General features: G+C 40.8%; 2 protein-coding genes and 1 pseudogene across 2 annotated transcripts; 2 read left to right on the top strand and 1 right to left on the bottom strand.

The window, feature by feature from the left end:
• The first annotated feature begins 21,106 nt into the window (after nt 1-21,106).
• LOC124708785 lies at nt 21,107-26,115 on the top strand (annotated as a pseudogene).
• Nucleotides 26,116-30,577: 4,462 nt separating this feature from the next.
• Nucleotides 30,578-33,027, top strand: LOC124708784 (very-long-chain aldehyde decarbonylase GL1-10-like). Its single transcript, XM_047240447.1, has 5 exons — nt 30,578-30,907; nt 31,232-31,554; nt 32,261-32,408; nt 32,489-32,521; nt 32,661-33,027. The coding sequence occupies exons 1-5, from the start codon at nt 30,578-30,580 to the stop codon at nt 32,730-32,732; spliced, it is 906 nt and encodes a 301-aa protein (XP_047096403.1). The 3' UTR covers nt 32,733-33,027.
• A 298-nt stretch (nt 33,028-33,325) lies between these two features.
• On the bottom strand, nt 33,326-36,073 carry LOC124706189 (zinc finger protein GIS2-like). Its single transcript, XM_047237842.1, has 4 exons — nt 35,943-36,073; nt 35,199-35,411; nt 34,912-35,007; nt 33,326-34,232 (listed from the first exon to the last, which is right to left on the bottom strand). The coding sequence occupies exons 2-4, from the start codon at nt 35,306-35,308 to the stop codon at nt 33,626-33,628; spliced, it is 813 nt and encodes a 270-aa protein (XP_047093798.1). The 5' UTR covers nt 35,309-35,411; nt 35,943-36,073; the 3' UTR covers nt 33,326-33,625.
• Nucleotides 36,074-60,948: the final 24,875 nt, after the last annotated feature.

The following is a 60,948-nucleotide window of genomic DNA, read 5'->3' as shown; positions in this document are numbered from 1 at the left end:
TCCCTCATAGACGATAGAGCCTCTCATCCACACGGATGGGGATTTTAAAGGAATTCCCAACCTACTGCAGTGTTATCTCCAACACCCAACCAGGCTCTACCAGGTCTGTTGATATGCAAGAGGGAAAAGATACAGCTGACTTCCCCAGAGCCATTATAGATCTTATGGTCAACGCGATATGTACGGCGCTAGAATCACTGGATGGCATTGGTAGTTAGTCCTAGATATGTAGTACCCATGCAATGGAACCTCCACCATATCATCACATACCATGGTTCCATTGCCCACCACATAGTCATATTCATAATTAGAAAATAATACTTTGCTTTTCAATGCAAGAGTGATAAGTATATGAAAGGACACGGATGTCGCCTAGAGGGGGGGTGAATAGGCGATTTAAAACTTTTACGAGATGGGCTTAACAAATGCGGAATAAAACTAGCGTTTACTTTGTCAAGCCCAAAGCATATATACTATTGTTCACCTATGTGCACCAACAACTTATTCTAAGCAATGGTTCACCTATGTGCACCAACAACTTATGCTAAGCAATACAAGCAAGTATGTGATAGCAAGATATATTTAACTTCAAGCACGATGGCTATCACAAGGTAAAGTGCATAAGTAAAGAGCTCCGGGTATAGAGATAACCGAGGCACGCGGGAGACGATGATTTATCCCGGAGTTCACACTCTTGCGAGTGCTAATCTCCGGTGGAGAGGTGCGGTTGCTTAGTGCTCCCGAACGCCACAAGAGGCTCACCTTGAGGTGTGGTTGCTCGATGCACACCAACGCCACAAAGGCCTCACCCCAAGATGCGGTACTCACACCACACACCGAACGTCACGAAGGCGCCTCACCTAAATCTCCGGTGACCCTCGCCACAAAGGCCTAGGTCATGGTTCCACTAAGGGATTTCCTTCGAGGCGGAAACCGGGCCTTACACAAAGATTGGGGCACACTCCACAACTTAATTGGAGGCTCCCAACAAATCGCCACAAAGGCCTAGAATTCGTCTAGGGTTCCAAGAACCCAAGAGTAACAACCTTCTTGCTTTCACCACCACGAATCACCGTGGAGAACTCAAACCGATGCACCAAATGCAATGGCAAGAACACCACAAAGATGCTCAAGTCCTTCTCTCTCAAATTCCAACAAAGCTACAAAAGCTATTGGGGGAATAAGAGAGGAAGAACAAAGGAATTCACAAAGAACACCAAGATCAAGATCTAGAGAGTTCCACTCACAAAGAGATGGATTTGATTGGTAGAAATGTAGATCTAGATCTCCTCTCTCTTTTCCCTCAAGAATATGCAAGAATCATGGGAGGAATCAAGAACTAGGGCAAGCTTTGAAGTACAACAATGGAGGGGAGAGAGAGAAAGTGAACCAACCAGCCCAAGGAGGAAGAAGGGGGTCTTATATACCCCCTCCCAACGAAATATGACCGTTTGGGGCCTCCCAGGCCGGAAAATCCGCCCCCGGGCCGGATAATCCGCCCCCCGAAATCGCCCCTGGACTCGGGCCGGATATTTGCCCGGAATTGGCCATTCGGGCCGGATTATCCGCCCCCCCCCCAGAAAACTGCAGAAACACCAAAACTAAAACGGGCATAACTTTAGCATCCGGACTCCGATTTTGATGATCTTGGGCTTGTTTTGAAGCTAGGAACAAGCTCTACAAGATCATGCAGGAAACCATCATAGTCCAAAAAGGGAGGATAGAAACAAATGATGAAAGGTTTGACCTATCTAAAAAAGACATACCGGTAAAACCTCCAATCTCGAAAATGCAACAAGTTGCCCGTGCAAAAACCATTCTTGATGAACTAGAGCTTGTCATGAGAATAAGAACAAGCTCTAAAACATAACATGGATAAGATCCAAATAAAACCAAGAAAGATGATGAACCAAACTCGAAAACACAACAAGTGATCTATGTGAAATCCGTTTTCGATGAACTAGAGCTTATCATGAGAATAAGCACAAGCTCTAAAACATCACATGGATAAGGTCCAAATAACAACCAAGAAAGATGATGCAAGGATGCAAAGGTTTGAGCTCTCTCCGAACGATACGATCGAGTTACTCACTCGAGAGCCCTCTTGATAGTACGTCAACTAAACTATAAACCGGTCTCCAACTACACTATGAGACCGGTGAGAAAGAAACCCTATCAAGAGCAAACCTTATACTTGCGCATTCCACTTGAGCTTGATGACAACGATCTTGACCTCAACAAGATGGAACGCCTTTCTTGCTTGTGCTTGCTTTACGAAGTCTTGTGGATTGCTCCCCCATAATCCACCATGGGAGAGCTTCTTCTTCGGCGCATCTTCACATAACCATGACCACCATGTGGATTGCTCCCCCATAATCCACCATGGAAGAGCTTCTTCTTCGGCGCATCTTCACATATCCATGATCACCATATGGATGGCAAGACTTAAGCAAAGGATCTCTTCGAGATGGCTCATCTTGAAGTTGCACTTCATTTCTCCATGGCAAGCTTCAAGCTTATGAACTCTTCGAGTTGGCTCATCTTGAACTTGCATTTAATTCTTCATTCTTCATCATGTTGATGTCTTGAAGTAACTTGAGGGCTCACTTCATCTTCATCTTCAAGACATACTTGACACTTGATATCCTTCATCAATTTCTTCTTATTGCAACCTAATACAAACATGTTGATGTCTTGAAGTAACTTGAGGGCTTACTTCATCTTCATCTTCAAGACATACTTGACACTTGATATCCTTCATCAAATTCTTCTTATTGCAACCTTGAAGCCAACAAATGGTTCAAGAATTGCCTATGGACAACTCCTACAAATATAACTCAATGCAAACATTAGTCCATAGGGATTGTCATTAATTACCAAAACCACACATGGGGGCTCCATGCACTTTCAATCTCCCCCATTTTGGTAATTGATGACAATCTCTTTGAGAGGGTTTATATAAGGAATTTAAGTAACAAATAAGTTGAATATATAGAGCAAACTCCCCCATAATATATGCATGTGTGAATGATCTTGACTTTCATTGCATATATTGGCATTCAAAGCCTAGTGGAGTTTCCTCTAAATATTCAACTATGCAAAGCAACAAGATGCAATGCAATAAAGGCACATGCTTAAGCACAAAGCAAAGACATAACCAAATTCCCTTAAACCCTCCAAACTTCTCCCCATTGGCACCAATTGCCGAAATGGGTGAAAAATTTAGAAGGCCAATATAGTGAGAGTTCCTCCATAGCGTGTGCATTTCTCATAATTTGAGTGGAATCAAATGCACATATCCAATGGCGAATATTCGGAAGGAATCACACTATAGATAGGATCAAAGATTGCAAAAAGATAACAAAATCAAGAAGCTTCAACAAATGAAGCAAGCAACCATATGAACCACAAGGAAGATACCAAAAGAAAGATAGATATTATGATAAGATCAAGAAGATTGCTCTAAATAATATGAGGAAGCTCCCCAAGGTTCGTGCACAAAACTAGACAATTTGCATTGGAGTATAAAGTGCACAAACATGGAATCATCACTACCATAATATCATTCAAAAACAAAAGATACCAAGTGAATCAAACTCTAATGATCACCACAAGATAGTGTTCTAAATCAAATGAGGAAGCTCCCCAAGGTACATGCATAAAATAAAATGTTGCATTTGAATACAATATGCATAACATGGAATCCTCACTCCCTCATTTAAAACACAAACATTTGTAATAGATCATAGATATAAAAGTAAGCTAATCACTTGCAACAAACAAATAGTTGAGCAACAAGTAAGAGGAACCATAATAAAAAGGCTCAACCAAGAGGATATGTGAAAGGCATGATAAAGCATATTATAAGACTATTACAAGTATGAGCAAAAAGCATCATCATAGTCTTCAATGAATTATATTGCTTAGCATGACCAATCAACGCGCAATAAATAAATAAGATATCAAAAGGAGATGTATCATCTCTTATGTGTATAAGTTTCTCTAAGTGGGCAATATCACAAAGATATTTATCCACAAAGAAACATGCACACACAAAATAGATACGCAAGAAAAATAGTATGATATCCAAGACGAAGTCATGCAATATACCAATAAGAATTTTTGCTTAATAGCATGGCCAAAGGCTCAATTTCATCTTATTGTACATTCATGAACTTCAACCACAAACAACTAAAATACATCACAAATATCAACAAGGGATAGAAGATAGTTGGGATGCATTTGAGAAAGGCAACAAGTATCACAAACGAGGATACCAAAAGAAGTAGCTAAATTTGCACTTTCATCTATATTGCACATGTGAGAGCCTTGAGGAATTGATATGCAATACAATTGCTAGATAGGCATAGTTGGGATGGATGAATCATGAGCATGATTTAAAATACTTCCCAACAAATGCACTCATCTCAAATTACTCACATTCACAATAAAGAGGTTTCATTAAGACTTTTGCAAGAAGCACAACATTTGCAAAACAAGAGATTCATGCCAAGATGCAACCATAAGGTTGGATACAAGAAAAGTATGCATGAGAAGATACTTGTTACCAAGATAGCATTGGTGTGGATGTAGTAGATATGTGTTCGTTGACCATCCTAGCTTGCCTCAAGTTACCATTGAGTCACCACTTCTTTCCAAGAGTGAGACAAGCATCCAATGCATATCCATTGTACCTAACACGAAGGTAAGTACAAAATGGTCCCCAAACTAATTGGGTCCGAAGTAGTTAGACACACTACAACATATAGGACAAACTCCACAATTCTATGTGCATATAGATATGAAACTGAATTTCATGCACATCTTAGCCAAATTAGGATTTGATGGAGTTTACCCTATATATTGGATCAATGAAAGTGGCACATGCCATAAGATATACATATATTAAATATGCATGAACAAAACTTTCAAGGACCAAATGGAGATACAATTTGGACAAAACACAAAATAAATCAAGAGACAATGGTTGTCCAAATTATATCAAAGAATCAAATCAACACAAGATTTACTTCAAAGAATTATCTCATTATAAGAAGCTAATTAAACCTAAACACAAAGGAATGAGATAACCAACTCCCAAGAGAGCAAGGTTCCAACAAATAAACCAAACCCTCGATTTTTTTTAAGATGGAACAAAGTACCAAAAAGAAAATTTATGTCTCCCAAAACCAAATTTTGATAATGCTCAAGAGATATCAAGCATTCTAACAAATATAGGAGAGCTCCCCCAAGATTAGTGCATTATCTAGGATTTTGCATATGAATGCAAAATGCACAAAACTAGGATCATCACGCTATCTATATCTACAAAAATGCTAAGAAAGTTTGAATAGACAAATTAGATTCATAAGATGCAAGGAAGACACATGGGAGTCAAAGCAAAACAAATTCTTGGCAATAAATAAGGCAATTTGAACACAAGAGCCAATGTAGATATGATCAATAAATATCTACCTCATAATTTATTACCACTTGTCCTAGGACAAGAGGTATTAGGAAATATTTCCCGGTGGTAGTTTGTAAGTATACATAAGATCATATTTACAACGAATAAAGCATATGGTAAAAGATAAGAGTTAACCATCATGCAAAGATAGTTACTTGATAGCTTCATTTAGTCATACCAACATGCAAGGCAATTAATAGTATTCATACCAACATGAAAAGCAGTTAATAGTATTCATACCAACATGCAAAGCAATTAATAGTATGGCTTGAAGCACATGGTTTCCCAAAAATGTATTGAGGGACACGTTGTGAAAAACCATGCCAAGAAAAACTTTCACAAATAAGATCCACAAAGATATTAGCAATGAAGCTATTTAAGCAAATTGGAGCTTGTTTGAGCAAACATGCCACATAGGAGAGAGATAATTTACGATATCAATTCTATGTGACACAACCTCAAATGTTCACATTTTCTAGGCTTGTAATATGCACAAAGCTTATTACTCCCCCATAATGTGATAAGGAATTTATTTTCACAAGAGGCAAAAAAAGATCCAACTAGAGATATTAATGGACATTAGAATTTGAATTTCTCATGAAGATGACATACCACATAGAGACTAGATAATCTTGCAATATCAATTATAAGTGATATTCCTCATGTACACACATTGTTAGGATCATGAAATTCCCAAAGAAATATCACTCCCCCAAAATGGGATAGTCCATTAATCGCTCATAAGAGCCATATAAGATACAACAAGATGCAAAGTGGCTCCAACACAAACACAAATACATGGTGTGCAACCCAACATGCATATACTTGATTTCTTAAGAAAAGCAAATAGGAATCACAACATATACAAACACATGTTAGGAACAAAAACTAACACATGCAAAGGGGCGAGTAACTTTCAATATAAATGAGTTGAGCACATGTTACCGCAAGGAGGAACATTGAATATATGATAGAAGCAAGATAACCAAGACTTGGCTTGAGATAATATAAATGATGAAGATCCCTTAATTCTTCATGATGTAGCCAAGTCTCCAATGCCCTCCAACAAGCACCTATTGATCAAGTTTTGGATTGTTGGTCCCCAACTAAGTTGGGTCCTAAGAGGTTAGTCACAATAGGCTTGGCAACCCAAATGGTTCTTTTCTTGACACCACTTTGAGCACCAACATATTTGGCAAACACATTGCCACCCTCATCCTTACGAAGAGAATAAACATCATCAATGGAGATAGAGTTGGATGAGGTACCAATAGTGCAAAAAGAGGAGATGTGGCCCTTCTCACGGCATATGTAGCAAGTTCTTTTCTTCTCCTTCTTCTCACTAGATTTCTCCACAATGGGAGCATTGGCTTGATTCTTCTTGGAAAGTGGAATTTCTTCAACTTGAGGTTGAATATGAGTTTGAGCTTTAGGCCGCTTCCCTTTTTGCTTCTTCTTTAAAGGGCAAGATCTAACATGGTGCCCTTCAATTTTGCACTTGAAGCAAACAATCTTGGTTGGGTCTTTGACTTGTACTTGGCCCTTGTTGTTGTTGTTGTTGTTGTTCTTGGACTTGTTATTGTTGTTGGATTTGAATCCAAGTCCACTCTTGTCATTGGGGGATTGTTGCACACTTAACATTGTGTCAAGTGTGCATTTCCCTTCATGACTCTTTACCAAGTCGGTCTTCAAAGAAGTGACTTGGGCCTTGAGCTCTTTGATTTCCTCTACATGGTTAGTAACAACACAAGTACTAGAGGAAGTAGAACCTTCATTGTTAGAGCAACAAGGCAAGGAAGATAATTCACCACAAGATTTAGCAATATTATGAGTGGATGAATTACTAGGACTAGCACATGGCAATATAGCATTTTGGGTAGTAGTGCTAGTATCCACATGAGGCTCACAAGGTGTTGCCTTAGATATGATAGCCTCATGAGCTAACTTTAGCCTATCATGAGAGGCTAGAAGATCCTCATGGGAGCTAGAAAGCTTTCCATGATTTTCTTCCAATTTCCCATAATTGCAAGTTAGCAAATCAAGTTGAGCCCTTAGCTCAACATTCTCCTTCAAGATAGATGCTTCACAAGAAGTAGAGTTAGTAGCACAAGCATCATCACAAGACATATCAAGAAGAGAGGGTAACATAGCATGCTCTTTTAAATATGAAGCTTGTAGTTGCTCATATGACTTGGTGAGGATAGAGTGTTCGCTCTCCAAGGCCTTGTGGGCCTTGTCTAGATCATCTAGATCCTTAACAAGTTTATCATGACCAACACCAACTTTGAACTTTTCATTTTTAAGCAATTTTAATTTAGCTTTAGCATGGTCTCTTTCTTTAGTGAGTTTAGCAAATATTTCATTTTGAGACACCTCAAGGGTTTGAAGTTGCTCCTCAAGAGAGGCTACGGTCTCTTGTTCTTCTTCAAGATCATTCTTTAAAGATGCTACATCATCGGCATACTCTCGTTCAAGAGCACCCTTTTATCAATGGTGTTCTCATGCATCCAAATAAGTTTTTGGCTCTCAATAGCGGTAGTCAAGATTTCAAAGAAGTGAGAGCTAGCAATTTTATCTTTGTAAAGAACCTTGAATACACTCTCACCTTTATCGCGTAGAGAGACAACCCAATCCTCTTCTTCATATTCATCCTCATTCTTATCACCACGAGACATATTAGGTTCCATGGTAGGAGGTACCGTGGAACCCTTGGCCATAAGGCATATATGAGGACCGTGAGATAACGATGAGGAGTTACTTGAGGCTCCTTTCAAGATCTTGTCTTGACCAATAGAATCTTTGGTTTCCTCTACATTGTTAGACACACAACAACTAGAGGAAATATAATCATTTTTATCATGGCCACAAGACAATGCAAGCATATCATCATTAGATTTTTTCAAGCAACTTACACATGATATGCAAGGACTATCAACACAAGCATGTAAATAATTTCTAGTGCTAGATGTGTTTAAGTCCAAAGATGAAGCATTGCAATGAGATAGAGATGAAGAATCATCAATAGTAAGCTCAATATCAATATTGCAATTTTCATCACCACTCACCATATCATTACCTTGTGTCTTACTACACTTTGGTGAAGTGGATGAAGATGAGAACTCATCACGGCCGGAAGTGGAAGCAAAACAATCATCCTCAATGATAGTGGACACATCATATTTATCTTGAAGCTTTGTCCATAATTCATGAGCGCTCCCAAAACGCATGATTGAAGAAGTAACTACATTGCTCACAACAATGGAAAACACATGAGAAGCAAGAGCATCGAGACAAGAGTTTTTCTCCTCCTCAAGAGATAAATTTTGAGGATCCTTAGGAGAAGAAAAACCCATGTCAAGAAATCGCTCCATGTCCGGGGACATACGCCGCAAAATATTAAGTACATAAATTTTCCATAGATCATAATTTGTGCCATCAAATATAAACAAGTTATTGTGCGCTAATCCCCTAACCGACATCTTTACTCTCAAGGCGGTGAAGCCTACGAATGAGAGACCTTGCTCTGATACCAATTGAAAGGACACGGATGTCGCCTAGAGGGGGGGGTGAATAGGCGATTTAAAACTTTTACGAGATGGGCTTAACAAATGCGGAATAAAACTAGCGTTTACTTTGTCAAGCCCAAAGCATATATACTATTGTTCACCTATGTGCACCAACAACTTATTCTAAGCAATGGTTCACCTATGTGCACCAACAACTTATGCTAAGCAATACAAGCAAGTATGTGATAGCAAGATATATATAACTTCAAGCACGATGGCTATCACAAGGTAAAGTGCATAAGTAAAGAGCTCGGGTATAGAGATAACCGAGGCACGCGGGAGACGATGATTTATCCCGGAGTTCACACTCTTGCGAGTGCTAATCTCCGGTGGAGAGGTGCGGTTGCTTAGTGCTCCCGAACGCCACAAGAGGCTCACCTTGAGGTGTGGTTGCTCGATGCACACCAACGCCACAAAGGCCTCACCTCAAGATGCGGTACTCACACCACACACCGAACGCCACGAAGGCGCCTCACCTAAATCTCCGGTGACCCTCGCCACAAAGGCCTAGGTCACGGTTCCACTAAGGGATTTCCTTCGAGGCGGAAACCGGGCCTTACACAAAGATTGGGGCACACATCCACAACTTAATTGGAGGCTCCCAACAAATCGCCACAAAGGCCTAGAATCCGTCTAGGGTTCCAAGAACCCAAGAGTAACAACCTTCTTGCTTTCACCACCACGAATCACCGTGGAGAACTCAAACCGATGCACCAAATGCAATGGCAAGAACACCACAAAGATGCTCAAGTCCTTCTCTCTCAAATTCCAACAAAGCTAAAAAAGCTATTGGGGGAATAAGAGAGGAAGAACAAAGGAATTCACAAAGAACACCAAGATCAAGATCTAGAGAGTTCCACTCACAAAGAGATGGATTTGATTGGTAGAAATGTAGATCTAGATCTCCTCTCTCTTTTCCCTCAAGAATATGCAAGAATCATGGGAGGAATCAAGAACTAGGGCAAGCTTTGAAGTACAACAATGGAGGGAGAGAGAGAAAGTGAACCAACCAGCCCAAGGAGGAAGAAGGGGGTCTTATATACCCCCTCCCAACGAAATATGACCGTTTGGGGCCTCCCAGGCCGGAAAATCCGCCCCCGGGCCGGATTATCCGCCCCCCGAAATTGCCCCTGGACTCGGGCCGGATATTTGGCCGGATATTTGCCCGGAATTGGCCATTCGGGCCGGATTATCCGCCCCCCCCCAGAAAACTGCAGAAACACCAAAACTAAAACGGGCATAACTTTAGCATCCGGACTCCGATTTTGATGATCTTGGGCTTGTTTTGAAGCTAGGAACAAGCTCTACAAGATAATGCAGGAAACCATCATAGTCCAACAAGGGAGGATAGAAACAAATGATGAAAGGTTTGACCTATCTAAAAAAGACATACCGGTAAAACCTCCAATCTCGAAAATGCAACAAGTTGCCCGTGCAAAAACCATTCTTGATGAACTAGAGCTTGTAATGAGAATAAGAACAAGCTCTAAAACATAACATGGATAAGATCCAAATAAAACCAAGAAAGATGATGAACCAAACTCGAAAACACAACAAGTGATCTATGTGAAATCCGTTTTCGATGAACTAGAGCTTGTCATGAGAATAAGCACAAGCTCTAAAACATCACATGGATAAGGTCCAAATAACAACCAAGAAATATGATGCAAGGATGCAAAGGTTTGAGCTCTCTCCGAACGATACAATCGAGTTACTCACTCGAGAGCCCTCTTGATAGTACGGCAACTAAACTATAAACCGGTCTCCAACTACACTATGAGACCGGTGAGAAAGAAACCCTATCAAGAGCAAACCGTATACTTGCGCATTCCACTTGAGCTTGATGACAACGATCTTGACCTCAACAAGATGGAACGCCTTTCTTGCTTGTGCTTGCTTTACGAAGTCTTGTGGATTGCTCCCCCATAATCCACCATGGGAGAGCTTCTTCTTCGGCGCATCTTCACATAACCATGACCACCATGTGGATTGCTCCCCCATAATCCACCATGGAAGAGCTTCTTCTTCGGCGCATCTTCACATATCCATGATCACCATATGGATGGCAAGACTTAAGCAAAGGATCTCTTCGAGATGGCTCATCTTGAACTTGCAATTCATTTCTCCATGGCAAGCTTCAAGCTTATGAACTCTTCGAGTTGGCTCATCTTGAACTTGCACTTAATTCTTCATTCTTCATCATGTTGATGTCTTGAAGTAACTTGAGGGCTCACTTCATCTTCATCTTCAAGACATACTTGACACTTGATATCCTTCATCAATTTCTTCTTATTGCAACCTAATACAAACATGTTGATGTCTTGAAGTAACTTGAGGGCTTACTTCATCTTCATCTTCAAGACATACTTGACACTTGATATCCTTCATCAAATTCTTCTTATTGCAACCTTGAAGTCAACAAATGGTTCAAGAATTGCCTATGGACAACTCCTACAAATATAACTCAATGCAAACATTAGTCCATAGGGATTGTCATTAATTACCAAAACCACACATGGGGGCTCCATGCACTTTCAGTATAGTACTTTGCATATAGTTTAATAAAAATAATAAAATGACATGAGCAAGCGATGAACTTGCCTTTCTTGACTGCAAGATTATGCAGGCAAAAGCTTCGATACGTGAGAACTCCAAATTCTGAAATACCATCATTGTCCGGTAAGGACAATGTTTAAAGAACTGGCAAAGATGCTATAATGCATAGTATGAGATGCAATCGTCCCGTGTGTAACCTAACCCCGATGATTTAGGATTGGTTGAGTTGTAAAGATTTCGTTAGAGTGTGTTGCACTTTTAGAATAGTTCTCAAACAAGGTTCTTATTAGAGTTTGGTGATATTATAATAGTAACAAGTGATATAATGCATCATAATAATCATGCACACAAAAGAATGGTGATTGCATAGCAAGTCAAGAGTAGTTGTCAGTTTTAAGTTCTACATGACATGGTTGATGATTATTTCTACTATACTTCAAAAGAATAACTTTTGAAGAACATATTAATTAAGGAACAGTAAGTATTGCAAATAGGAACTATGGCTTCTATGATTTTATTAACATTTGTACTTCAAAAGAATAACTTTTGAAGAACAGGTCAAATAAGAACAAGAACTACTATAAATAGGAGCTATGGCTTCTAGGGTTTACTAATGGATTCATTTAGTTTACTAATAGGTACTAGTTGGTTCTTAAGTAGAATGGGTTTATATGTAGCAAGTATTGGTAGGTTTATTACTATGGTTGATAATAGGTATTCTATCAAGGGATGGTTATCAAAGTGGTTTCATCAATTAGCTATTAGGGTTTACTATGGTTTCACATTTGCTTTACTAAGTGATCAATAATGGCTTCTAAATTAAGTGGCTTATTACTTCCTAAGTAGGGTTTAATTGGATATGAACATGTGATGTGCATTACTACACAAGATTGGTGTTAGGGTTCATCATTATGGTTCTTTTAGGATAAGATGGTTAAGGTTGATTTTCAGTGGTGTGATGCTAAGAATAGTGATCAATGGTGCTAACATAAGAGTAACAAATTAGGGTTTGCATCTAGGTGGCATTAATGGATCATATAGGTTTTAATCAAAAATAGAGACGTGAAATGATAAGCTCATGTGAATTGGTTTTAGGTTGGTGGATCATGAACATGCATTCATTGGTTACTTATCAAGGTCTACATGTAAAGTTGAGGTTTATATAATCATATGGGCTAAACCCCTAGGGTTTTAGGATTGCAACTAATTTAGGATGAGCACATAAAATAATGGGATCAAGGTCCTACTTATATTAAAACTAGGGTTTCTAAATTATGATACAATTCTTAAACTAATAATTGACAATAAAGATGTGGTAACTAATTACTTTGAAACAAAGTTAATAATGGTTTGGCATTTTATTAATTTTCACAAGAATTAATAGTTAGGGTAACTCTTATTTAGGTTTAAAAACTAGGGTTTAACATTTGTGATTAGGTTTTAAAATAATTCACTTGTTAATTAAAGATGTTTAAGTAAACAAGTTTTTGAATTACCAAAATAATATTAGCCTTTAGTATTTTCTTGTTTTATTATCAGTTAAAGGAAATGGAAAAATAGCCATTTGCAAATTAGGGTTTATAAATTATAACTAATATTTAAGTGAATGAAAATATGATAAAGAAAACTAACTTAATATTTTATTTACTTACTGATTGGTTAACATTTATTTTTGAAACTAAACTAATTAATGAGTTTTATTTGAATTAAAGATAAAAGAAAAGGCATAAACAATAAAGATTAAAATAATTAAATTTTTATTTTGACACACATTTTTATTTTATATTTTTATTGGATAGATTTTATTTTTTTGAGCATTTTGATATCTTATTTGAATTTTTCTGAGTTGAAATGAATTTTATATGATTTTGCAAAGTTTCAACAATTTACTGGTTTTCAAATTAAACAGAACATGCTAAACATACCGATTCGTAACCTAGCTACGGTCACTGACCGGTGGGACCATTGACTGGGTCAGTTGCCACGATGGCAACGATCAGTCAACCAACTCCTGGGACCCCACCACCACGTCGGCCTTGCCTCCGGCTTGACGCCGGCGACCAGGAGACGACGACGCCTCTGATTTACTGCTCATGGGGACGCGAGGTTAGGTTTAAACGAACAAGGACATCGAGGTGGTCATGATGGTAGTGTTGCTTTTCTCAGGGGATCATCGGAGCATCGCCGACGACCATGTGATGCGGCGGTTCACTCCGGCCAACGTATGAAATGGAGCTACAGATGACGAAATGATGAGATTAAAGGCTCTACAAAAGCGTAGGCATACCCTGAGGACGATGGTGTGGTCACCGGAGCGAATTGTCGACGGAGACGTGCTCGATTTCGCCATTACCGGTGAGGTACTGAGAAAGGGAACGGTGAAATTGGATTGATCCAGAGCTCCCCTTGATGCGTCCTTCCTCTCAGATGATCTATGTGAAGAGGCGCTTCTCCTCGGTGATACGTCTCAAACGTATCTATAATTTCTTATGTTCCATGCTACTTTTATGATGATACTCACATGTTTTATACACACTTCATGTCATTACTATGCATTTTCCGGAACTAACCTATTAACAAGATGCCAGTTCCTGTTTTCTGTTGTTTTTGGTTCCAAAAAGGCTGTTCGGGCAATATTCTCGGAATTCGACGAAACAAAGACCAAATATCTTATTTTTCCCGGAAGGTTCCAGATCACCGAAGGAGAGTCGGAGGCGGGGCAGGGAGGCACCACACCACACCTGGGCGCGGGCCCAGGCTTGGCCGCGCCACCAGGTGGGGAGGGCGCCCTGGTGCCCCTCTTGCGCCGCCTCTTCGCCCATATAAGCCCTCGTGACCTAAAACTTCGATACCAATTGACGAAACTCCAGAAAGACTCCAGGGACGCCGCCACCATCGTGAAACTCCGTTTCGGGGGACAGAAGTCTCTGTTCCGGCACGCCGCCGGGACGGGGAATTGCCCCCGGAGTCATCTCCATCGACACCACCGCCATCTTCATTGCCATCGTTGTCTCCCATGATGAGGAGGGAGTAGTTCTCCCCCGAGGCTGAGGGCTCTACCGGTAGCTATGTGGTTCATCTCTCTCTCCCATGGTGTGATCTTTATATGATCATGAGCTTTGTATCACTATTAATCTATGTGCTACTCTAGTGATGTTATTAAAGTAGTCTATTCCTCCTCCCCCGGAAGGCATCTCCATCGACACCACCGCCATCTCCATCAACGCTGCTGTCTCCCATGAGGAGGGAGTAGTTCTCCATCGAGGCTCGGGGCTGTACCGGTAGCTATGTGGTTAATCTCTCTCCTATGTACTTCAATACAATGATCTCATGAGCTGCCTTACATGATTGAGATTCATATGAGTTTTGTATCACTATTCATCTATGTGTTACTCTAGTGATGTTATTAAAGTACTCTATTCCTCCTCCATGGTGTAAAGGTGACAGTGTGTGCATCATGTAGTACTTGGCGTAGGTTATGATTGTAATCTCTTGTAGATTATGAAGTTAACTATTACTATGATAGTATTGATGCGATCTATTCCCCCTTTCATAGCTATTGTTGACCAGTGTGTATGCTATGTTAGTACTCGGTCTAAATTGCAACGGTCTATTATGCACTCTAGAGGTTACTTTAATATGAACTCCAAATGTTGTGGAGCTTGTTTACTCCGGCTTGAGGGAGCTCTTGTAGCCCTACACAATGAATGGTGTTTGTTATCCAACAAGAGAGTGTTTGAAGTAGCACAAGTGAAGAGAAGTTATTTATTTATGTGATCATTGTTGAGAGTGTCCACTAGTGAAAGTATGATCCCTAGGTCTTGTTTCTAAATATCGAAACACCGTTTATTTACTGTTCTACTGCATGTTTACTTGCTGCCATATTTATTTCAGATTGTTATTACCACTCATATTCATCCATATCACTTGCATCTTACTATCTCTTCGCCGAACTAGTGCACCTATACATCCGACAAGTGTATTAGGTGTGTTGGGGACACAAGAGACTTCTTGTATCGTAATTGCAGGGGTTGCTTGAGAGGGATATCTTTGACCTCTACCTCCACGAGTTCGATAAACCTTGGGTGATTCACTTAAGGTAAACTTGCTGCTGTTCTACAAACCTCTGCTCTTGGAGGCCCAACACTGTCTACAGGAATAGAAGCGTGCGTAGACATCACTCGGCTACTCCACTGAGCTTGGGGTGGCCTCCATCATCGAATCCTTGATCGACACCGGTGGCAGGTCGTGGATGGTTATGAGAGATAGAGAGGATCTGAGGGGAAATGGAGGTGTGGAGGAGGATTAGGGTTTCAACGCGGAGCTCCTGGTGGTTTTATAGCGCTCGAGGTGGTCTGGTTCGTCGGCTCGCCGGCTGTACTGGCCGAGATGCGATGGCGACAGTGAGTTGCATACGGGCGTGAATCTTGACGTCTTCAGATAGACTCGGACGCGAGGAGTATAGAGAGGTGTTCTGGAAGCTTCTGTGGCGTCCGGGACGTCCTTATCGTCGACGAGGACGACGTCTACTGGCGTTGCCGCGGTGTCGGCCTCGGAGAAGAAGACGACGACGGCGACCTTCTGTTTTAACGCGAAGCGGTACGCGGCTTGGGCTGGGCTGAGGCTGGGCCGTAATGGTGGGTTGGTTCTGGGCTCAGCTGCACGACCAGGTAAGCTTCCTCTCTTCTTTTCTATTTTCTGTTTTTATTTCTTATTGTTTTGAATTCAAACTTGAATTCTGTTTTTAATTTTGCAGGTTCAAAAATACTGGAATATCAATATCACTTGATACTAATACTTACTACATAGTTCTGTTGTTTAAACAATTATTTAATAGGTGATTAACTTGGTGTTCTTGTGAGGTGCATTTTAAATTTAAAATAGATATGGTTTAAGTGTTTAACTCTATTCCTCTTTATTTAGGAATCAATCTAATTGAATGGTTTGAAAATTTATAACTTGTGCATGTTGAACACCTGATTAGGTTTTGCTAGTACTTAGCAATATTAAGGGTTCACATATATTTTAATTATGGCTAGGTTTTAAGATAAATGGAAATGAGGTTGGGTTGGATCATTATTTTATGTGGAGAGTTATTTCTAAGGGTTTAAGAAGATGATTGAATAAACTCTATAATTACTAATCTTGCTTAGCAACTTCTAGCTTGGATTACTTAAAATAAATCCAAAGCTCATCATTGATTAATTCACTTGTTTATATGGGGTTCTACTTTATAAAATACTACTCCATTTGGTCAATTAAGCAAGGTATTTGGAAGTCAAAGTAGGATTGGATATTGGTTTAATTCTAATCCCTTAATTATCATTTGAGCTTAATTATAACTGACTTGGTTTATACTTGTGATCTATGATACACAAGTTAGGACATAATATTTTATGTGGATTGGATCTTATGTGAAAAGGTTTAGGGTTTTGGTAATGGTTCACTAGTTGAAGTATAAATAGGCATGAGGCATGGCAGGGTTCTACTTATAATCCAAAGTGATACTTGGATTGAAATGCAAAGGTGATCTAGGGTTTTAGTTGTGATCACCCAAGTGATACACAACCAAGAATTAGGATATGAACATAAGCTTTGATTATGTTTTATTGGCTAGCTAGGGTTACTCCTCCTCACCTTGTTAGGATTCATGCATCAAAGCAATGCTAGGGTTGTCTCTAGTGTTTGGATAAACAAGGTTTAGGTTTAAGGCCATTGCTCCTCCATACAAGGCATGAGGATTGGTTTGGGGTTAACTACTAGTGATATAAATATTATTTTATGTGATAGATGAGATCTATTAATCATATGTGTTTAACTTATCATCTATATCTACAAGGTATAATGATGCATTAGATAAGATCCACTCATTCCTCACTAACCCTCTTTAATATTCCTCTCATCACACTCATCCTAAATTCTTAGGGTTTATAATTAATACCAAGTTGTGATGATCATGGAATTGGTTTCCTAAGGTATTGCTATTGGAATAGGGTTCTCACCTCCAAGATCAAATATTGACTTGAGGAACTAGGATTAGTACTTCTCTAATATTCTTGTATGAACATGACTATGGTTAGTATTATAACTTCTCTCACTAAATATCCTGTGGATAGCCAAGTGGCATTTGCTACTAAATATCTTGTGGATGGTTTTATTATTGTGGATGAGTCACCATACCATCTTTGTTTGGATTTACATTATAATATTGGTCAAAAGGTTAAGGTTGAAGGTTATTCCTCAATTTTGGATAGTTGGTGTTTGATTTCACCAAGGCATGATCATATGAGTTTCAAAATACTCATGAGTAGTTTTATTCAAATAGTTTGGACTATAATTCGTAATGTAAACGGATTTAGTTCTATGATATTCCATGTATTTAATAAGTTATGATTTAAATAATAATGTGTGGCTTTTATGCACTCTAGACCCTGTGGTTTACCTTATTTGGCAATGAGTTTAAAATTGAATTAAAATACACACAAAGGTAGTTGCTAACTTTTAAGTGTTAATAAGTTAGGGTTTGATTCTTAAAGAATGTGTTGTTGTAAGGAATACCATGTTGAGATCTTTTATAAGATCTTGTAATGGACCCTTACTTAAGATGTTATTTGTTGTAAAACTAATTATATTTGATCTAGCCCATAGATCAAATCATCTCTACCCGAAATAGGGTTTTAGCAAAGATAACAGTGAAGTTTATAGCGCTTGACTTGATGATCTACTTCAATTCCAGCAAGTCAAGTGAAACTTCAGTTACCGTGGTAAGTTTTATTTGAAAGCGCGAAAATTCCCCGGATTTTCTATGCATGAATGCAATGCACACTTTGGTGTTCTCTCATTTTGTTGCCTCTAAATCTGGGATATTACAGTGCGGTGGCCGTCTTCACCGTCTCCAGCTCCAACTAGAGGAGGTGGAATAGGGTAAGGACAAACCCTAACTTCCAGATCTCGCCTGGAAAACCAACACGATGGGCATAGATCCGAAAACCGGCATATAGCCACTAAACCTAACCATATTTACTCCGGCGTCTCCCCCCCCCCCCGCTACCGCCTCCTGCCGGCTATTCCGATGATGGGGGCTCGGGAGAGACCCGGTCCTTGGTGCACGACTCTCAAAGCAAGAGGGGGAGTGGAAAGAGTCGAGCTTACTTAAACACCTCACTACGTTTTCGTAACATAGGATTTAGCCACACTCAAATGAAATACATAAAGTTACTAAAATAAGCATTGTTTGTGTCAATCTTGTTTGTATACAGCGGCCATCTACATCAACAAGGACAGAGACAACACGGAGCGAGCAGGGCCATGGCCCTCCCCATGCTATATTTTTTCTGGAAACCACCCTTGACATTAGGTGAAATCATGTGGAATTTAGCACCAAATTCACATGTATAGCCCCCTCCAAGTTAGATTTTTTTCTACAACAACAACAGATATGGTCCGACCCTAACCCAATGAGGGAAGTTACCTAATCGTAAAAATCATACTGCAAACTTAGAATGTACATCCTTATCTTCTTGAGTACACACCTATCACGACGGGATGCGGGACTCGAAGCCACCAAGTGCATGGACTTTGGTTGTACACACTCGTAAGAGTCATGTTCCTCCATTACCTTGATGAAGAAACTCATACACATTTTCACTAAAATAAGGATTTTGGAATACATTTTGTTAGTCTCACATTAGGTGCTCCCTCTAGTCGGCACTTTGATATTTCAGTTGGTACATAGCCAATGGCTCCCGTTATTGCCTTTACTGCCTGACAGTAATAATGTTGATGATCAAGAAATTGAAAAGGCAAAGGTTGTAATGTTAATGATCCAGAAGATTGAGAAGGCAAAGGTTGGGCCACCAAAATTGATGCCCTCGCTTCTGGTAACATATGCAAGTGTTGGCCACAACATTGGATTGTAAGTTGTAACAACCTTTTTTTATCACGGGTTCATGTCCAGAGACATGCACCTCTTTTTGATGGATCAATATCATTATAATTTTTGAACATCGTGAGTATTCATCTTTATGAAGTTTGACTATATGCTTTTGGAAGTTTTTGATGGTTTTTGTATCATAGGGAAGAGAAATCTCACTCTACTAGAGGTGAGAAATAGACAACTCAAATTACAAGAACTCAAATCTGGAAAAAGGAAAAAAGAAATGACAAGCACTCAACATTTTGGGAAAGTATTTATTAGGATCTAATACATGTTAAAGAAATATTTATAGGCATGGGAGCATCGAGTGATGAAAAAAAAACCAACGTTCTATCTCAACCCTACTCCCTCCGTCCACAAATAAGTGTATATACGGTTTTTAAAGATAAATTATGAAGTGAAGTAATACATTCGGAATATGCATCTCTCATCTTTAGTGCTTTCACCTTCAATGAGCTAACTGCATATAAAAAAACAAGGAAAATATGTGCTTATGTTGTGTTTGGATGTCTAGAACTAGGCATGGAATCATGAAATCTGGAATTTTGGGTCAATTTCCACCCTTTGGACTGGCCTCAGAATTAAAGCATGGAAACTTGACGAAATTCTGAGGCACCGCTTCGTTGCGTGTAAACGGCCCGCGAAACTTTCCGAGCTCTCCCCCTCTGAATCGCGTGGAAACTGCTCGCCAAGCCGCCCGCTTACCCTTACGTCCTTCCAGAGAAATAGAGAGGAGCGAGCGATCGAGCTTCCCCGTGTTCCTCCCGACAAAGCAACTGGTGATCGGAGGCGGCGCGCAGGTTCCTCCCTCTCCTCTTCTCCCCTGCCTCGCCTCCCCCTCCACGGTCTTCCTCCTCCACCCCGCCCGGTCCACGACCCGACCACAATCGTGTCATATCGTCCCCGACCCGACACCAACGCTAGTCTTCCCCTACTGCATTTGTGGAGTTCACTACCGAGAGCATAGAGGCGAGAGGTCTGTGGTTGGTTCGTCGTTGGCCTAGGTTGCGCTTGGGGGATCTAACGAGGAGGGAAGAGTGTGGAGGAAGATGACGACGTGGGTTGCGCTGAGGACTCAAGGGTAGGGGATCTAATGTTTACATTGCAACAACCATAAACTTGTAATTTCGGGATAATATTAAGATCTATTTTAATTGCAGCTTTTTATCCACTTTGTGCTATTTGTACACAAATTTATACTGTCTAAACTCAATAAATCATTAAGTTTTATGGGATGTACATCCAAACAACCATTGAAATTAGGCAACCCCTTTGATTCCAAAAGTAAATTTCAAGCACAAATATCAGAATTTGAAAAAGTAAATTCCAAGCACAACCAAACAAGAATTTTGAATTGGAGGCTAATTTATTTCCATCTTAGAATTGAAATTTTCAGTCAAATCCAATTTCAGATCCAATTATACGCATTAAAATGCAACGTTAATGTTATTGGGTTTGATTTCCGTACGATAAAAAAAAAGAAATTTTGGTTATTTTAAAATGCATTGAGAAGATAGAAGTACACTATAAATGTACCTGTTGATCGGACGACTAATATTGCGTGGCAGCGGTAACACTATAGAGCAGCGAAGCTGACGAAACAACACCAGACGATACACAACAGACAAGAGGATAACATCGCCGCCGGCGCCGATGATTCCTCCGCCCGCCCCCGTCGTCCACCTTCCAATACTCTCCATCCCCGCCACCCCATCCCGCCGCGTCTCGCTCCGCACCCCCGTATCCGCCGCGGCGTCTTCGCTGAGGAGAAAATGCCGCCTGCCCCAGCTCCGATCGTCGCTGCCCCCCGAAGGTGCGCGCGCGCCGGCAAGTAGCTGCAACATACTCGGTTCAGCTCCACGCTTCTGATGCGAATACTTCGTCTCAGGAGTCCCGGCGGAACTGGTGGGAGAGGACTCTAAGTTCGTGCCGCTGAACGCCGAGGACCCCATGTACGGACCGCCGGTGAGTTGCCGACGGTTGCGCGCGAGCACCGAGTGCATATATATAGCTACAGCTAGCAGTTAGTGCTTTGTTGTGCTTCGAAATGCTGAGATGATCTTACTGAATTGGCCCCTATTTCAGGCAATATTGCTCATTGGATTTGAGAAAGGCGAGACAGGGAAGGTATCTGTTTCACAACATTGTTTCAGTCCTATGTTGACAGATATTTTTTTTTAAAAAAATATCTGTGTGAATTTTCGTAACTCGTGCAGATTCAGAAATTCCTGAAAGAGCTCGAGGGTGATTTTCTCAAGGTAAACTAGGTGATTTCCCGTGCGTTGCTGTCGAAAATTGTATCTAAAGTTTTGTCCAACTCATAGTAACATAAATATTGATCAAAAGTCTAAACCAATCGTTGAGAGGATTGTGGTTTCATTGGGCCAATGATTCCAAAACTTTGGGCAGGAGCATCTGCTGGAGTGTATAGTATATCAGCAAGAACTTGGACAAAAAGCATCAGCCAAAAAATGTACCATAGTGAATACTCTTAGTGCATAAACTGTAGTGGTTTACTCGTTTCTGAGGTTATATATTTGATGCATGGTGCGGAAAACAGTACATATGTACTCTGAATTAGATAACCAAGGTTTAAACTATGTAGATGTCTTCAACCATGTCTGAGTCGTTAGCATCAATGCTGAATATTACCTCAGAAACATGGATCATTTATAGTTAGACCAGAAAGACACTCAGAATGGGACATGTCTGATCCTCTCAGATTTTATTTTCACCATAATAATTAGACAGTGGTATTTGGACAACATAAACGTAGTATTCAATTACAAACAACTAAATTCAGTACTTAGATGAAACATTTGGTGGGAAGTATTACATTAAAAGATTAGATTTGTCAACTTAAGCTGTAGGTTTGAAGACATAATATTCAAGTGCTCAACTTTAGAGAAGAGTTTTTACACATGCAAGCTTGCCAACTGAACATAAATTTCTCTTCTAGCCAGGGCCGGCCCACAGGCCGGGCAAAAGGTGCGCCCGCACTGGGCCCCGCCGAGCCAGGGGCCCCAGACCAGCTAGTAGTTCTATTAGTAATTTCTGCATTTTTAGTCATCTAAATAAGATAAAGGCCCATGGGCTGATGTTCAGCCCACCCACACCAGACCAACACGTACAGGACGGGAGCAACCAATCGTTTCAGGAATCGATAGATTTGTTCGGTATCCTTCTTCTTGACTTCTCCTCTGTCCTCTGGACGACTCGTCTCCTCAACTCCTACTCCCCAACCGATGTTGCGTCCAGTCATTAATGGAGGCCAAAGACGCATCTTAAGCCTTCATCGTTTCCCAAACTTCTCCCCTTCAATTCTCAATGTTTCTGTTTTTCCCGATCAAACAGCCGTTTGATACTTGATTTTAGAGAGAGGTAAAAAATATTCTTTGTTATTTGTTAATGAAATGTGAGGATTTTTTTAGCTTGAATTTGATAGATTGTGTGTGTAAATAAGGGCCCTTCTTGACATTTTGCACCTGGGCCCCAAAAAAGTATAGGCCGGCCATGCTTCTAGCATAGCTGTACGATGAAATGATAGCATTTATTTTCAAACCGGAAACCCACCAGGGGTGGTAGAACTGCATCCTCCATTGCAATAGGAACACAACTGAAAGTCAAGACAGCATGATGCACCTGCTATTTGTAATATACCAGAAAATTAAGGAAACAAAAGTATACCTTTAAAAATCAGGAAGTACAACTTATTGAGCATATTTCACATACCTGAAGGGTATATTTTTTCAGATAAAAACCTGAGGCCTTGTTTGGTACTGGTGTTTTAGTGGGGATAATACTCTAGAGTATTGGGTGAATCACTGCTATCACCCAATCCCCACAAAACCCCATCCCCAATCCACTAGGTAGGGGTAGAGTATTGGGGATTGAAAAAATTACACTAAAATTTGGGGAAAAGTGGGGAAAAGTGGGGATTAAACTCGCTCATACTCTAGCACCAAACATGTATTGGGGATAAGTGAGGATTTGAAGTTTGGAGCGGATTATCCCCGCTAATCCCCACTAAAACTCTAGTACCAAATAAGCCCTGAAGGGTATATGGATGTTCCATGTGTGGCTTTATGTTTATCCAGCATTATTTAGTCGCACTGTTCCAATCCAATATCTTTTAGCAAGCATGCTATAGGGTAATAGCACCATGGTCATACTGAGCTGTAGATAGAATGCAAGTATCTTCATAAGAGTCACTTAATATTTCCTTAGATTTATATAAGTATGAGAAGAAAAGCAGTGAGAAATCATACGATTTGATCAGACAGGTATCAGATTGACCCCATGGTATTCAGAGTGGAAACAACTTACCCGAAATTAAACTGGAATATCCCCTTAGTAGCGTTGTACACTACAAAAGAATCAAACGAAAGTAACAGAAAATTACCAATAAAATTCATACGAAACTAATATGGGAGAAAGATCCAGAATTCTAGTTTGACGTAGCGTGCAAATGCTATGGTAGAGAGAAATGGCAGTACCTGCCAATTCGGGGGCTATGATAGCTGCGCTCGCCAGTTGCCACAACAGATCCGATACAGGCGCCAAAAGGAAGTAGATGAAACAGAAACTAAATGGTGCTGCCATTGGTGTCTGCCTCGGGCTTGCCATTGCAGGATATATATACAGTCCAGCCAAGTGTGTGAAGGTCAAACTGTGTGATGCTAAAGACTTGAAGGCGGCTTCAGTGGGAATTTATGGGAACAGACCTGCACTTTCTTAAGTCCAACAATAAGACGAAGCCACGAAGGGGAGAGGAAAAGAGCAACAATTCTTCACAAATTAATGCATGTTGAGTGGGGATCATCGATCGGGAGGCACGGCCAGCGTTTGATGCAGCGGCATCGAGTCTCTGTTGCCGACCGAGCGACACATTCTTTTTTCTTCGTTCTGCAGGTTGAGAAGAAGGACCGGGCTTAGACTGGCTAGAGAGAACGTAGGGATCTTGGTCTTGGTTGCGCCGGTCGAGTGAAACAACAGGTTGCTGGTCGAGGTCTGTTTTGGGCAGGTTGAGTGAAACAGCAGGTCGTCAGTCGAGTAAATGGGCAGGTCGGCCCCTGGCGTAGAAGTAACCGGGAATAGGAAGATTAGGACTGAGACAGAGAATTAAGACCACACCTTTGAAATCCGATGGTAGAGATAATATATTGGGTGATGTGGCTGCACTAGCTTTCAGCTTGCAAATGTTAAATGCATCTTAGCGGGGAGGAAATTTCTAGGTATTATAAGTTTGGCTTCTACTGTAACTGTACTTGTTTGCACGCATTCTGCTGTAACTGCAGTAACTGCAATTCATCGATAAAAATAACTTGTTTAGTACATGTAATTGCAGAAGGAACAATGATAGCAGAAATAGGAGTATTTACTATTGAAAAGTATAGAGGTATTCTGTAGTGTAAGCAATAAGATCAGGAAAGGAATCTAGAAAAAGGCACGGAAATATAGAATAGCCAAAGCTTACTCTTATTCAGAAACAATCATGTGAGATGAAACTACTGCAGAAAGTTTGCAATGCTATCCTGAAAGTTCAGCAAACTTGTTTGTGTGTCAGGTAATTCAGTGCACAGAAGAAATGACAGAAACAAACTTTGTGGGATGCCATGCACACTGAGCAGCCTAATGTAGAAGCTGTCAAGGTAATTATATTTGCAAACACATAATATTTGCAGTCTACGCCTACCAGTTTCTTGCTTCCTAGCCTTAAATTTGGGTATTGGCCCCTAGTTAACATGCGTGTTACATTCACAGATATCACAATCACCACAAAGAATATGCATCTTTTCGGGTCTGACTGGTGAGGAGATGATGATGTTCATCGACGCCTTCCCAGAGTCAGGTACCTCACAATTTCAATGTCAAACGTGGTTATGAAACTTAGCTTATTTCCACACAGAAACAAAGGATCATGTGATGGGATATACTAGGTCGTCTCATTAAATTGACGAACTGTTACTTGTCGTTCAGGGTTGGAACAGGCCGCTTTCGCAGCACTTGTTCCCAACAGCGCGGAGAAAATTCTTAGTGAGGTGATCGAGGAAATAACGGGCGACCACGAAATGCTGGTATATGTTGCTTTTGGCTGCCACCAACCTCCGTGTTTTTCTTAGTCTGTCTTGACTACCTGGACACAAAATGAGTTTGCTGCTTTCTTCCATTACTACCTACAGAAGGGAACGAACTCGGCATGAAGATCTGAAGTAGGAGTAGCGATTTGTCTGCAGAGGCAAATTCAGGCAGCATTGAACTGATCCTCAAGTAATTATCTCCTGAAATCGCCAGCTCCAAGTGATCCATCGGGTAATTGTCAATCCTCTGACTGTTTCTTCTGGTAAATGTCAATCTCTGGAGAAGTTGAGCAGCTTCGACTATGTACTGTTTCATACACAGAGCTGCATGCCTTGCAGTTAGATCAGTCGTCAGTGTATGTTTGAAAGTGAGATGAACATTACCGAGATCGACTTTTCTTGATGTAACCATGTAACTAACATCATTCTTAATCTTTCCTGAAGCAGTTTTAATTCTTGGACCAGGAGCTTCCAGCCTACTTATCCACACACAACATTATTCCTTCTGAATCGTCGTCGTTTCAAGTGTGACGCTACAGATAATCATAATATCGATTTTTTTAAGTGCACAGTTGAGCATCCTGGCATGTGAGATGTCTCTTTGAGGAGCCCTATATGGTATTTTCTTCTTTCCATATTGCTATACTGGTTGTCATAGATTTAGATGCATCAGACAACATTGAGTAATTATATTACTCCAAGTTATGCCGCAAGGATTTGCCTTCTCTTCATATGTGTACAAGGACTGGTTGGCGGTACAGTGACCCGAAATCTAGATGAAATAATATAATAGAATGATAGATATAAGAATAAAATAGTAGGTCTTGTTCTTGTCCAGATGAGATGGGACAAGCTTGCGACAAACTGCATGTCTTGCTCACCGTTGTTTCGAAAGATTGTCACCGCCTGCCAAAAATTTCCAGGCAAATTTGAAGTCGCAGTTCGGCTAGAGACCGATAATCTTGGCATTTGCCAAGGCAGGCGGGAACCTGCATTCTTCGAGAGTTCGAGAGAGAAACCTCCTGTATTAGGTGTATAAACTGATTGTAACATGAAACGACTCCTCATAAATGCACCACAAGAACATGTTGCCGTAAGGTGCATAAACATTCAGACGGTCTCTTTCTCGACGCCTCTCGTCTCACCCCGTCTCTTCTCCAGCTCTCCAGTTCTTGGGCCGGCTGGCCCCTCCCCTCTCTTCCCCGGCGGCGAGTAGGGTGAGGGTCCCCTCCCTATACAGCTGTAGTCTAGGTTTTGGTGTTTTAGGTTGAGTGTTGTCCTCCTTGGCGTCTGGCGATATACCGTTGCCGCTTTGTTCTTCTTCGTCCCCGAGCGACGGTTGGAGAGCCCTCCTCCTGCTGTTCTGTTGTTGTCCATGGTGGACGGCGGCGGACTGCGGCAGATCTGGAGGAAGCGGCCTAAATAAGCTCGTAGGCTCAGGCGGAGCTGGTCTTATCTGTAGATCTGGAATTGGCGTTCAAGGTGAGGGATCTCTTCTTGTTGCTCGTCATGGTGACGAGGATGGGAGGGATTTCGTGTCCTTGTGTTGTTGCTGTCGGGATTTGCAACAGGGGAGTGATGAAGCAACTCCTGGGAGTATATACACAGTAGCTCTTCCTTGGCTGTTGTACCTGATGGTCGTGAGGCGACTACTCCCACCTCCGTCGTCGGCTTCGATTCTCTTCGGCTGACGGATGAAGGCGAACAACAACCTCGAGGCTGCCATGCCAAGATGGAGGCCCCTCTGCTCCAGTTCGGTGCGCTCCCGACGTCTCACCCCAAGTGGTCTTATCCCCGGCGGTGATTCGTTTGGCCGTGCTACGATGCTTCGATGTGGTGAGGAAGGAGCTAGACCCGATTGCATTCCCAAATTTAGATCTAGGGTCCTTTATGCAAATATCCGGGCCTGTTTGTAATTTTATACTTTTCCTGGTTCTGTATGTCTATGTATCACCACTTGTCGATGAATGAAAGCTTCTAGGTCCTCCGGGACCGTCCTCTGTTCAAAAAAAAAATGTTGCCGTCACGCGCATACACGTGCTCTGTTTGTCACTGATCATGTGCGACGTCGTGACGATGTATCATGTACCACTGTGCCGCGCAGGGGTGCTGGGTGCGCCATGCCATCGACCTCACACTGTGCCGCGCATGGGCGCGCAACGCGCTCACGTGTGTGGGTATGGCTCTGCACATATCTGTCTCGTGTACAAGAGACGTCTGTAAAATTCAAGATGTTTTTCTGTGTTCCAAATAGGTACATATACATGAGAATTATATTCTGTAATACTCTCTTCATTTCATATTAGTTGCCGATGATTTAGTCTAATTCATGCCTGCAACATTTTGTCTGTAGACGACATGCGGTGCCCTATAGTTTGCTGGTTGTGCACCGACGGATGCCAATAGGTAATGGAAGATACAAGCGGGACGAAAGTTGTTTAAAAAGACAAAAGGTACAACTGTTTGAAAAATCGAGTTCGGGGTGTTGTCTACACATGTTGTGGTTCTCCCCGAAGGCGACGCGGAGGCCTTCTTTTGTAGCTATTGCCGATGGCACTGCTACGACTCAAGAACGGTCTATGACATCTAACGGGAGAAACCAGGATACCACTAGCTCCCTAACATTATTTGTGAATGCAATAAGCATGAGTTCGTTATTAGCACACACCTCTCGAGCTGAACCATAACCGCCTCTCAACACTGTTACCCGCCTTCATCTAAGTTGGTTCTCATGATCTTTGACGACCTTCTCGCCACTAGGAGTGGGGGAAATCTAGATCTTTACATGGTGTATAGTTTTAGTCTTTCCATGCTAGTTTTGAGTCTCGGCGTTGGCTGTGGCCTCTTGTGGAATAATAATGGTCTCACCAATCTGTTCTTAACACATGCCTCTTTAGGCAGGCAGCAACATCCTCCGCCCTAATCTAAGCCGGTCCCATTCATCTTCGGTGGTCTTAGCTAGCTGCCAAGATTAAAACTCACAACTCAAAAATTATAAAATTTTAGCACATAAGTTAAAACCTTGTCAGTATGACTAGGAATGGAGCTAGCACATAAGTTAAAAACCCCATACTGTCTTTTTTTTGGGTATAGGCTTAAGCGTCGTTTGTGTTGACAAGTCACGACGATAGAGACGGCATCGATCGTGTGGACTGCTAGCGTTCCAGCTCAGTGTGTAGTTCGAAGGTATGATGCGAACTAAAAAAAATACTAGAAAGAAGTGCTTTAGCGAAAACGAGATATCGATGATGACAGGATCGACAGCTCACCGAGCTAGCTAGTTTGTCCTCATGCAAAACCCATGTGCTCCGTTGCTAGCGTGAGATGATGACGTACACTCTCCATTCTGAAAGGGACCTCCAAAAGCACATCGATCACAGACCATATTTGATTGTTTTCAGGTTGTTGCTTGCCGTGCTTGGACTAGAGGACGTGGTGGAGGGCAACATTGAAAGTGTGGCCAGAGGATTCTGGAACCGGACACACATCGCATTCTAGCTACGATTTGCATCCAGGTTCATGAATAACCCACGAAGAATGTGAAATCACGTGTGGACCCTTGTGAGCTTAGGCTTCCCATGCAGCCATGATGCGTCATCGTCGAAGGCAAACCTTGCGATGTGCATGACCCTTTCACAAGTTGATGAACTCAAGTGCTTAAATGATGGACAAGTAGTAAGGAAGAGCCTGAATGTGCCATCGATTCTCGAACGAAGTCATATTGCAGGTGCATTTTACTCTCTTTTTCTATAATACTTCCTCCGTTCCATATTACTCCGCGTATTAGCTTAGCCAAAGTCACGTCCGCTATGTTTGCCCAACTATATATGATAAATATTGGCATATGAAATACCAAATGTAGGTAATATAAAAGTATAATATTCCATTGCGATTCTAATAACATTTATTTGATTTTGTAGATACTTGTACTTTTACTCCATGATTGGTCAAATTTTTACAATTTTTTTTTTCGAGGATAGGTCCTGGGTAAACATATCTCTTTTTATAGAAGAAGAGGCCAAGCGGCGAGATTACAACGCGATAGACATAGACGGCGAGAACGCAGAGTCCACACTGTCACTAGGACAACATGAGGCTGGGACAACTACTCGCTCAACCTCCACCCTTCCACTATAGCTAAACTAGCCCTAAACAACTTGGCTACTCTGTACAACTCTACCTCAACGAGGATCTTGCTAAGGACTATAGTGGGCAAGGGCACCGCACCCGCAAAGACAATGTCGATGCGTTGTAACCACATGCACCAACAAACTAAAGCTATCCCTATCGAAAAAATCGCGGATTGCATTCCTCTTGGCCCAACGTGAGTCTATGTACCTTCTATACATAGTAATATGAAACAAATGGAGTAATAGCATAAAAATATGAAAATCTCTTCCCAGTGATGCGCCAGGGGTGAGATTGCCCCTAGGGTTGCAGTTCTCTCACTGTCAACTTGCACATCATGTCTGATCTCGGGATCAGATAGCTCCAGAACAAACAACAATTCTGAGTAGAGTATCGAAGTGCAGAGCAACGCACAGAGTGCCACACGGGCATCATGTGGCAGGTGAGATCCAACGTAGAAAACCCATCAGCACATGACAAAGTACGGCCGGCCCATCACACCACTCCATGGCTGGCAGCTGGAACCCACACCGGATCAGACCGCACTGTCCCCACGTGTCAGTGACACATCCGACGGCGCATAATGGGGAGCACGACGTCTCTCCGCCACTCGCCGGCAGTGTAACCGAAGCGGGCCGGGAACGGGGAGTGGCAGACATACGCGTAGCCCCCTGCTTTGTATAAATATTGCGGAAGACCCCCTGCGCAAGTGGCAGAAATAGATACGAGTACACTCGTAGACTCGTAGTGGAGCAGTCGAGAACGAGAAACAGAGATTGGTCAGTAGTTCAGTGCCTCCTCTCTGTTTTCTCGGACGGGTCCTCCCTCCATCTGGCCGGACGAGATGCTCCCGTGGGCGACGGCGGCGGAGGCGGAGGCGGCGCTGGGTCGCGCCATGACGTCCGCGGAGGCGCTGTGGTTCCGGCTCACGGCCACCACCCCCGACTACTACCTCTACTGCCTCAACATCCTCTTCCTCCTCGTCGTCTTCACCCTCGCGCCGCTCCCCGTCGCGCTCCTCGAGCTCCGCGCGCCGCGGGCCGTCCAGCCCTACAAGCTGCAGCCGCGGGTGCGCCTCACGCGCGCCGAGTTCCTCAGGTGCTACCGCGACGTCATGCGCATCTTCTTCCTCGTCATCGGCCCGCTCCAGCTCATGTCCTACCCCGCCGTCAAGGTCCGTTCCGCCGCCGCCCCGTTCTTTCCACTCGATTCTCGTTTTTCGTGGAGGAATCCGTGCAATGCGTCCGGAGATTTGGGGAGGCTCGGCGGCAGATTCCGTGCCATGTCTTCCGCTTGCAAGTTAGAATTTGGATTCCCGTGCGCGTGCCCTTCTTGATCTGCCTGCTTGTAGGCGTGCTAATCTAAGGATTTCCTGATCTGGGCTCTGCTCCAAGCCATGTAGAATTAACCCACATTTTCCCTATTTTTTCCGCATATTGGTGACAGTCAATCAAAAAGATAAAAGATAAAAAAAACTGATCCTCTCTAATCGCTGCAGATGGTGGGAATCCACACGGGGCTGCCACTCCCGTCTCTGGGGGAGATTGGCGCGCAGCTGCTGGTCTACTTCCTGGTCGAGGACTACCTCAACTACTGGCTGCATCGGCTGCTGCACGGGGAGTGGGGCTACCAGAAGATCCACCGCATCCACCACGAGTACACGGCGCCCATCGGCTTCGCGGCGCCGTACGCGCATTGGGCAGAGGTGCTTATACTTGGCATCCCCTCCTTTACTGGCCCGGCCATTGCGCCAGGCCACATGATTACACTCTGGCTCTGGATTATGCTTCGTCAGATGGAGGCCATCGAGACGCATAGTGGGTAAGGAGTCTGCCTAGCTTCTCTCTTCAACATCATTTTCTAAAAGAATCTGCTGTTTTCATGTACTGCGATTTACACTTTGCTGCTAGTGATGGATTGATTCGCTGTAAATGGAAGTGGTGGTGGGTGATTGAGATGTTTACCTGCCTGACACGGGATAGCTAAATTTGTTTGTACTAAGTAGTGGTATTTGTGGAAGGGTGGAGAACAGGCCTACTTGAATTGAGCTAGTCTTGATTAGAACAACTGTAGCTGACAGCTGACCTGAAGGTTTTTTCTTATAGCATTATAGAAGCCAGAGCTATTAGTTAGAGAAGTCGTAGCTGGCTGCTTATTCCATTATTTGAAAGAACAAGGTAATAAAGGAACCAAAAAAATATTCAACATCGCCGGCTACTCTTAGTAGGACAGAAATTTAACATCAGAGTCTACTTTTTGTTTTTAGTTTTTTGCAGCTGTTGTTTCAATTGTGTGGCCTGATTTGATAATTCCAACAAAAAATAGCTTTGGTTTCTTAATTACAATTTCCTTGTGCTAAGAAACGAAGGATAAAAACTACAGATCTCGAACGCACGATAGCTTTGAAATCGAAATAATAATTTTAGCATGTCTGAACAGCTAAGCTAGACCTTGTTTTGTTTTAATGGATAGCTGTCCATGAGTACTCCACAGGACATTTCTGAACTTTTATCTTGTCATTCTGCAGCTTTGATTTTCCATTCAGCCTGACAAAGTATATTCCATTCTATGGAGGAGCAGAATACCATGATTATCATCACTATGTTGGAGGCCAAAGCCAGAGCAATTTTGCTTCTGTTTTCACGTATTGCGATTACCTATATGGGACTGACAGGGTAAGTCTTTTTTACACAAAGGAACTACTCGGAACGTCAGGAAGCTTACATATCTAATGTTGAGTCTTTTGCTCTTTCAGGGTTACAGATTCCATAAGGCTTACCTAGCAAAGGTATTTTCTTCTCTTCTATCTTTATTTATGCTTGCCTAAAGTATTGACATTTTATATTTGCAAAACCGCCATCTGCAAACTAAGCCAGATATCTGATTATATTTCCTTTTTCATTTCTTGCCCCCTCTGAATAAAATAGTTGAAGGACCTGGCGCCAAGCGACGGTGAGAAAGAAGATGCCAACAGGTTCAGTTACACGAAGTTCGATTAGATGGTGCTGTCGAATCAAAATCTGGAATAGATGGTGGCCTAATACTGTGTGCCGCCCTGGTGATCTTGTTCAGTTATGGCATTGTCAAATAGGTCTGTTGAGTTAGGTATTTGTAGTGTTCTAATTTGTCTTGTGTTATATTTTTTTGTTTTTCTGCCAGTGTTTGTGAAACATCTCTGGAACTTGTTATGCTGATAAATAATATTTTCCAGATAAGCTTAAGCGTGCTGGCTATCTGCTATGCTCTGGCTTTCAATAATAGAAAGTGTCACAGTGAGCTATCATGTTCATATCACGGCAATTTCTGTTAAGTTTTGTTAATATTTTTGCAACTTCTAGTTCTTACACCAAGCTTGTCAACCATGGTGATATCTTGAAAATGGTCGTACTAAGCTATGTTGTCTATGGAGTATTCGAAAAAGTAAACAAGAGTCTAAGGACATCCATTTCAGTTGCTTGAATTATAATATCGCACTGCATACAAGCATAAGACAATTCAACGTGTCAAATTTGAGACAATTCCCTCCATAAAATGTGAAATAACACTTGATAACTCACAACAGTAAGAACATGAACTGTTAGCGCTAAAAATATATAATTTGAACACTTGTCTGATTTATTTCCCAACATAATAGAACAGTTGAATAGCTGGAATCACAATTACAGCTTAACACTTGGTATCCACTAACCCAGAAAATAATTATTCATATGGCAGAGAGATCCCAATGTACAATTTTATCTGAAAGAGAACCTGGAAGTCATTTGTTAACGATGAAACTAACAAGGTACAAAAACTGGAATACTTAAAATTCGTTGGCATTGAGAAACATGAAGCACACGAAAAATGATGAAGCATAACACACAGGCGAGTAATAGTCATCTGAAACAGCCCTTCAGTAACGGCGCATGGGGAATCGGTCCAGGAGCCTCTCAGATGGGCACTCGTAAGCCATGTGGCCACGGCCACCACAGTTGTGGCAGATCATGAAGGCACCACCCATACAGTCACGGCTCATATGGCCAACCTGGTTGCAGGCCCGGCAAACCACATCACTGTAGCCGCCACGGAAGGGAGCACCAGCAGCACGGAAGGGAGCATCGCCACCACGAAACATACCATCACCACCACGGAAGGAAGGAGGCCCACCCCTCTCAATGATCTCATCAGATTTGGGGCACTCACGGGCCAAATGCCCTGCAACATGACACAGGTTGCAAACAGGCTCATTGGTGCAGTTACGGGCAAGATGGCCGCTCTTCCTACAGTTGTTGCAGGCCTTCTCGTTGGTGCACTCCACTGCAATGTGTCCTGGTTTGTAGCAGTTGTTGCAGAGCTTCACTTCTCCAGGCAGCATTGGCGGAGAAGTGCAGTCTTTTGCAATGTGGCCTGATTTGCCACAGTTGCGGCATATCCCTTCATTTGTGCAGCTGTTAGCCATGTGCCCAGGCTCTTTGCAGTTCCAGCAGAGATCTTTGGAGGAACACTCGGCTGCAATATGCCTGATGAAGTAAAAAAAAAATAGCCTGAGCAATGTTTCCCCAAGACAGGTGAAGAATGTACTATGTATGCTCTCCTGGTCACATGGAAGAATTAACTTATGAGCGATCAACAACTTAATATTCACAATTTATGTACTCCCTCCGATTCATATTACTTGCCATTAATATGGATGTATCTAGAACTAAAATGTATCTAGATATTTCTATACTAGAGTCAATTAGATCAGAAGGAGTAGTATTGATCAGTTGCATGATGTTTATGATTTACATATGGTTCAAGCTTCAGGTCTCACTATTCATTAACCACCACCTTCTGATGATATATTTGTATCCCACAATAAACTGTACAAAATGAAACGGTCCTTGTAGAAGAAACTTGCGCTAAAAAATACATAAGATGCTAATACTATTCACATGGAGTTTTAGATAGTAGCGAGAAACGGCAGGGTTACTGAGAATACTAGAGGCATCGGAAAAGTTGCAATAAACTGTTACTGGATGATGGGCATAGTTCTAGATACAATATGGCAAAAGACTGCAGGCTATTGGGAATAATATTGGCATAAAAATCACTATGAACAAAATTACAATTAACATATTGCTGGATAGTGGAAGATTTTCACATAAGCTAAGATAGAAGATTATAAATCTGCAGAAGCAAACAACTAATAGTACTTACCCAGGAAGCCCACAGGTATGGCAGACGGCCACATTTGGACAATCCCTAGCAAAATGCCCTGGACGCTTACAGTTGTTGCACAAATCACTAGCAGACCTGCAGGAAAATAACAGAAATATTTAGAGGATACACGGCCAACCATAATACAAACCAGGACTAAGTGTAAGGCCTCTTCAGGTAGCATTACAGGTGGCCAGCGCATATGATTAGGAGAGGAAGCAGTAACGTTTGGATTTAGGATGCCAAATGTTCATCGTGCTTCATTTAAAAATTAAGGCAGCTCAAACCTGCTTGGACCACGGCGGTTGTCCCTGTCTCTCCGGTACGGTGCGTCACGGTATGAGGTGCGTTCAGTACGCATCCTTCGGTCCCTCCGCGGCGGGCTTCGGCTGCTCATCTTCAACCCTCCTTATAATCTCCTGTCTCCAAGCTCCCACCAAACTGTGACAACTCACAAAATCGACACAACTCACGCCTTTTCTTCCTTCTTTCCTTCCTCCCTGTCCACAACAAAACCACAGACCGAAATCCAACTCCATGAGGCCAACAACCATCATCCTTTAGCAAGCACACTGAAATTCCAACAGTAGGCCGCAGGAACTTCCCCTACTTTCTTCCATCAAAGTTCACAATATGCAAACACGATCCCCGCATCTAAATTTCTCCCAACACGAGATTTTCCTCCCCCCACAAGTCCACAAAACACGGCCGGCCAATTTACAACAAAACAAATAGATTTCTTTTACCACCTTACTCTACAAGAGTCCTAAGACCACTCCAGCACAGATCATCAGCATACGGGCGCTTCGACGACAATTCCCCACATCCCATGCTCCTATCGTACAAAGACCCAGCTTCAGCTAAAGAAACCCTAGGGACGGCGACCACGTCGGGTAACAGCAAACAGGTTCGACATCTACTCCAGCAACGTACTCGTGCAGCTTAGAGGAACGAAATCTCGCGGCGAAAACAGTCGACTTTTTGCTTATGCAGCGCAAACTACGGACAGGTGAAATCAAAGAAGGGCTTACCTAGAGTACGGATCTTCAGCAGGAAGGAAGACGAATTAAGCAACTCAACGAGGCCGGCCTCCAGCGATTAGGGCGACGAGGAAAAGCGGTCGCGACTCGCGAGGTTGGATTGAGATTGGGATTGGGTTTGGTCTGAACCCGGAACAAAACCAGGACGGGAAGACGACGCAGATCCAGCCTATAACAGGGCGCACGTGACTTTTTGGCCGTCCGATCTCTAGTGGACGGCTCATAGAAAACACACCACTCGGATGCACCTGACAAGCATGACACGTAGTCACGCACGTCAGCTCTTACTAGTTGAATGCCCGTGCGTTGCTACGGTTTTTTATAAATACTTTGTCTACTCTACACTATGTATGTCCACATAAAATACACATGTATCAAAAACATAACATGTAATAATCCAAAATAGTAAGATTATACTTACTTAAAATGTAAGGTCATGTGCAATGAAAGCGCAATAGAATTAATTTTCTCATCTTTACTATTGACTAAGATTTCACTTTCCTCGTATCGCAGATATAGCTTCAAGTGCGTTTCCGAATGTACAAAATATCATCTTAATGTGCTTCACCTCGGTCATGCTATCATAGATACATGATATGGGAGGGAAAGGGTAGCTTTTCTTAACGGGGCCGCGTCCAGAGCTAGGAACAAAAGATCAAAAGTAAAACATTTCATGGAAGAAGACCAAGTCAAGTCAATCTCAGAGGTTGGCGGTGACCGCACCTTTTGTAAATCACATTGCACAATGAGATAGTCGTCCTTCCACAATAACAAGAATCTTTTTTTTGCTTTCTCGAAAGCACATGTGTGTGTCAGATTAGCCAACTTAACCGGAGTTGGCTTTATGACTATCTGCGCACTTGCCTCGGTGCATCACCTAATTTTTCTCTATGGTGACAAAAAATAATTAGAAACATGCATTAAAATATAATTTAGTTATATGAGCACAACCCAAAATTGGAGGTGTTTGCGATCATTACAGTTTTATTTGCATCTAGCAATTGCTCTTTTGAGGGCAGTGATGCAATTGTGGTACAAGGTGGAAATGCATTAGCATATCTTTTAGAAAGGTTCATTCATATATCATGTTTTGCAAGAAATATACAACAATCTCTAAACCAAAACAATGGCATACATGTGCAATTGTCAATTGACATGTGTAAAATAAACTAACGCCTATACAAATCAAATTTCACGTTACATTACAACCTATTCAGATTAGTAAAAAATGAAAACCAGAATATCATAATAAACCATGCATTGAAACGTATCAACAGACACATTTACATATATTCATCCGTCCAAAAATAATTCCAATCCTTATCTTCATCAGTTATGAAGATCAATTTAGCCTATAGTGGGAACCACTTGTCTAAACGACAAAACTTATTAACAATGTATAGCTCCAAATCCGCATACCATATGTTGTCAACTCCAAAGACTTTCTTTCAAAGAAGCTGTAATATCCCAGGTTTAGAGGCAATAAAATGAGAGAACACCAAAGTGTGCATTGCATTCATGCATAGAAAATCCGGGGAATTTTCGCGCTTCAACTAAAACTTACCACGATGAATCGAAGTTTCACTTGACTTGCTCGGAATTGAAGTAGATCATCAAGTCAAGCGCTATAAACTTCATCGTGATCTTTGTTAAAACCTTGTTTTGGGTAGAGATGATTTGATCTATGGAATAGATCAAATGGAATTAGATTTACAACAACACATTCTTTAAGAATCAAACCCTAACTTATTAACACTTGAAAGTTAGCAACTACCTTTGTGTGTAATTTAATTCATTTATAAATTAGTTAAACCACGGGGTCTAAAGTGCATAAAAGCCACACATTCTCATTTAAATCATAACTTATTAAGTATATGGAATATCATAAAACTAAATCCATTTACATTACGAATTATAGTTCAAACTATTTGAATAAAATTAACTATGAGTACTTTGAAACTCATATGATCATGCCTTGGTGAAATCAAACAAAAACTATCCAAATTTGAGGAATAACCTTCAAGTTCCACCTTTTCACCAATATTATAATATAAATCCAATCAAATATAATATAGTGACACATCAACAATAATAAAACCATCCACAAGATATTTAGTAGCAAATGCCACTTGGCTATCCAAAAATAAATCATATGAGAGGATAATGATCTTGCCACATGGGATGAAAATATCTACATGACTTGCTTTCCAAGCTATGCCACCTCATGCCCAAAGGATTGCTATGGATGAGGGCATGACACCCAAGCACCTTACTCATCAAACCAACACAAGAGTCACCACCTAGGTGTCATGATACTAGAGCTTGCCCAAGCCTATAAATAGAGCCACACCCTTCATACATTTGATCATCAAGTACCATCATACATGGGAACAAACACATAGAGCCACTCCATGTGAATTAGCTAGAATCAAGATGAAGAAGCTAGGAGGTGGAGGCATACCACAAGATGCAGGTTTATCAGATTTCCTGAAGAACAAGCTACAGAAGATACCAAGGTAGAATTCCTAGGCAAACCATATATTTAGAGGATCATATCATCATCTCTTGAGTAGGACCTTAGGAAACCAATTCCATAATCATCACAATTTGGTATTAATTAGAAACCCTAAGAATCTAAGTGAGTGTGATGAGAGGAATGATAAAGAGTGATTAGTGAGGAATAAGTGGATATTGTCTAATGCATGATTATACCTTGTAGATATAGATGATCAGTTAAACCCATGTTATTAATAGATCTCATCTATCACATAAAATAATAAGTATATCACTAGTAGTTAATCTCAAACCAATCCTCATGCCTTGTGCAGAGGAGTAATCCTAGTCAATTAAATATAACCTAACTATTGCTCACATCCTAAACCTAGTGATGTATCACATTGGTGATCACTACTTAAACCCTAGGCCATATTTGAATTCCAATCCAAGCATCACTTTGGATTATAAATATAGCCCTGCCATGCCTCATGCCTATTCAATACTTCAATTAGTGAAGTATTCCTAAAAATCTAACCCTTTCATATAGGATCCATCCCACATAAAATATTGTTACCTAACTTGTGTATCATGTATCACAAGTAATAAACCCAGCCATATATATGCTTATGGACTAAATGCCTTTGGTGAGTAGAGTGAACCAATATTCAATTCTATTTTGCCTCCCAAGTACTTGCTTTGGGAACCAAATGAAATAGTAGGGTATGAAATAGAATCACCTTAACAAGTGAATTAACCACGATGAGCTTAGGATCTATTTCAAGTAAGCCAAGCCAGAATTGCTAAGCAAGATTATTTAACACAAAGTGAAGCCAACCATATTCTCAAACCTTTGGAAACTATCATTCACATACAATCATAACACAATTCCAACCTCATTACCAATTATATGAAACTCTAGCCATAATTAAAATATATGTGAACCATCAATATTGCTAAGTACTAGCAAAACCTAAGCATGTGTTCACCTTGCACATGTTAGAAATTTTCAAACCATTCAAATATATTAGTTCTTTAATTAAAAAAGCAATTGGGATAAAGATTTAAACCCATTCCATTTTACTCACATCTCACCAAAATTATAAATCAAATCAAAATTGCAACACTTGTGTAAACAACAACATTAGGCAGTGACCATGATTATCAAATTATCTGGCTATTCAAATATTTTAGAACCTGCAAAACATAGCAGAATTCAAATTTGAACTCAAACAACAAAATAGAAAACAGAAAATATAAAATAGAAATTGAAAAGAGAAAAGAGAGGGAACTTACCTGTCCAGGCCGTAGACAGATCCAGCGACGGCCCAAGACCCACGCCAACTCCACGGCCCAGTCCAGCCCACGGCCTCGTACCGCTTCGTCGCTGGCGTGAAACAAAACGATGGCGTCGTCTTCCTCCACGGCGTCGACAGCGCACCGAGACGCCCTGGCCACCTCACCGTTGGAGATAGGGATGACCCTGGACGCGGCAGAAGCTTCCAGAACCCTCCTCTATATCTCTCGCGTCCGTCCTATCCTTTAGCGCCAAGATTCGCGCCCGTATGCACCTCACCGTCGTCGACGCATCTGATCCACTGCCGCCGGTGAAGTTACGGTAGAAGCCTCACCGAGCTCTATAAATATGTCTGGAGCTTCGCAGTGAAACCCTAGAACCACAACGCCGCTTCTCGTCCTCTCAATCATCCTCTATATCTCACCATCTTCCACTCTCTGTCGCCGGCGTAGAGCAAGGATTCGAGGATTCCGACCACCCCTGGCTCCGTGGTGTGGTCGAGGAGAAGCGCGAGAGCTTGCTGATTCTCTGGGTGGTAGGAATCGACGAATGGAGCCTTCAATCGACGCAATCGCGCCATTCCTTTCTTCGACTGCTGGCCGGAAACCATGGCCGTGTGGTCGATTCCGACCACCAAGATCGCCATCGAGCATATCAGCGTACTCCTGGTGAGCTTGCGCTTCCTCCGAGCTATCTATTGCATCCTAGGATCCACCGTAGCGTCCGATTCGATTCTCGCCGGAGTAAACCGCCGCGGAAGGAGGTCGCCGGCGTAGCTCCGGTGTTCCTCCGAGTAGGGCGACCCCACCATCATGTTCAGTGAACCGAGGCGAGTCAGAAACCCCCAGTAGTCCATCCCGGGGAGCCATAAAACGGCAGCGCCGCCGTGCGCTGACCGCCGGCGTCAAGCCGCCGGCAAGGTCAACATGGCCTGTAGGACCCCGTGTAGTCTTTGACTGGTCCACGCCAACGTGGCAGTCGACGTGTACCTGGCCCCACTCGTCAGTCTCCGTGTGTGTATCTGAACCGGTAAGTTTAGTAATTATCAACTAATTTAATTCCAGTAAATAGTTGAAACTTTATAAAATCATATAAAATTCATTCCAACTCAGAAAATTATGAATAAGATATCAAAATGTTCACAAAAATAAACTCTATCCAAATAAAATATAAAAAAAAATGTGTGTCAAAATAAAAATTCACTTATTTTTATCTTTATTAATTATGTCTTTCTAATTGTTTAAAATGCAAATTGAATTCAATAATTAGTGATGTTTCAAATTTAAATTTTAACTATTCAGTAACTAATTAAAATGTTAAGATTAATTTTCTTTATCATAGTTGCATTAACTTAATTATTAGTGGTAATTCATAAACCCTAATTACAAATTACTATTTTCTATTTTCTTTAAATAGTAATAACTCAAGAAAATATTATAAGCCAATATTATTTTGGTAAATCAAAACTTATTTACTTAAACATCTTTAGTTAACAAGTTAATTATTTTAAACCCTAATAACAAATATTAAACCACTGATTCTTAATTACACTAAAATAGGAGTTACCCTAATTATTAATTCTTGTGGAGATTAATAAAATATCAAACCATCACTAATTTTGATTCAAAGTAATTAGTAACCACAACTCTATTACCAATTATCATTTTAGGAGATATACCATAGCTTAGAAACCCTAGTTTCAATTTGAGTAAGACCTTGATCCCATAATTTAATGTGATCATCCTAAATTAGTGCAACCACTGAAACCCTAGGGGTTTAGCCCATACAATTATATCCACCTCACCTTTAGGTGTAGAAACTTAATAAACAACCAATGAGTGCATATTCATGATCCACTAGCATAGAACCAAGTCACATAAGATTATCATTTCATGTTCCTATTCTTAATTAAAACCTATATGATTCACTAGTATCACTTAGGAGCAAACCCTAATTTGTTAATTGGATTAGTACCATTAATCACCACTCCTATATACCATACCATTAGGATCAACCTTAATTATCATAGTTTAGTAGAACTATAATTATGAACCCTAGTATCAACCTTGTGTAATAATTCACAACACATGTTCCTATTCAACTAAACTCTACTTAGGAAATGATAATTCACTTAGCTTAGAGACCATTAGAGATTATTTAGGAAAGCAAGTGTGAAGCCATAGTAAACCTAATAGCAAACCTATGGAACCAACTTAATAATCATTCTTTGATATGATGCTTAGAATAAACCATAGCAATAAACCTATCAATACTGGCTATATAGAAACCCCAATCCAAATTAAGAACCAACTAGTTCCTATTAGTGAAACTAAATGAATTCAATAGTAAACCCTAGAAAGCCATAGCCCCTATGTATAGTAGTTCATATTCTTATTTAACTTGTTCTTCAAAAGTTATTCTTTTGAAGTATAGTATAAGTAATCATCAACCATGTTACGTATAACTTAAAATTGACAACTGTTCTTTATATATTATTTCACCACTATTATTTATGTGTATAATTGTTATGATGTCTTATATTACTTGGATATGATGCTAACATAACCAAACTCTAATAAGAACCTTGTTTGAGAACCATTATAAAAGTGCAACCAACCCTAAAGAAATCTTTACAACTCATACATCCTAAATCATCGAGGTTAGGTTACGCTCGGGACGATTGCATCTCATACTATGCATTATAGCATCTTTGCCAGTTCTTTAAACATTGTCCTTACCGGACGATGATGGTATTTCAGCATTTGGAGTTATCACGTATCGAAGCTTTTGCCTGCATAATCTTGCGATCAAGAAAGGCAAGTTCATCGCTTGCTCATGTCATTTGATTATTTTTATCAAATTATATGCAAAGTACTATACTTATCATTCTTGCATTGAAAGGCAAATATTATTTTACATTTATGAATATGACTATGTGGTGGGCAATGGAACCATGGGATGTGATGTTTGGTGGAGGTTCCATTGCACGGGTACTATTCATCTAGGATTAAGTACCAATGCCGTCCAGTGATTCTAGCGCCGTACATATCGCGTTAACCATAAGATCTATAATGGCTCTGGGGAGTCAGCTGTATCTTTTCCCTCTCGCATGCCAACGGATTGGTGATAAGGGTTGCCCGGATCGGTCTATCTTTGGTAAAGGTGGGGACATGTGGTCCTGCACGGTCTACCATTAGATACGGGAGAGGGTAGACTTATTATTGGTCTATGAAGGATTGTAAGGGTTGTCCGGATCGGTCTATCTATGGTGTATAGGACAGGGCATATTAATTGTTCGGAACGGTCTACCTTATTGGTAAAGGTGAGAACAAAGGCACTGGGTCGGTCTACCCATAGATATAGGAGAGGACAGGACTTACAAAAGGGTGGGTCGCGAGGTCGCGGAGAAGGCGGTGATTGGCTTGGATCTTACACTGGCCCCACACCAAGGAAGTGTGGACGAGAAACGCGTCTCGGCAAGGCATCAAGGATAAGTTCTCTTATGGGAAAAGTAACGCACCTCTGCAGAGGATACTGAATTGTGACTGTCACTCCCTGTTCGGGAAGGAGCTGTGAACAGCGGCGGAAAGGAACTCCACGAAGTTCGTTCAACCTGTGAAGAGCGACGGGCATAGTTTTCGGAATAAAATAAACCTTTTGAAGAAATGTTTATGAAAACTTGCATTGGCCTATGACTTTCTGGTCTATGGCGGTAGTTAGTGCATGATACACATGTTTCCTAATATGAACTTGCTGAGTACGCTCGTACTCATTCTATCTCGTTTGAACCCCCTTCTTAGAGCAATGCACCGAAGGAGAAACTATCGTGGAACTCGAAGACAAAGGAGTCAAGCTGCAACGAGATGAAGAATCCAATCAAAGAAGTCAATGGAGTCAACTTACTGCATCGGCTATAATGGAAACCTAGACTAGTAATAGAAGGGAACCTTTCCCTAATCCTAGCACCTAAGTAGCTAGATTTCTATAGCAAGCCAAGTAGCTCTTGAACTTGAGTTAGCAATGAGATAGACTACGAGTCGTTCTTTGGAGCTTTATTTGAAGTTTTACCTCACTTGTAAAGTAGGAGGTTGTATGGATCTTATGTAAACAGCTCGTGTATACTTCTATAGACATACCTTGGACTCGCATATGTTTACGTTGTACCACTCGAGAGATGTAATATGAGTGGAACGGTGTTTCACTTGTGTTATGTCAACGACTTGTGTACTACACCATGCGGTGGTACGTCTGGGTCATCACAGCTGGTATCGGAGCAAATGCTTTGACCCTAGGATTAAAACCCTTTAAAGGAGACCTATAGGTTTGGTAGTGTCTATAGGAAGTTGTCTTAGTTAAACCAACTATTATTTTGACTTGAGATGGGTATTCACTTGAGAATAATCCTGACACACTTGAGTCAATCTTTCTTATCTATATTTCTTAAATAAGGTTAATTAGTTATCTTGCTTCATTCCAAATAATTAAAACACCATTGAAGCTTAAGATAATGGGTGGTAGTAGACCACAGTTGGTATACAATACATGGTAGTCCAAAGAGAGGATACAACCATAAGGAAGATATCCTATTGGAAGAAGTATACCAATGCAAGTTATAGTTAAGTAAGAGTCATAAAAAAAAATGTCAAATGACTGATGTTAAGAAAGGGAGATAAGTTATATAAGGTAGTATATGTCTATGATAAGTCAATCATAGGAGGTAAGGAAGAGTGATAAGAGTTATACAACTCTATATTTCATGGTAAAGTGGGTAATCATATATGATTTACTTGAGAATCATGGTATGATGGAGTAGAACATCATAAGTACGATAACAAAAGAATGATAAGGAGTAAGGATTTAGGGAATAGTTCGAAAGCTTAGGCCTTAAAATCCTGGAAACTGTACCAAGTATGTTAGAATCATAGTCCTTAATTTAAAGAAGGCTTATTTAGAGCATATCACATAGAGAAATCCTAGAGTATAGGTGGTATATTCTAAACAATCATGTGTTTAGAGTAGACATATTAGAAATAATTGTATTATAGGAGGTAGTCTTCAATAGCACATATAGGGTATACTATTTTGTTAGTACTTCCAAAGAAAATTAGGTTAACTTCAACTATCCCAAGCCATTTTGTTTCAAGTTTGTCTCATTGCAAATGTGCAATTAAGATAAATGTTGAGACACATAGTAGAAATTCACGTATAAGTGCTAAGTATCACAACCTAAACCTATCTTATGTGGTGTTATATACTACACATCTGAGCCTGATGTTTAGGGATGTCTTACCCAACTATTATCTTCAGGCATATAAGGATGTGTATTATAAGCACAAAGCTGGATTTTCTTGGATTTTATTGGATTTTCATTGTTTGACTAGATCCATACATGAAGTTTGAATTTGATATGCAAATGCATGTTGCTATATCAAGCTCTTACTTGATGTTATCGGTCTAGAGGGTAAAAGTATTCGTGTGAGGAAGTGACGAATTCTGAAGATTTTGGAAGACAAGATGAAGGTTCACTGGAAGAAAGAAGTCAAATTGTGGGAAGCAACCACAATACTCTAAAGGAAGGACCAATCCAAACTCATTTCTATCCTTAATCAAGGAGTACTTCAACATGGAAGTACCATGAAAGTGAGAAAATAGTGAATATGGAGCAGTAGAAGTGGAGCCATATTCATTATGAAAGAATGGGATGCAAGTGAAGTCACTTACAATACTATTTTCATAGTGTCAACAAGTGGTTATCTTGCAAAACAAACCCTAGAAGAAGGAAAATAGACAAGTGAAGTCGTAAGCTGGTATCATCAGACCGCAGCTGATATAGGATAATCATGAAGAGAAAGTATGTAAAGTGAGGTATATCTTAACTAAAACTATGTTAGTAGCCACAGCTGGTAGGTAGATATTGACTAGAACCATAACCTAGCCACAGCTGGTATCCAATAAGTCACATCTTGTGTTAGATCGTCTGCAGCTGGTAACAAATAGCCACAGCCTGAACATTTCTTTACCTAAAAGAAAGGGAGATTCCGCAGCTAGTATTTCACAGCTGGTATCTCGTAGTTGGTAAATATTTAGTCGGAGGATTCATAATGGATATCCACAATTGTGTGGATACACCACAAAGAATTCTTCGTGAGACTCTAGAAAAGTACAAACTACAAATTAGATCAAGACTAATCTTCTAACCTTGGAGTTTAATGATTAGAAGAAAGGAAGTTGAAGATCATTAGTAAACTCCAAGGGGGAGAGGAAGGCTGAATGAGAAGTATTAAGATATAATATTTCGAGTATGATGGACCTGGAAGAAGGTCTGAACTGAGAGGAAATCCGATCTTATTTTGATAAGGTTGTTGGGAACTACCCCTATAAAAGTACTCTCAGGAGATTGTCAGACCAGAAGCCGAGGTTCATATCTCGAGGAAGTAAGGGTTAGACCTTAACTTGAGTGGGTAATTGTAATTACTCGAAACCAAGAGAACTTAAGTAAGTCTTCGATAATGAAGTTGGAGGAAGAAGATATCGGAGGACAATCAAAGCCTAAGAAAACAAAAAAATTCGAAGGGTTTGACTATACCAAAACATAAGCCTATTAGAAAGATTCCTTTCATGGAACCTAAAGAAACCAAAGGGAAGATAATTAGTATAAACTAGAAGCCATGATTGGATGGACTAAATGAGTCTAATCCATTCGTAGGACTAAACAACCAGGACCATGCCTATTGTAAACACCTTACGAAGTACCATCACTTTCGTTATGGTAGTAAGGGACAACAATACCTTACCTTAAATAAATCTTTTAGAATTAAGGTTTGAACATCGCAGCGGGTACACCATAGTGCCATAATACATCGCAGCTGGATTACCACAATTGGTAGAACCAAGTTTTGAGTACCCAAATAGGAAGATGTCACCACAACCATTAGTAAAGTCCATTAACACCATAAGATGTCTTAATCCAAGAATGCTGTGGATAGTAAGCCTATAAGCTTAGAGTGTTGGAAGAAATCATAGAATAGAAGGCAGTATCGAGTGCCGGACATCGAAGACTCCGGGAAGGATCTGGACAAGGGATATATTCCACTATATCTAGTGTGATCACCATGGAGTTGAAGGATGGTGATCCGTTCAAGACATTTCAACATTCGAAACATGAGAGCGTTCGAACTTCGGGACGAAGTTCGGTTTAAGGGGAGAAGGCTGTAATATCCCAGGTTTAGAGGCAATAAAATGAGAGAACACCAAAGTGTGCATTGCATTCATGCATAGAAAATCCGGGAATTTTCGCGCTTCAACTAAAACTTACCACGATAATCGAAGTTTCACTTGACTTGCTGGAATTGAAGTAGATCATCAAGTCAAGCGCTATAAACTTCACTGTGATCTTTGTTAAAACCTTGTTTTGGGTAGAGATGATTTGATCTATGGAATAGATCAAATGGAATTAGATTTACAACAACACATTCTTTAAGAATCAAACCCTAACTTATTAACACTTGAAAGTTAGCAACTACCTTTGTGTGTAATTTAATTCATTTATAAATTAGTTAAACCACAGGGTCTAAAGTGCATAAAAGCCACACATTCTCATTTAAATCATAACTTATTAAGTATATGGAATATCATAAAACTAAATCCATTTACATTACGAATTATAGTTCAAACTATTTGAATAAAATTAACTATGAGTACTTTGAAACTCATATGATCATGCCTTGGTGAAATCAAACAAAAACTATCCAAATTTGAGGAATAACCTTCAAGTTCCACCTTTTCACCAATATTATAATATAAATCCAATCAAATATAATATAGTGACACATCAACAATAATAAAACCATCCACAAGATATTTAGTAGCAAATGCCACTTGGCTATCCAAAAATAAATCATATGAGAGGATAATGATCTTGCCACATGGGATGAAAATATCTACATGACTTGCTTTCCAAGCTATGCCACCTCATGCCCAAAGGATTGCTATGGATGAGGGCATGACACCCAAGCACCTTACTCATCAAACCAACACAAGAGTCACCACCTAGGTGTCATGATACTAGAGCTTGCCCAAGCCTATAAATAGAGCCACACCCTTCATACATTTGATCATCAAGTACCATCATACATGGGAACAAACACATAGAGCCACTCCATGTGAATTAGCTAGAATCAAGATGAAGAAGCTAGGAGGTGGAGGCATACCACAAGATGCGGGTTTATCGATTTCCTGAAGAACAAGCTACAGAAGATACCAAGGTAGAATTCCTAGGCAAACCATATATTTAGAGGATCATATCATCATCTCTTGAGTAGGACCTTAGGAAACCAATTCCATAATCATCACAATTTGGTATTAATTAGAAACCCTAAGAATCTAAGTGAGTGTGATGAGAGGAATGATAAAGAGTGATTAGTGAGGAATAAGTGGATATTGTCTAATGCATGATTATACCTTGTAGATATAGATGATCAGTTAAACCCATGTTATTAATAGATCTCATCTATCACATAAAATAATAAGTATATCACTAGTAGTTAATCTCAAACCAATCCTCATGCCTTGTGCGAGAGGAGTAATCCTAGTCAATTAAATATAACCTAACTATTGCTCACATCCTAAACCTAGTGATGTATCACATTGGTGATCACTACTTAAACCCTAGGCCATATTTGAATTCCAATCCAAGCATCACTTTGGATTATAAATATAACCCTGCCATGCCTCATGCCTATTCAATACTTCAATTAGTGAAGTATTCCTAAAAATCTAACCCTTTCATATAGGATCCATCCCACATAAAATATTGTTACCTAACTTGTGTATCATGTATCACAAGTAATAAACCCAGCCATATATATGCTTATGGACTAAATGCCTTTGGTGAGTAGAGTGAACCAATATTCAATTCTATTTTGCCTCCCAAGTACTTGCTTTGGGAACCAAATGAAATAGTAGGGTATGAAATAGAATCACCTTAACAAGTGAATTAACCACTGATGAGCTTAGGATCTATTTCAAGTAAGCCAAGCTAGAATTGCTAAGCAAGATTATTTAACACAAAGTGAAGCCAACCATATTCTCAAACCTTTGGAAACTATCATTCACATACAATCATAACACAATTCCAACCTCATTACCAATTATATGAAACTCTAGCCATAATTAAAATATATGTGAACCATCAATATTGCTAAGTACTAGCAAAACCTAAGCATGTGTTCACCTTGCACATGTTAGAAATTTTCAAACCATTCAAATATATTAGTTCTTTAATTAAAAAAGCAATTGGGATAAAGATTTAAACCCATTCCATTTTACTCACATCTCACCAAAATTATAAATCAAATCAAAATTGCAACACTTGTGTAAACAACAACATTAGGCAGTGACCATGATTATCAAATTATACTGGCTATTCAAATATTTTAGAACCTGCAAAACATAGCAGAATTCAAATTTGAACTCAAACAACAAAATAGAAAACAGAAAATATAAAATAGAAATTGAAAAGAGAAAAGAGAGGGAACTTACCTGTCCAGGCCGTAGACAGTCCAGCAGCAGCCCAAGACCCACGCCAACTCCACGGCCCAGTCCAGCCCACGGCCTCGTACCGCTTCGTCAGCCGGCGTGAAACAAAACGATGGCGTCGTCTTCCTCCACGGCGTCGACAGCGCACCGAGACGCCTCGGCCACCTCACCGTTGGAGATAGGGATGACCCCGGACGCGCGAGGCTTCCGGAACCCTCCTCTATATCTCTCGCGTCCAGTCCTATCCTTTAGCGCCAAGATTCGCGCCCGTATGCACCTCACCGTCGTCGACGCATCCGATCCACTCGCCGTCGGTGAAGTTACGGTAGAAGCCTCACCGAGCTCTATAAATATGTCCGGAGCTTCGCAGTGAAACCCTAGAACCACAGCGCCGCTTCTCGTCCTCTCAATCATCCTCTATATCTCACCATCTTCCACTCTCGTCGCCGGCGTAGAGCAAGGATTCGAGGATTCCGACCACCCCAGGCTCCGTGGTGTGGTCGAGGAGAAGCGCAGAGCTTGGCGATTCTCACGGGTGGTAGGAATCGACGAATGGAGCCTTCAATCGACGCAATCGCGCCATTCCTTTCTTCGGCCATCGGCCGGAAACCATGGCCGTGTGGTCGATTCCGACCACCAAGATCGCCATCGAGCATATCGGCGTACTCTGGTGAGCTTGCGCTTCCTCCAGAGCTATCTATTGCATCCTAGGATCCACCGTAGCGTCCGATTCGATTCTCGCCGGAGTAAACCGCCGCGGAAGGAGGTCGCCGGCGTAGCTCCGGTGTTCCTCCGAGTAGGGCGACCCCACCATCATGTTCAGTGAACCGAGGCGAGTCAGAAACCCCCAGTAGTCCATCCCGGGGAGCCATAAAACGGCAGCGCCGCCGTGCGCTGACCGCCGGCGTCAAGCGCCGGCAAGGTCAACATGGCTCGTAGGACCCGTGTAGTCTTTGACTGGTCCACGCCAACGTGGCAGTCGACGTGTACCTGGCCCCACTCGTCAGTCTCCGTGTGTGTATCTGAACCGGTAAGTTTAGTAATTATCAACTAATTTAATTCCAGTAAATAGTTGAAACTTTATAAAATCATATAAAATTCATTCCAACTCAGAAAATTATGAATAAGATATCAAAATGTTCACAAAAATAAACTCTATCCAAATAAAATATAAAAAAAAATGTGTGTCAAAATAAAAATTCACTTATTTTTATCTTTATTAATTATGTCTTTCTAATTGTTTAAAATGCAAATTGAATTCAATAATTAGTGATGTTTCAAATTTAAATTTTAACTATTCAGTAACTAATTAAAATGTTAAGATTAATTTTCTTTATCATAGTTGCATTAACTTAATTATTAGTGGTAATTCATAAACCCTAATTACAAATTACTATTTTCTATTTTCTTTAAATAGTAATAACTCAAGAAAATATTATAAGCCAATATTATTTTGGTAAATCAAAACTTATTTACTTAAACATCTTTAGTTAACAAGTTAATTATTTTAAACCCTAATAACAAATATTAAACCCTGATTCTTAATTACACTAAAATAGGAGTTACCCTAATTATTAATTCTTGTGGAGATTAATAAAATATCAAACCATCACTAATTTTGATTCAAAGTAATTAGTAACCACAACTCTATTACCAATTATCATTTTAGGAGATATACCATAGCTTAGAAACCCTAGTTTCAATTTGAGTAAGACCTTGATCCCATAATTTAATGTGATCATCCTAAATTAGTGCAACCACTGAAACCCTAGGGGTTTAGCCCATACAATTATATCCACCTCACCTTTAGGTGTAGAAACTTAATAAACAACCAATGAGTGCATATTCATGATCCACTAGCATAGAACCAAGTCACATAAGATTATCATTTCATGTTCCTATTCTTAATTAAAACCTATATGATTCACTAGTATCACTTAGGAGCAAACCCTAATTTGTTAATTGGATTAGTACCATTAATCACCACTCCTATATACCATACCATTAGGATCAACCTTAATTATCATAGTTTAGTAGAACTATAATTATGAACCCTAGTATCAACCTTGTGTAATAATTCACAACACATGTTCCTATTCAACTAAACTCTACTTAGGAAATGATAATTCACTTAGCTTAGAGACCATTAGAGATTATTTAGGAAAGCAAGTGTGAATCCATAGTAAACCTAATAGCAAACCTATGGAACCAACTTAATAATCATTCTTTGATATGATGCTTAGAATAAACCATAGCAATAAACCTATCAATACTGGCTATATAGAAACCCCAATCCAAATTAAGAACCAACTAGTTCCTATTAGTGAAACTAAATGAATTCAATAGTAAACCCTAGAAAGCCATAGCCCCTATGTATAGTAGTTCATATTCTTATTTAACTTGTTCTTCAAAAGTTATTCTTTTGAAGTATAGTATAAGTAATCATCAACCATGTTCTGTATAACTTAAAATTGACAACTGTTCTTTATATATTATTTCACCACTATTATTTATGTGTATAATTGTTATGATGTCTTATATTACTTGGATATGATGCTAACATAACCAAACTCTAATAAGAACCTTGTTTGAGAACCATTATAAAAGTGCAACCAACCCTAAAGAAATCTTTACAACTCATACATCCTAAATCATCGAGGTTAGGTTACGCTCGGGACGATTGCATCTCATACTATGCATTATAGCATCTTTGCCAGTTCTTTAAACATTGTCCTTACCGGACGATGATGGTATTTCAGCATTTGGAGTTATCACGTATCGAAGCTTTTGCCTGCATAATCTTGCGGTCAAGAAAGGCAAGTTCATCGCTTGCTCATGTCATTTGATTATTTTTATCAAATTATATGCAAAGTACTATACTTATCATTCTTGCATTGAAAGGCAAATATTATTTTACATTTATGAATATGACTATGTGGTGGGCAATGGAACCATGGGATGTGATGTTTGGTGGAGGTTCCATTGCACGGGTACTATTCATCTAGGATTAAGTACCAATGCCGTCCGAGTGATTCTAGCGCCGTACATATCGCGTTAACCATAAGATCTATAATGGCTGCGGGGAAGTCAGTTGTATCTTTTCCCTCTCGCATGCCAACGGACTGGTGATAAGGGTTGCCCGGATCGGTCTATCTTTGGTAAAGGTGGGGACATGTGGTCCCTGCACGGTCTACCATTAGATACGGGAGAGGGTAGACTTATTATTGGTCTATGAAGGATTGTAAGGGTTGTCCGGATCGGTCTATCTATGGTGTATAGGACAGGGCATATTAATTGTTCGGAACGGTCTACCTTATTGGTAAAGGTGAGAACAAAGGCCTGGGTCGGTCTACCCATAGATATAGGAGAGGACAGGACTTACAAAAGGGTGGGTACTGCGAGGTCGCGGAGAAGGCGGTGATTGGCTTGGATCTTACACCCGGCCCCACACCAAGGAAGTGTGGACGAGAAACGCGTCTCGGCAAGGCATCAAGGATAAGTTCTCTTATGGGAAAAGTAACGCACCTCCGCGGAGGATACTGAATTGTGATCTGTCACTCCCTGTTCGGGAAGGAAGCTGCGAACGCGGCAGGAAAGGAACTCCACGAAGTTCCGTTCAACTCTGTGAAGACCGACGGGCATAGTTTTCGGAATAAAATAAACCTTTTGAAGAAATGTTTATGAAAACTTGCATTGGCCTATGACTTTCGGTCTATGGCGGTAGTTAGTGCATGATACACATGTTTCCTAATATGAACTTGCTCGAGTACGCTCGTACTCATTCTATCTCGTTTGAACCCCCTTCTTAGAGCAATGCACCGAAGGAGAAACTATCGTGGAACTCGAAGACAAAGGAGTCAACTGCAACGAGATGAAGAATCCAATCAAAGAAGTCAATGGAGTCAACTTCTGCATCAGCTATAATGGAAACCTAGACTAGTAATAGAAGGGAACCTTTCCCTAATCCTAGCACCTAAGTAGCTAGATTTCTATAGCAAGCCAAGTAGCTCTTGAACTTGAGTTAGCAATGAGATAGACTACGAGTCGTTCTTTTGGAGCTTTATTTGAAGTTTTACCTCACTGTAAAGTAGGAGGCTGTATGGATCTTATGTAAACAGCTCGTGTATACTTCTATAGACATACCTTGGACTCGCATATGTTTCTGTTGTACCACTCTGAGAGATGTAATATGAGTGGAACGGTGTTTCACTTGTGTTATGTCAACGACTTGTGTACTACACCATGCAGTGGTACGCTGGGTCATCACAGAAAGTCAACTGCCAGAGACTAACAATAAAACTGAACATCGTTATATAGGAAATTTTATAACTTTAAAATCTATGCTTCTTATTCTAACAACGGCATACAACTTTGTCGCTAGCTTGTCATCTAGAGGTTTAGCATAACCGTTTGGATTGAGCCCACCTACAATTATGTTCATGATGACCATCTACTACTTTTTAGCCTGTTGGCTCTACATGAGTTAGCCTAACCATGAAGCAGTTGATACACTCTACACCATGTATGTGCAGGGTTTGGAAGACTTCCTCTACAGCCATGAAACATAGCATTGACGTTTACTATGCACAACTCTAAGGTTAATGATGATAAATTCATTCCTGGAGCCCTTAGAGGGGAGTTGGAAGGTTTTGTTTGTCCTGCTCCCGATCAAACAATTGTATGCCATAGGAAATGAACCATCTCCGTCCACATTTTGCCGCCGTGAAACGACACCAACTTATCCCAGATGTTGTCAGGATGTCGATGCCCATTGACTGCAAGATTATCTTGAGAAATATCTGAACTAAAATAAAGGTAAACTGGTCATTTATTTATCACACCTCTATATAGTACGGTCACATCAAAAATTCAACATCACATGGATTTAGATTAAAATTTAAACAGATGCACCAACAATTTCGGCATATGCCAATCCAAATATATACATAACAAAAGCATAGTTGCTATGGGTATAGAAGCCAACCTGCATCTATTGATTGTGAGACAAATTAATAGAGTACATGTTCAAGGTTCAATGGTTCAGAAGGAAAAAGAGAAATAGCAGATTGATACACTTAACTTTGATAGCAAGCAGATCACATGGCGGATCTGACTTGAATAAACATGTGCATGTGCAATGACCAATAAGAGGTAAAATATAGGTCCATATCAACATTGCTGCCTTGAAGATTTCAGTATTCCAATTGAAAAACTGAAAGGTATACATGTTCTGTGAGGAACTCCGTTATTAAGTTATGAGATCTGGTCAATAGTCTTACATAGTCGAGGTACCTCTTGTTGTGCTCAACAGAATCAGTAGGTCTGTTACCATCATCAATGTGTTACCCGTGAGTATCCTGAAACAACCAAAGATGAAGAATAAGCTACACGAAAATAAATAGTGAGGTTTGAAGTACCTCGACACTTAAAAGCCAACATGTCCTGGTCCTCTCTCATTTCTCTTTATTTTCAGAAATTGTTCAAAGAATACCATATGCCTAATAAAATCCAGAGATCTCTTGGTAGGTAGAATGATCTCTTGGTAGGAATTGCAGTGCACAAGTTCAGCTTTGCTGAATCTACTGGATAGAAGAAATTTAGATTCAAATATTGCGAGAATAACCTGAAACTATAAGTGCTCAACAACCACAATACTTCTAATGAAAATCCTCACCTAACAGTAGCAAATCGAGCTACTTAATAATCTGAAACTATGAGTGCTTAACATCAGTAGTTCCAATGGCATGTGAAAATGTTCCCTTAAAGCACTAATAATTATTGTGGTAATAAACGATCTGTAAGACGAACTTTTTTTAGTGCATGCTATATAACTGTTAGAGTAGTTGGATAATCCAATGTCATGAGTAAAGTTGCACATCCAATATTCCAGAGGCAATGCTCTCCACGTGACAGTAAACATGGATAATAGATGAAACAAAGTGTGTGTTCCAGCAAGTAATACTGCAAATAATACCTAATCTTGATGGAAAGTGGGCACCGAGCTTATTAAGGGAAATAATTCTCCTTGGATAGAGCATTAGTATTTTTGTGTCCACTTCCCATCAAGTTCAGCAAGTAATACTTAATTTTGTATCGCTTAAAAATCTCCTTGGATAGAGCATTAGTATGAGAACGGATAGAACTGTCAAGGTACTGTTCAAGCGATAACTGTTACCGCAGTAACTTAATATCAGAAGAAGCAAACCAAATGTTCTTCCCTTATAAACTCATAAGGCTAGCAAAAAAGAAAAGTCGATTTGGTCATGGTGAGAACTGGGACAGTAAGGAATAGATAGTTGCATCAAAGAAAATTTTGTATGATGTGCATAAAAATATAACTGAGAGGAGAACCAAAATAAAGCTTACCACAATGGAATCCAGCATCTATTTTTTCCCTAGATGAATATGTGGCATGATGGTTCCTGCATCAATAGTTGAGTCTTACGGATGGTAGGTAAACTGTTCGTGTTCTTCCTCATAGTTCCTGCACCGTCAGTTGAATACATGGTTAGAAACCAAATATCTTTTTACTCCTCCAATTTAATTTTTCTCTAATACCCTGTCAAAATAATGTTGGAACCAGTGCGTTGTATACTTGCATGTGTAATTATATCGGGCTGGAGTATGTAATCTTGAGATGGATTATTCATCTTTTTGTTCAGAGACGAGCAAAGAAAATAAACTTCAAAGGACGAAATTTACTCGAAGAAATGTAGGAAACAAGAAAACTCACTTTTTTTAAATCTTGTTCTTGCGCCTCCTCTTAGTTTTTGGAGATACTTAGACCTTGATGATGATACTGACCCTGCACGCAGCTGTGCACGACGCCATCCGTCGGCATCACCTCTTGCAGGTACTTATTGTTCGCTCTAGTTGTCTTTGTTGCACGCGTTGCTCCGCCAATCGCCGCCGGAGTTGTTTTCTCAATCGGCGCTGCGAGCACGAATCCTAGGGGAGCGGTGTCTGCTCTCTTGCGGTGGAGCGCGAGCGCTCGTGGAGGCAGTGATGTGTGTGGGGATTCCATGGCGGTCATGGCGGATTAAAGCTAGAGGGCCATGCTCCTGCTTCTCCCGATCCATCATCCTCGCGATCTGGGAATTGGGTTGGAGGAACAATCCGTTTAGGGAGAGACATTTGGGGAGGGTTAGTGCATAGTGCTTGGGAAACTCAAACGTGGAGGGTTTTCTCCCACCTAGTATATGAATCAAAAATTACCACATACAATCCCCGATATCATGGAGATGGAGATCCGCAAGCATGGATAATTTTAGCAACTAAGATCTAATTTGTTAATTTTAGCAACTAAGATCTGATTTGTTAGCACGCTCGGGGACCTTTCCTCTTCCTGAGTGTATCTTGCTAATTATTGTGATTATTGTGATTGCCTAGAATGCGCTCCTGTAATAGGAAATATCCATCTTCCTAAGGACGCCTGATATGTGATTGCCTGAGATACCATAATTATGTTGAGCATGATAAATATTTGCTCTGATTTGATCGGACGAAGTGGAGACCGTCAGATTGATTGAACGGCCAAGATCTTTTCAATGACGACCACCAAAGTGCGTTGAGTGTCAAACGACCAACTCCCATTTAATAGTAAAGATGTAGCGGGGAGACACAGATCGACTAAAGGAGTTGAGCTAGAATTATACTTCTTCCGGTTCATATTATTTGCTACTAATATGGATATACCTGTAACTATAATATATCTGAATACATCTATATTAGTTGCAATTAATATAGATCGGAGGATGTAGGGTTGATGATTAATGGTTTAGCATTTAGGGTGTACTATAGAAGTATAGAGGGCATGTGGAGTAGTTGATAAGATAGTCTTATATTGCATGTTATTTATAGAAGACAAAAATATATGTTACTTTGTCTCAATGCATATTTTGTTCGTGTCTTAACCGTGACCACTAATGTAATCAATAATACACGTGGCACCTATTAAGTGCTATCACATTCCTAAAATGGGCAATCTCATTAGCTTTCATATTGCACGTTGCTTTTGGGATAATTATGGATAATTATAAAGGGCATCACAAATATCACCTAGCTAATTGTGGGCTCCTAGCTCAAAAAATTGAATATGGAGGGCTTGGTATCCCCAAATTGGCTAAATGAACCTATGTTTACTTGCTTGGGTCCAAAGATATCACCTAGATGATCATAAACTCTGGAAGCAAATAAGTGATCATAAGTCCATAACTAGAAACACTATTTTTTTTTGCCTGATGCTGCCATCTCCCCTTTTCTGAAAGGGGTTATGCGGAAGCAAGAGCTGGTAGGCTAGGGTACCAACAGAACGTAGGCAATGTAATGAAGGTTAAGTTCTAGGAGGATCATTGGTTTGGCAACTATTGTTTCACAATCCATTACTCGAACTTGTATGTGATAATTGGTGAATAAAATGCTTCCATTAATTGTTGAGACCTAGGATGGTAGATATCTTAAATTTACTTTTATTAGGTGTGTTAATCAAGTTCTTCGGAGATGGTATCCATTTCTTGGAAGGACCAAAGATGGTATTAGTTAACACATATATGCATATAACTGAAACAGTTCACCTTAGTGATGAATAGGATTCAATTATTTGGAACTTGGTGTCCAAAGGAGTGTATTATGTTATTTTCTATTTATTTTGTTATTAATTTTGGAGGAGTTGATCCTATGCATATTGGAAGTTTGCATGCTCCTCCTAGGTTGCATGTGTTCCTATGGCTACTTCGTGATGGAGCGTCCCGGGTCTTGGTTCTGTGGGGGTCGGGAGAAATCCTTATCGGATGGCTGGCGCCGGTGCGGTGACGCCTGCGGACGCCGCCATTCCTTCTTGAAGGGCGCTAGGGTACCCCCTCCCCACACCCTCAGCGTACCGGGAAAATCCTAGGATCTGTCTGGGCAGTAGCATGTTCATCGTTGCATCTCTTCTTCAAGGTGTTGCTTGGTATGCGGCGCTTCGGAGGGCTAAGAGCGTGGTGGAAACTCTCTAGAGAATGCAGCAATAGCGGGTCATCATCGTTTTCGTCAATCCGAATTTGCTGGCATTTCTTTTTCTCTCTCTTTCTTTTTTGTTCGTTTGGGCGTGCTTGTGCTAAGGCCCTAACAGTTGTACCGGGTGGTTTCTATAGGACGAAAGACTGTTTCAAGGAGCTAGCTTGACTGGACTCATTTAACAACCGAGTCTAGATTTGAAGCCCGGTTCGGCTTGCAAAGCTCACGAGTTTTAAAAAACGGTTAAAAGGAACATGTATAACATGGTGCATCTTTTCCTGATTCTTTTGGGCATAAATGATATGTGACAATCATTGGAAATATTGTATCACAAAAATACAATGAATAAATGGCAACAATCAATAATTATATCACAAAAATAATATAAGCCAATCATTAGATAATAGATAAACTATATTAACCAGAAATATTGCAAGGCAAGTCGACAAACCACAGTTGTACTTAAGTTATCACATAGCAAAGTGGGATTGGGCAGACTTGACCACAAGGCTGGACTACCTTGTTTGATTAGATTGTACAACTTAATGTTATTTGGGCTGTGCTACACCGAGGTCGACCTCGTTTTCTGCCTAACGCGAGGTCAGTCTGACAATACCAAAAATAGCAACGCGTGGGGACCAGGCTTCCCAAATTAGAAAGACGTAAAAGCGCACGGTCATTAAAGTCTCGCTGCCGGCCAGTGGCGGTCCATAACAGATTTTTTTTTCTACCTGATACCAATCAGATCCTATTTTCTTCCTATCGAAAATCAGATCCCGATCCGAGCTTACATCCGGATCTCAAATTGAAGGAACAGCGATGAACAACATGCATAATACAAAGCTGTTACATATGGATCTCAACCGGAGAGAAGAAGGTTTATAACAGGAATAAGAACTGAAAAGTTGTTACATCTGAATCTCAACGGGAGAGGAGGGGAATAACAGAAAAAAGAACACATGGCAATGTAACTCGCCGGAATACTGCCGGTCTCACCGGAGTACGTCGCCAGTTTTGCCGATGTATCACGACTTGGGTGAAGAACAACTAGGTAGATTATCTTTACGGGTTAAAAACATGGCAATGTAACTCGCCGGAATACTGCCGGTCTCACCGGAGTACGTCGCCAGTTTTGCCGACCTTGCTGGAACCCCACCGTCTTGCCGTGAGTTCACCGTCATCTTGCTATGAGTTCTCCGATGTCTTGCCAACCTTGCCAGAACCCCGCCGTCTTGCCGTGAGCTAGCTGCCGTCTTGCCGACCTTGCCAGAAACCTGCCATCTTGCGGTGAGTCTGTGCCAAAAGGAGGAAACCAGGCTAAAATAAACACTTTACCTGGGACTTCTCCAGATTTCAAGACGCTGAATTCAACCGTTTCTGCTCCTAGTTTGCCATGGAGCTACTCATTCTCCTAACTGACAAGGTCACATCCTGGGCTGCAACCGAGATAACCTCCAGTGTCTCCTCCACCGCGTGAGGTGAGCCAAGCTTTGTTTTCTGGTGATCATAATCTTCAACAAAGTTTCTCACTGAAATTCAGGCCACGGCCTAGAGTGTTATGTGTTGGTGTAGGTCAAATACATGTCAAGCCAAGTTGATTAGAAAATATGGTGAGCACCCAGAAGAGTCCTGGCAAGTAAGATCGCTGCATGTTGCTATCAACCGGAAAGCATTGATGAATCATCTAGGCTCCAGAATTACTTCTTGAACTTCCCTTACCAAGACACAAGGCAAATCCTAGTGACTGGAAGTAGGAAATGACAGGTACAGGGTGATATAAATAACCAATATGTGTGTGTTCCAGACTGTTTACTACTCAATTACCAATGTGTTGTGGCTGCTATCACTGTCTGTGCTAGCCTACTGCATGTAACGCAAAACAAATGCTGATCGGCCTTACAACTAATGAAAAATTGGTTCCATCTGCTGCAAAAAGAGGTTACATGGACATAATTTGTCCATCCACTAATTTAAATACTGCATGTAACACAATAACAAATGCTGATCGGCCTAACACCTAATGAAACATTGGTTACATCTGCTGCAAAAAATAGTTACATGGACATAATTGGTTCCATCCACTAATTCAACTAGTACATGTAACACAAAACAAATGCTGATGGGCCTTGTTCCTGATGGAAAAAGTTGTTCCATTTGCATCAAAAATGTTACATGAATATAGTTGGTTGGGTTCCATGTTCTATCTACTAATTCAACTACGCTTCACACCATGTACTTTGTAGCACAAAAAATGCATGTAACATTACCGACTGCTACACAATTTGGTCAGAAATAACTGTGCAGTAATGGAATATCTAGCAGAAGCAAGGATGAAGCAGTGAAGGAGGTCTTGTGTCCGGAGACCAGTGATGTTGGCGGTGATAACAAGGATGTGACAGTGAATGAGGAGGATGTAGACGCGACCACAAGGACGCTGCCGGCCAGCAGGAAACAACGACGCCGTCGTGGAGATGAGACCGGCATCACCGCGATGAATCCAGGCAGCGAGGGATGCTACTGGCGACAGGGACGGGGCATCCTCCATGGTCGGTGCGTGCAGCCCGCGGCCGCGAGGTGCGCTCACTCACGGGCGGCGCCTCCTCCGTGCCCGAGGTGGGTGCCCAAGAGGCGGAGACGGCGCTACAGGTCGGCAAGGAAGGGGGCGGCCAGAAG

The sequence above is a fragment of the Lolium rigidum genome, chromosome 4 (genome assembly GCF_022539505.1).
Source record: "Lolium rigidum isolate FL_2022 chromosome 4, APGP_CSIRO_Lrig_0.1, whole genome shotgun sequence".
Lineage (NCBI taxonomy): Eukaryota > Viridiplantae > Streptophyta > Magnoliopsida > Poales > Poaceae > Lolium > Lolium rigidum.
Note: the sequence above shows the minus strand (reverse complement) of the source record. Positions and strands in the feature narration are given on the sequence as shown.

Bases quoted from the DNA above. Each gene is read 5' to 3' on its own strand.
- LOC124708784 (XM_047240447.1), top strand. From the start codon at position 30,578: ATGCTCCCGTGGGCGACGGCGGCGGAGGCGGAGGCGGCGCTGGGTCGC. The intron at 30,908-31,231 runs GTCCGTTCCGCC...TAATCGCTGCAG, and splicing joins TGTCCTACCCCGCCGTCAAG to ATGGTGGGAATCCACACGGG. The intron at 31,555-32,260 runs GTAAGGAGTCTG...GTCATTCTGCAG, and splicing joins GCCATCGAGACGCATAGTGG to CTTTGATTTTCCATTCAGCC.
- LOC124706189 (XM_047237842.1), bottom strand. From the start codon at position 35,308: ATGAGCAGCCGAAGCCCGCCGCGGAGGGACCGAAGGATGCGTACTGAA. The intron at 35,008-35,198 runs GTTTGAGCTGCC...ATTTTCCTGCAG, and splicing joins AACCGCCGTGGTCCAAGCAG to GTCTGCTAGTGATTTGTGCA. The intron at 34,233-34,911 runs GTAAGTACTATT...TTACTTCATCAG, and splicing joins CATACCTGTGGGCTTCCTGG to GCATATTGCAGCCGAGTGTT.